General features: G+C 36.2%; 3 protein-coding genes and 1 long non-coding RNA gene across 4 annotated transcripts; 3 read left to right on the forward strand and 1 right to left on the reverse strand.

Annotated features, from left to right (window-relative positions):
- Positions 1 to 1,613: 1,613 nt before the first annotated feature.
- On the forward strand, positions 1,614 to 3,745 carry LOC132645378 (F-box protein At5g03970-like). Its single transcript, XM_060362337.1, has one exon. The coding sequence runs from the start codon at positions 2,441 to 2,443 to the stop codon at positions 3,593 to 3,595; it is 1,155 nt and encodes a 384-aa protein (XP_060218320.1). The 5' UTR covers positions 1,614 to 2,440; the 3' UTR covers positions 3,596 to 3,745.
- Positions 3,746 to 18,247: 14,502 nt separating this feature from the next.
- Positions 18,248 to 24,461, reverse strand: LOC132645384 (protein Brevis radix-like 2). Its single transcript, XM_060362351.1, has 6 exons — positions 23,995 to 24,461; positions 23,725 to 23,898; positions 23,047 to 23,417; positions 20,023 to 20,158; positions 19,492 to 19,874; positions 18,248 to 18,640 (listed from the first exon to the last, which is right to left on the reverse strand). Exons 2-6 carry the CDS (start codon positions 23,842 to 23,844, stop codon positions 18,562 to 18,564), a joined length of 1,089 nt encoding a protein of 362 aa, XP_060218334.1. The 5' UTR covers positions 23,845 to 23,898; positions 23,995 to 24,461; the 3' UTR covers positions 18,248 to 18,561.
- Positions 23,293 to 24,824, forward strand: LOC132645392 (uncharacterized). Its single transcript, XR_009584097.1, has 2 exons — positions 23,293 to 23,433; positions 24,455 to 24,824. It is a non-coding gene; the product is annotated as an uncharacterized LOC132645392 (long non-coding RNA).
- A 14,225-nt stretch (positions 24,825 to 39,049) lies between these two features.
- Positions 39,050 to 45,272, forward strand: LOC132618405 (phospholipid:diacylglycerol acyltransferase 1-like). The gene is made up of 6 exons (XM_060333495.1): positions 39,050 to 39,470; positions 39,998 to 40,220; positions 40,300 to 40,583; positions 40,796 to 41,123; positions 43,295 to 43,551; positions 44,179 to 45,272. The coding sequence occupies exons 1-6, from the start codon at positions 39,061 to 39,063 to the stop codon at positions 44,657 to 44,659; spliced, it is 1,983 nt and encodes a 660-aa protein (XP_060189478.1). The 5' UTR covers positions 39,050 to 39,060; the 3' UTR covers positions 44,660 to 45,272.
- The last annotated feature ends 15,515 nt before the right edge of the window (positions 45,273 to 60,787 follow it).

The raw sequence follows: 60,787 nt of genomic DNA on the forward strand, positions 1-60,787 counted from the left end.
CACATAGGGAAAGTATCTCATTAGAGCAGTTGAATTGTGGCCTGATAATAAGCATTTTTTGTCATTTCTGGGTTAAGAAGAAATCCGCTCATTTGCTCACCCAGCTGAGTCACATTTCCTTCATCATTAAACGCACCCAAGTAGTTTAGACCATCATGTGCTCGAACCTACATCTCAGGGAAGGAGACACACCAACCAAGTTTGATATAAGCATTTCGGAATAGGTCTAAGGCTTCAAGCCGTTGAAACTTTCACGGGTGTAAAGGCAAAAACATTTTCTACCTTGCAATCTCCCAGCACGTTGTGCTCTTTGGTGGACACTTGCCGTTGAAATAAAATACATCACCAAAGATTCAACGTGGTTCCTTGCGTTATAAACTCTTTGCTTCGCCAACCCCGAATCAACTACGTAGACAATGTGGTCTATTGTAAAAGATTTTTCTGCATGTTTGTAGACACAAAAATCGTCCTGCCACTAGACCACCCTCCACAATGATGAGGGGGCAGGTTTGAAAATTTTAAGTTGCATAGCTAGAGGAAGCTTTGAATGCAGAGGTACTACGTTAATAGCATAGGCGACACAAGATTTGAAGGTGGCGGGGGTATTTCTATTTTTAACTTGGTCATGCATAAAATTAGAATTATTACTTTGTATTTTTTTCAACAACGGGTCTTCCATGGCTTCCCTTAAAAGCACACCATCTGATGAGTACCTGACAAACATGAATAGAAATCAGTGACTAATTCATGAGTGTTTATCTAAATTAAGAAAGTTCCAAGAAATTTGTATCTACTAATTTTTCTATTGTTTATCTATAGAGAATTGTTAATAAGGATATCAAACATATATCAAGTTAGAGAAAGTAACATTATTCCCACTTTTTGGGGCATCTATAGCGTCATAATACAAATCAATCAACTCGAATAACTTTTCTTTGACGGACTTGATCTCTTCATTCTTTGTGGTGTTATTTTTCCCCAATATCGGAAGTCTATATATCCACGAGTGCATGCGAGTTAGCAGAAGCCTCAGCCATGCTATAGCTGAAAGAGTAAACTAATTACTCTCGTTACCCATTATGTTCGTACATAGGGTGAAGATGTTGGTGACTTTGGATAGTGATAGAAGAAGAAGGGTTGGTGTAACGAGCTGGCATGGCAATTCGGCTAAAATAGATGGGGTTAACGGAGTAAGGGCAAATTTAAGCCACTTTTATAACTTTAATGACATATATGGACCAATAGTATAATATTAACGACATATGGACTGTTAGCATAACCGAAGGCAATATTAACCCCTTTCAGTAATAGAGGGGTAAATATGACTCTATTTTGTTTATATTAGAACATTTTTCTAAATGGAAAAAGCGTCAACTATACCCCTTTTATTTCATTAATTAGTTAATTATGTCATTCGTTATACTACGAGGATTAAAAGAGAAAATCGGGTAATTTAGTAAACTTGGGGAAATCATTCAATTAGGGTAGTTGCGTAAGTTTAGTAACGGTAAGATATAAATAGCCACATGGTATACCGACGGACAAATGAGTAGCTAATAAATGAAAGCAGAGCATATAAATAACCACATAGTATAACTCGCCTATTTTACACAATCTTAGGTTATTAACAAAAAGAGAAGGCAGAGAGCAAGGGAAGAAACATGAAGGTAAAACCAAAATTCAACGGATTGTCTGTATAATAATCTCATCTTTGTGATTATCAATAGTGAGGTTACTGATTATCTTAACTATTATGAATTTGCTCTTTCTTTGTTGAATTTTTTTAGGTTGCTGAATTTGGAAATTATTTTAGTTTGACAGCTTTAAGGCATTTATTGTACCCCTAATAGAGTAGTAGTTGCAACTTGCAAGTATTAGAAACTGCCTGGGGCAGATTTACCGTTTATTATTCGGGTTCAGCAGAACCCAATAACTTTAACTCAAACTCAGTATTTGTATAAACTGAGTAATTTAGCCTTGCGCGTTTGGTCATGAAACCCAAATATTTTTCACTTTATTTGGAATTTTGAAGTTGGAGTTGTGTTTGGTTATACTTTTTGCAAAGAATATTTGGTTGTTTGAATGTACTGAAAGTGAAAATAAAGTTTTAGTTGTTATCCAAATTCCAAATACAACTTCAATTTGGAATTGGAATTTTCATGGCAAAAGCTGATTTTCGAATTAAGTGAAAAAAAATTCCGAAAAAAGGTGAAAAAATTCTCGTGTATTTGGAATATCACACATATTTTAGGGGCTTACCTAGTGCAGTTTACATCTCCTGTGTGATTTACGGGGTTTAACTAGAGCGCACCCAAAGGGTAGGGGCTGTAGCTTCCTAGTTTACAAAAAAAAATAGTAAATTTAGAACCTAGTAATTTCAAAGGCCAAGAATCTAGAACCCATAAACTTCAAATCCTGAATCCGCCTCCTATTACAGAGTATGAAACGTATGTGCAAGATGTGTGATAAAAGTGCAATCGAGTTTTCTGAGGATATCATAATGGAAATATTGCATCGTTTGCCTTCAAAAGCTCTGGCAAGGTTTAGATGTGTATCCAAGTGTTGGCTTAAGTACATTGCTGATTGCCGTTATCAACGATGGAAACCTCAACCGGATCTAATTGGTTTCTTTTATCAAGCTCCAGAGACCCATATAGGTTCACAAATTCGTTTCTTTTACTCATCAAAGGAAGTAATTGATGGTAGCTTGGACAACTCAGTAGACAATCTTCTTGGCATTGGCAAGAGAGTTAGTATTGCCGCATCATCCAATGGTTTTCTTCTATGTGTATCGAGGGTTTGTTATAGTGTTTATAATCCTGCCACAAGGCAGTGTTTGGCGCTCCCTAAGACTCGAATCTACATGAAGGATCACCCTGCTGTAGGATTTATTTGTAAGGTAGATGACCCTGATATAGATGTCATCTCTTTTACTATAGTTCGCTATGAAATACCTATGTATTGGGATTCACAGTTCACTATAGCAATTGAAATTTTCTCTTCAGAGACTAATGTGTGGACTGCAAATCATATAAGTCTTGATGTACCACTTAGACTGTATCATTCTACCTATATGAAATCGCCATCAGCTAGTGTGATCGATGGAGTATTTTGTTGGCTTGATGATGCACCACAGATCACTTTTTATGATAGTGTGCACAAGCATTTCTGGGCTTTGGAATTGCCCGAAGATATGGTGACCGGAGGCAGTTGTTATCTTGGATTATCAGGCAGGGCATTGTATTTTGCATTGAGCGTTAGACTGGCAACCGTCACAGTGTGGTACCTCGCGAGCAATATTCGTAGTCGAGATGCAGTATGGGTTAAGAAGTATGTTGCGAATGTCGCCAATACAGTTCTAAAGTGTCCAGACGCTTATGGACTTGTAAGCTCTCCTCGTATTGAGGTGCAGAACATGGCTATTCATCCTGCTGTTCCGCGCATATTTTATTTGGGTATAAGAGGTAAGGTTATCTCTTACGACTTTGAAACGGATAATGCAGAACTTGTGTATGATTTCGGAGAATCTTATGGGAAAACATATCGCTACAAATTATTTTCTTATGAGTGGCATCAATGGCCACGTCTTTTGTAGACTATCAAGTAATGTTATGCCATATTAGAGATTTTCTGTTGAGTGGTGGATCTTTGTATGTAACAATTTATCTTAAAGTGCAGATCTACTGTGCCAATTCATGATCTGGTTTTCAATTGTTTAAATATATCTTCACAGTTTGAATCAATATACTATATGTCTCCATGTTTATGGGGTTAGCTTAAAGAAATAGTAAAACTCTTTACCTTATACCTCAGATAATTAGAATTAGTGGAACTCTTGACCTGCTCCCTCAAATAATTCTTAGTTGCAGGCAGAAGATAATGCACATTTCCAATTTGCATCAGCCTTCTGTGTGTGTGTCTCTGGTGCTATTGCAGGGATATTATTGAAGTTAATATATTGTCAACCAACCTATACAGGATCCGTCCTGCCTTGACTGGAGTCTCAGATTCGGGCCGGGGGAACGAAAAAATTCATGATAGAGAGCGCTTCCCCCTTTAATCGACCTTATGTAGAGTGAATCCAGAGGCCCCAAGGCAGGTACAGGACACCGGGTGGGAAACCCGACAACAATGCCAGGTTTACTTTCATCTTTCTAGTTTTTTAGGCTAAGAAATATTGCGACTGTTAATTTATTCTCCGGTTCTCCTTCTGAACTTGACGCGCTTGCTCCACTTATTCTTGCCATGCCTGCATCTGCTTGCTTAGAAAAAATGAGGTTAAACAAACATCTGCAGAATTGTTGTAAAATCAAACTAAAAGAGTAACAATATTAAAGGATGAAAGCAACATAATTAGAGAGATAAAGAGAGACAAGAGAGGTTCTTATTTCTTCCAAGTATCAAGTGTGTACAAGTGTTTTCAAGTATGTCTTCATATCACATCATATACCTCTATTTATACTATTACATAGAGGTAGAGTTACAAAGGATGTTATCGAGATCTCTTCGTTTTTTTTTTAAAATCATTTTCATGTACATGAACCTTTCCCAAGGTCTTATGAAGTGTTATGTCGTCATGCTCTTTTAAAGCACTTGCCTCATTGTTATGACCATCTTGATTATTTGCTCCTCTCCTTCTTCAAGGATTTTTATGGCTGGAACCGATTGGTCTATCGTCATAGATTCTGTCCTTCAAGGACTTTAATTCTAACTGGAGCATTTGCAGCTGGAAAAAATTTAATTTTGGGTCAGCAATACGTCTGGCAGTTAACCTGAATTATCTTTTCAGGAAGGATCATATTAGTGATAATTCATTACATATACCTTATTTTTCAGTCACTTATCATCCCTCCCCCTAATGTTAGGAAATCTAACATTTACCTCCCAACCTTATTTGGGGACCCATCTCTGTGCGTTGTGGTGAAGCAATTGAATCATATACCGCTCATTCAATTTTTTAGATAGGAAAAATTTGGTTCCTGACCCTGAACCAATTATGATGGAGGAACTTTTTATAACTTGTTGGCTTGGTACGTACAAGTGCTGCTACATATTAAATAACATATCTCATTGCAAAATTTCTTTTTGAGAGTTTGTTCTCATAACCAATTTATTAGCTATAATTGGAGGCATACAATTTCTGCTAAACCAATTTGGATATAAACCAGCATTATCAACATCATTTCATAATTTGGAATGGTGCTCTTAATTTAAGAATTTGAGCAAACAACCTTGCAAAAATCAAATTGCAAGTTGATACCAATGTGACCATAACATAGATGCATCTATCAAAACCATATAATAGTAAACCGGTCCACATGGCAGGTGACTGGGCCCATATATATATATATATATATATATATATATATATATATATATATATATATATATATCACCTTTTATACGTTCCAAAATCATGGGATACAATCCCAACCTTAGCTGGTAAATTAATCAATTTGTCATCATGAGAACAAATAGCACAAGAGAATTCTTGAAGAATCTCTTTATTTCTTCAAAATATAACCACATGAATTCTCAATTATTTTCGCATCACATTTGAACCGGGATGGTCAACCGGTCATGCCAACCTCCATAGCATGTGATTCCATCATGCTTATATTTATGTGGTACAAATTCAGAGGAAAAACGGGCAACATTTCACATACATTTTGTTTTCCCGCTGTAGTTGTAGTAATATGAAGATATTAAACCTTCCCATAATTTATAGTCTCAGTATAATTCATTTCTGGCCAATGCCTTTGAAACTTAAAAAGTTTCTTTTGAGACTTACTACAACACCAATATTATGGACAATTTCATCCTCCGGGTAATAACATATTAGCTTTTTCAGATCTCCTAATTAATTATGTACTACCACATATTTCATAATACCATCCATTTGGTGAACATCTCCTTTTGGAGAGTAATTGTCATTATGGTCATGGTCAAAACCTTTATATGCAAGATTTATTTCTGGCTATTACCCTTCGGCAATTCAAGATGAGGCATACCACAATATTTATGACGTACTAAAAATACGTGACCAATGACCATTTATGTCAATATAAAATTTCTTTATTTTTTTCGAACCTTCTGTAGAGGAGAGTTGTGGTATTTATCCAACCATACATGAGCACGTCCTTATCCATAATGTATTCACATTTCACTTTCAAAATGGGTGAGCATTCACGATGCTCATCACAAGTCACAATATTCTTTTCAAGGAATGGACTATAGTCATATATACGTGCTTCATAAATTTTCGTTATAAGCTCATTGTCTTTATCATGTTCACAGACCCACCTCGACATCACTTTGAAATTGTAGCCTTTGCTTTGACAGAGGATTTATAAATTTTGATCAAGTTAGGTCGCACGACAACCGCGTAGCCAACTTTCATACCATATTGATGACAAAAATTACCTTCGCCTATAGAAGGACCATTTTGAGAACACATAATGTTTTTCCTCTCATATTACCATAATGATGATTAACATTATTTTGTCCTTTGCCAAGTCCACGTTCATTCGTTTAACTATTTGTTTTCATTTAGACTTATTATGAACTGCTACCACACTTTCCTCACGGAATGGAGCATATCAAAGTGGGACGGACTTTACAATTTTTCGTCAAATACACATTATTTTGCCTTAGTCATCATTATATCATCAGTATAGTGCGTTAGGACTCAAACCCAACGTCTTATCCATATAAAAGCGTATTTGCCATAAATCGATGGGACTTGAACCCAAAATCTTATATTAGCATCATAGTGTACCGGAACTCAAACCCGATGTCTTACCCTCTTGGTGCGATGAGACTTGCATCCACCATCTTACCCTCAACCAATGGCATAATATTTTGTGCATTAAAACTTTTGAATTGAGTCACCAACTTATTGATACACCAGAAGATGAACTTCAATTTAGATCGAAGCCTTGCACTTGTAGTGGTTGCACTCGACTTACTACCAACTGCATACGAACATTGTTTCTTGTGTGTCCATTGAGTGCCAAATTTAGCAAGGAATTTTTATTTTTTTTAATGGCAGATCGATTTATCAAATATGAAAAACGATTTCCATCCTGACCTGTATACAAAGCAACTAAGACAATAAGTTTATAAAGACGAAACCGTCGCAGAAGGAGTAATATTTAATTGTTAAAACATAATTACAACGTACGTTATGTGTACATACCTCATTTGGGTGACCTTTCAAATTATACATACCTCATAAGTAAGGCTCTTTTTAATAGTTAGGATAAACAGAGACATTGACCAATTGTACTCCAATATTTCATTTGTAAATTCATGTGTTACAAATATCTTTGGCTTAAACAGTGAAAAGCACTACATCCCGGCAATAAATTTTGTCAAAACAAATAAAAGAGATCACAAAATGTACAATTCCATGAAGTGGTCAATAGGCAAACGTAATGAATCTCCCACCATAACGAACCTTAACAGACTCTGGCGCCAAAATGGCACCTTTTTTGATCTTCAAGATAAAAATGGTATGTCTTCTTTTTTTTATACCAAAAGGGGCATTTCGTTGGTTATCCAACGAAATGTTAACCCATTTAACATTTTCCGTCAAATGTATCAAATGTTAAAAAAAAATAAAAATTGCATTTCGTTACATACCTGGCGAAATGCAATTTTTTTTTTAAAACATTTGACACCAAAATGTCAGCTGGTGTCAAATGTAAAAAAAAAAAAAATGCATTTCGTTACTTACCTAGCGAAATACAATTTTTTTTTTTGTATTTCGCTAGATTACTTGCGAAATGTAATTAATTTTTTTCCTTTTTTAAAAAAAAATCCACTTTTTCGTGTTTTTCTTTTTAAGTTTCCTAAAATAAAATTATGAAAATATAAATTTTTTAGGACACAAAAAAATCAATTTTCCTGATTTGTGGTTTCAGATATTTTAATTAATTAAAAAATCCAATTTTTCATTTCTTTTCAAAAAGCAGGTTTAAAAATGAGATTCATTTTTTCTGATTCTAAAAAAAAACCATTTTCCAGATTTAAAAAAAAATTGCCAATAATAAAATTCCGTAATTTACATATTTTAAAAAAAAAAAAATTGTGTGGAAACTTTAGGTTTAAGTGTTTTTATTTTTTAAGATTTTGATTTAAGCGTGTTATTTTTTTAATCAAGACATAACTTTATTTTGAATATAAATCTAATTCAATTAGATAAAAACATAGTTAAAAGATATAGGAGAAAGAGTAGTTGTAAATTGGTGAAAGAGTAGTTGTAAATTGGTGAAACTTTAAACAGTCATAACTTGCGCTCGGATATCCAATTTATGCAATTGTTTTTTTGATTTTGCATATTTTTCCGAGATCTAGCAGTGCAAACTGCCGTAAGGCGGTTTGGCCGGGCCGATTTTCTAGAAAACCTCTTTTTTCCCTTCTAATTTTAATTTTCCCCCAAATTGGCGGGAAATTTTCAGTTTTCTTTACTTATAATATGATGATGCGCAATAGACTTCAACATAAAAATTTCGGAGTAATGTAGCTGTGAATGTCAATTTCACTATGTGGTTTCAATTTTTGAAAATAAAGCTGGCTAATTTTCTCGACATATAAAGTTCTAAAATAACCTTACAATAATATAGCACTTAAACCTAAAGTTTCCAAAACTACTGCAGTAAAATACTACTTTATACAAAAAATAATCTGTAACGTGTTTTTTTTTAAGTTTCCTAAAATAAAATTATGAAAATATAATTTTTTTACTGCAATTTTATTCTACTAGAGAAATACAAAAAAAAAAAAAATTGCATTGCATTTCGCCATGTATATAACGAAATGCAATGCAATTTTTATTTTTTATTTTTTTTGTATTTCGCTAGGTTTTAAAAAAAAAATTGCATTGCATTTCGTTATATACATGGCGAAATGCAATGCAATTTTTTTTTTTTAAAACCTAGCGAAATACAAAAAAAAAAAAAAATAGCACTGCATTTCGTTATATACATGGCGAAATGCAATGCAATTTTTTTATTTTTTTTGTATTTCTCTAGTAGAATAAAATTGCAGTAAAAAATTTTATTTTAGGAAACTTAAAAAAAAACACGTTACAGATTATTTTTTGTATAAAGCAGTATTTTACTGCACTAGTTTTGGAAACTTTAGGTTTAAGTGCTATATTTTTGTAAGGTTATTTTAGAACTTTATATGTCGAGAAAATTAGTCAGCTTTATTTTCAAAAATTGAAACCACATAAGTGAAATTGACATTCACAGCTACATTACTCCGAAATTTTTATGTTGAAGTCTATTGCGCATCATCATATTATAAGTAAAGAAAACTGAAAATTTCCCGTCAATTTGGGGGAAAATTAAAATTGGAAGGGAAAAAAGAGATTTTCTAGAAAATCGGCCCGGCCAAACCGCCTTATGGCGGTTTGCACTGCTAGATCTCGAAAAAATATGCAACATCAAAAAAAAATTGCATAAATCGGATATCCGAGCGCAAAGTTATGACTGTTTAAAGTTTCACCAATTTACAACTATTCTTTCTCCTATATCTTTTAACTATGTTTTTATCTAATTGAATTAGATTTATATTCAAAATAAAGTTATGTCTTGATTAAAAAAAATAACACGCTTAAATCAAAATCTTAAAAAATAAAAACACTTAAACCTAAAGTTTCCACACAATTTTTTTTTTTAAAGAAATATGTAAATTACGAAATTTTATTATTGACAATTTTTTTTTTAAATCTGGAAAATGGTTTTTTTTAGAATTAGAAAAAATGAATCTCATTTTTAAACCTGCTTTTTGAAAAGAAATGAAAAATTGGATTTTCTTAATTAATTAAAATATCTGAAACAACAAATCAGGAAAATTGATTTTTTTGTGTCCTAAAAAATTTATATTTTCATAATTTTATTTTAGAAAACTTAAAAAGAAAAACACGAAAAAGTGGATTTTTTTTTTTTAAAAAGGAAAAAAATTAATTACATTTCGCAAGTAACCTAGCGAAATACAAAAAAAAAATTGTATTTCGCTAGGTAAGTAACGAAATGCATTTTTTTTTTTTTTTTTACATTTGACACCAGCTGACATTTTGGTGTCAAATGTTTAAAAAAAAAAAATTGCATTTCGCCAGGTATGTAACGAAATGCAATTTATTTTTTTATTTTTTTTTTTTAACATTTGATACATTTGACGGAAAATGTTAAATGGGTTAACATTTCGTTGGATAACCAACGAAATGCCCCTTTTGGTATAAAAAAAAAAAGACATACCATTTTTGTCTTCAAGGTCAAAAAAGGTGTCATTTTGGCGCCGGACTCAACCTTAACAACTAATTAAAAACATGACATACCTGGAGGGAAACAAAACTCGAACTAACGGTGTAAATAGTTTTAGAGGCTTACTCGAACTAACGGTAATAAAATTTCTTGAACAGTTCCTGCAAAAACTAGATTAAAAAATTAGAATAGCAATACATGTTACCAATTTTGAGGACAAGTTGGAAATGATTGCCTCATTATGTTCCGAAGTCAATTGCATAACGTTGAAGCTCTCTGTTAATTCATGGTTGCCCAAAGCGATGAGAGACTCGTGCCACCATTTCATAAAGTGACATAGTACATGTCCAGATCTGATATATGGCTTTACAAAATCCACGGAAAAAGAGTTACTATCTCAAATAGATTAATTTTGATAAAACATAAATTGAGTATAGAAATATGGCAAACGTATCTCTGTGTTAGCATCAAGCCCGTTGGCCTTCCTCTTTCCTTGCTTTGCTTCATATGTGATCCATTCATCTGGATAAATTGAAAGTAGAGAGTAGAGATGAATCGTGCTGATAACGTGTTGTAAAATCAAACTAAAAGAATAACAATATTAAAGGATGAAAGCAACATAATTAGAGAGATAAAGAGAGACAAGAGAGGTTCTTATTTCTTCCAAGTATCAAGTGTGTACAAGTGTTTTCAAGTATGTCTTCATATCACATCATATACCTCTATTTATACTATTACATAGAGGTAGAGTTACAAAGGATGTCTTAAAGATTGACATTTACCAATTGATATCATGGGATAGCTATGGGGGAGATCATGGAGGCGTGGGAGTAATAACCACATAATGGTGAGGAAGTAGTGGAGGATTAACTATACATCATGGAGAAGAGTTGTGGGAGTTAAATCTTTAGGAGTTGGACATCCACCATATTATTCTAATATTTCATAATAAGAATTGAATTGTTCTCCATTTAAGTGATTTTTCTGCTGACAGGCTAGTATAAAAGCATCACTTCAGTTTCAGGCAACAAAGAAGTAAACATTATTTTGTTGTTCCAACTCCAAAATGCTCCCCTTCTTGATCAAGTGAAATAAAGAGACTTAGGTGCCGTTTGGCCATAAAAATTATTCACTTTTTTTCGGAAGTTTTTTTCACTTTTTTCCGAAATCAGCGTTTGGCCATGAAAATTCCGAATACTACTTGAAGTTGTATTCCGGAATACCAAAAACTTAAAAAACTTATTTTTTTTAAAAAAATCACTTTTTTATAATTACATTTCACCAAAAGTTACAATTTCAAAAACTATGGTCAAACACAACTCCAACTCCAACTCCAAAATTCCAAAACAAAGTGATTTTTTTTTTATATCTATGGACAAACGGGGCCTTAAACTAATTTGAAATATAAAAAACCAAGAGAAAGAGGATTCGTGGACAGAAGTTGCGGGTAAACCCTCGTTTTGACGGTTTGACCTCAACTATATACGTTGATAGGGGTTACCTTCTTTACGAGCTACCAGCTAAAGGTGATGCTATCTACAACTCCTGAAAGAAGGTCAAATAGTGTCTCATCCGACATTGCCTCTCTAAGGAATACTTATTAAAACCATTGAGAATAATTAAGAAACAAGAGTGTCGTATAAAATAAAGTAAATAAAATATTGGGGAAATGGTGATTCTAGTCCCTGTGTTATTGCATAATTCCTATTTTGGTCCCCGTGTTAGTGGACATAGCATATTTAACCTTGAATTAAATAAGATGAGTGATTTTAGTCCAAACTCTAATGGAACTTGACAAAACAAACGGGCTGCTAACTGCTCAAGGGCCAAATTGGATATTTCTCATGTTTCAACGTAAGACGCTTCCAAGAAAAGAGAGAGGAGAAAAAACACATGTTTGTCCTTTTACTAAGACCTTTATACGACGAAACCCATTTTCAGATTTTCTCCATATATGTGTTGCAAAAACAAAAATAATAAACCTTCCCTTCTCTCGTTGGTAACAGGAAATCAAAAAAATATATAAATTTTCTGAATCCTAAAATCCCCCGGTAATTTAGATTTACAGTTAAAATCATAAATTACACTAAAATAAATTTTCAAAACCACTGTTATTCTTATAAAAAGTAAAGCTCACTGTGGGATGTATTCCTATTCTTAATTCACAATGAAAGCTTTTTCAAAGCACATAATACTTCAAAAAAAAAAAAAAAAAAACTTACAAAGAGAAATTTTCAGAAACAATAGGACGCTGATTTTCTTACATTCAATTGCCTTTTCTATTTTTCTTCATATGGAATTCCCCGGTACTAAAACAACAAGAAGGAGCTCAACTTTAAAAGAAAAATCAACGCTGAAACGCATGTTGTTAGTGGGGGAGAAGATAGATTAAATCAAGTAGGTATGTTGAAAGCTCTCAATTTGTCTCCATGCAGTCTATTCTTATTAGTACAATAAAATCTTGTAGAAAAATGCAAGTGATTTACAGAAAATAAGACCGAAAGCTGAACCTCGAATCGAACGCAAGATTGATAAGGGATAGAAAGAAGCATAAAAGTCCTAGCTCGAAATATTGGGGAAAATTGAGCCGAGAACTCAAAAATCGAAGCAAAAGTAAACTCGCCTTATGAGCTCCGACATAAATTTTGCACTGAGATCATATTCTAGGATTCATCAGTTTTAGCTTGAAGAGCTCTACATTCTAAGTGAGAAGCATCTTCTGATAGAGAAAGGAGAAGCCATTGTCTTGAATGTGCTCTGCACTTTGGATTTTTTTTTAATCTTGGAATTGTTTATTACAAAATTTCAGCCATGTGGTATCAACATGTAATAACCAATTCTCTGCATGAAAGAATGTTTCGTGTAATTAAAACTGGAGAAGTAAACTCCTAAAGCACCCTTGGTAGCAGCAATGGTCTGTTTAGCTCTGTCAAGTCCCATTAGAAATTGGACCAAAATCACTCACCTTGTTTAATTCAAAGTTAAATATGCTAAGTCTACTAACACGGGGACTAAAATAGGAATTACGCAATAACACAGGGACTAAAATCACCATTTTCCCATAAAATATTAGACAAAAATCATTTTTGAATATGCACCAGAATGTTATAGTAGTATCTTGTTTTAGAATTTTCTTGATTTGGTAAATAACATTTATTTCAAACTAAATTTAGTTTAGTTTCTTTTTTTCTAAAAAAAGTTATACATAATGATCATGAACATGTAACATGAATTTTGTTAGAGTTTGGCCTAGGTGGTACTCGAACCTTGCTCTATAATTTAATAAAAAGAAAAAGATACCTGTTGAAGGCTTCGATGACTTTATCATCCTCTTCTCGACACGTTGCTCTCAAATACGTACAAATTCCGTACTTGAAAAAAGATTGTGAATACTTAGTGGTGAAAAATAAGAGGGTTGAATCGGATTTGAGCGGATGAATAAAAACAAGTTGAGCTTCAATACGGGTAAAAAACGGATTGAATATAAATGGACGGGTTTAGATTTGGTGAGCCTCACCTCTACCCCGGTGTTGGCTGGGCAAACTATACTCCCTCCTTTCACTTTTACTTGTCTACTTTTGACTTTGCACGCTCATTAAAAATTAATAAATGAAGTATATATTTTACTATTATACTCATATTAATTGGTGTATAGTATGCATAGGAAATGAGTAATTAATGTAAGGATAAAATAAGAAAAAAAAAAATTATCCTTCTCTTAATATGCTAAAGTGAATAAGTATGTAAAAATTTATTTTTAATATAATGAACAAATAAAAGTGAACGGAGGGAATATCATTCATCGGTCATATTATCACAGAGTATGCCCCAATGATGCATGATGCATAATATTCTTATTTTCTATTCTAGCTGCTCATAACTAAATTAGACTCGTGAAAATTATACTTTTGAAATGTGTATATGTTGACGTTCTCCTAGATGTGAAGCCTTATGATTCAGTTACTAATCAACATCATTTTCAGTGCATTGTTCCGGGATTCCATCCCACTTTACCCCTAACATTTGAGGGTTGGGAAACGTTACTTTCTGTACATATTAAATGAGAACTGTAATCTCCTTTGACTTAAAAGTTTGAGTAACTATCACCTAAAAAAGAAAAAGGTAAAAGGTCAAAATAATTTTTTTTATTGGAGGAAATATTTTTGACGCTATTTGTTTTCCCGTATTTAACTTTTCTTCAAAAACAACATATCAATGACCATTGTATTAATATATTATTATTTTTAATTTTTGACGATAGTTTAAATTACCTTTATGAACCATTTGTCAGAAACTTTTACTGCGCACTTCTTTAAAAATATTGAACCCTCTATCATCCGCCATTGTTTTTTATGTCTCTCAGACTTAATATGACATTTTATTAAAAGGGGAAATATAATATGTTCATGCAAAATAATATTTTAGTTTCGCCTTGCTGCAAAAATTGTAAAAGTTTTCTATTATTTTGAGAGCACTGCTAAAATTTTTGCTATAGAGAAAAAATTATTATACATACAGAATTCAAGAAAATATGCAAGAATTAGTCAACCTTATGAGAAATTTTAGAAATTCTTATAAAATACTCCCTCCGGATCAAAAAGAGTGTTCATTTAACCTTGTTTTTTTGGGTCAAAAAGAGTGTCCACGTATCAAATAAAAAAAGAAATAACCTTGTTTTTTCAGATTCCTCCCTATTAAGTGTTATGTGATCAATACCTATTTAATGAGGGGCAGTTTAGTCAAATTACCTTTTTTTCTTTCTAGGAGTTAGTATTTTCTTAAGGGTGTACAAATGACTTAATGGACACTCTTTTTTATCCAGAGGGAGTATATTTAGATGAAGGAATTTTATTTTATTTTTAGATGAAGGAATTGTTGTCATGTAAAGTATTAATTTATTTATGTGTGTTCTAAAATTATATCCTAAACAAAGTACATTATTTTCAATGCAATAGGTGAATTGGACAATAATAAGAGTTATATATTTATGGTTTTTAATTCTAAAAAGTAAAGGAAAAAAGACTTTTATTCAAAAAAAAGAAAATTCTCACAGGAAAATATTACGTAAGGAGGTTACCCCTCCACTCAATATGTGGAGGGGTATCGTTTCCCAAGTCTAAAATGTTGGGGGTGGGGGGTGAGGGAGTGGGGTAAAGTGGGATTGACTCTTGTTCCGTTGAAACTAATTTACTTTTGGGTAGAGAGCAAATTGGTCGTTTAATTTTTTAAGAATATTATCGTAATTCAACTTGCAACTAAGAGTTTCCCACTTTTAGAATAGTATATATGATATGATGACTGTTACTTAAATTCAGAACTTCTCTCAATTAAATGCCCACATAGACCACCAAAGGATATGGTGCAGTGGATGAGGCAGGTCCTTCCTTAACCAAAGGTCTTGGGTTCGAGCCATGGGTACAGAAAAATCCTTGGTAGGAATCGCTTTCCCTCCGAATGAAGCCCTATGGGGCGCGAATCTGGATATAGTCAGGCTCCAATACGGATAACGGACACCGGATGAAAAAACAAAAAAAATGCTGACATAGAAAATATTTTCATTTTTTTTTGTGGAAAATATTGGAAAAATTATGTACTGGGATTTGGTTGAAAAAGCTTTTGAAAAGTTCCTTCAAAATAAATCCAGTATTTAAAATAAAAAATAAAAAGCTTAATATGTATGCTCAATGTAATTGTGTTCGAATTTGTTAATCTTGATTATTTCATACCTTGTTTGACCATCTCTTCAATTAACTACTTGTTTACCCCAAAAAAAGATACAGTTGAATTTGTTAGTGGTTTAAAGGATACACGAATTGATTTTTTATAAGTAGAAAATAATAGCAATTAGTAATGAAATCAAGTAAATATGAGTAAATACTCAAAATACCCCCAACGTTTGACCAAAATCTCAACTACACACCTAACCTTTGCGTTGGTCCTATTATCCCCCTGGACAATTTTTTTCAGTATTAAAATGCCCCTTTTTTGCTGATGTGGCAGTCCAATATGCAATATACCCACCCTTAAAAAGCCACACCCACATATGTGATGGTTGGTGTAGTGCACGCGCCCTGACACGTGTTAATTTAAATTAAAACATTTATTTTTCATTTTTTTTCTTATTCTTTCCCTTATTTATTTATTTATTATTCTATTTCTTTCCTTTCTCTTCCACCTTATTCCGCTGGAACACCACCCTCTTTCATCTTAACCAAATCTTCATCTTTCTTCTTTGCCGACACATCTAATTTTTTTACAAATGAAGATGAAGATACTGGTGTTGTCACATTTACATTAGGCTTCAAGGAGTTTTTCAAGACTTCATTTTTATCATCAAAATCTTTACTTTGGGTCTGATTTTTCACATTTGATGATTCTTGATTCAAATCAGATGAAGATATTGGTGCTACTACTGAGGGGTTCTTCAAGATTTCAACTTTATCATGTGAATCATTCTTCAAAGTTTCATTTTTACCAATACCCAAATTTGTTTCCAAGTTGGGAGGCTCAAAAGTTAAGTTTTGGGATCTGGGGTTAGTAAAATTTTGAACTTGCTGTGATGAATTAGGGAAAAAATAAGAGTACATTGAAGAAAAATGAGATCTATAAGATTCATCAGAATAAGTTACAATATTACTACTAGTACTACTAGGAGTATGAAAAGAATGGCGGAAGGGGATAATAAAATGGGACTTGTAGGTTGATGGTGGAGGGGAAATAAAGTGGGTGATTGGGTGGTGGAAGAGGAAAACAGAGATGGAGAACTCAGTAGGCGAATTAACGCCATTGATGGAGCCAATTCAAGGAGATGTTTACAAGATAAAGTTTGCACTTGGAATTTTTTTGGGTTTTGATTTTTGATTATTCTGAACACTACAATTCTGAACTTTCTTGTTTCGATTTTATTTGTTATTATGAGAAAAATGGAGTTCGCCGGAAAAATTTCCGGCAACCTAAATCCGATGACCTATTGAAGAGAAGAAGAAATACGAGAGAGAAAATGAAAAAAAAAAAAAAAGAGAAAGAATTAAAGAAATCAGAAAATTAATATTAAACAAAAATATTTTTAAAAATAAAATTTTAATAAACTATTTTTGTCTCTCACTCTCTAAGAGAGAATGAATACACTCTCTTTGACACCTCAGCATTTAGGGACCAATATATTCCACTTTTAAAATGACTAGGGTGGTAATAGGACCCCGCAAAGGTTTGGTGTGTAGTTGGAATTTGGGCCAAACGTTGAGGGGTATTTTGAGTATTTTCTCAGTAAATATAAAGCAAGAATATAATAAAATAAGTCTGGGCCTTTGGAACCTGGAGGAATCTCTCAATGAGGATGACTCCGGCTGAACACTCTATCTTTAAGAACACTTCGAATTCGAAACAACATAATATAGAGAACAAAGTAAGTATGTTGTACTGCTATGTGATTTCTAATGATTTACAATAGAATGAGAACCTCTACTTATACTAGAGCTATGGGGTGCATGATCCACAAATTATGTCCCCTTAATTACCAATATTAATGTTGCAATAAAAGGTAATTAAAAGGTAATAAAACCTAATAAAAGCTAGAGGAATCTCGGAGTCTTCTATAACGGTCACATCTTGAATTGCTTCTTATTCGGTCACAGGTTTGTATCTGGTGTTATCATGATTGAGTCACCGCAACTGGCCATCCTTGGGTTTTTACCGTACTAATCATAAGTTCATAGCTAATTGAGTTATTTGTATTCCCTCTATTTTATTCATGCCAAGTTTTTTAATTAAATTATTTCATGCTGACCATTAACTTATCAGGGTTGTATGGTAAAAATAAATTGATTTTGCCACTTCTAACGCTCATCCAAGAAGTTGATAAACACATTCGAAAAGGAAAAATAACCAGTCCCAAACGTGTTGGTTCTGGCCTGTGGGTATTATTATCCTTGTAATCCATCTCAATCAAAACAAACAAGAAAATGCAGTCTGATAAATCATGGCAAAGTAGCTAGGATATATTAACACGAGCTACGTTTCATCTGATTCGCAACAGTTGTCTATATTTCTTCATTAACAATCACTACACATCATCACACCCTCAAATAAACCTCCTCGTCTCGAAACTTTTCAACCGCCAGAAAAATCCTAAGAACTAGTTTAAGAGGGAAAAAAAAACAAAGGGTAGCACTTGGATTGATGCCAAATAAAGGAGCGCTGAGATACCAATTATGGATGAATTTAAATTAAAGAACTCCAAACTATGTCCTAAATCATAAGTACTGTTCTTGGATCCTGGCTCTGTCCTAAATCATAAGTACTGTTCTTGGATCCTGGCTCTGTTCTCTTCCCACCACAACCTGGCATGCATTTCTCCAAATTTCTCACGACTGCATAAAAAAATTCATTTCATATTGGAAAAGCGAGAAGAGTGTAAATCAATCTATCAATCGTGACATGCAACTATAAACAAGATTTTACTGCTGAGCTTTCTTTCATTAAGGTGTTTTCAGAAGTATGTTTCCAATTTTCTAATAGATCAGGAAGATTCATTTTCACGGATCATTGGAGCAGTAACCAGATTTACAGGTTAATGTAGAAGAGGAATGACTCCCGAGTTTAAAAGGATCTCAATTAAAAGCAATGCCCCCATTTAAATATTCAGATGAATGTCAACCTTGATATACTAGTACTGGTATGAAAACAAATCCACCGTATTTCAACCATCGGATTGTTTTCAGTAAAAGAACAATGAGACACAAATATCATTCCTGTATTGAGACTAAATGATTCAGTAGATAGGATGACATTAACAATTCATGACCCTCTATCCCCACCGCCATTCACTAGAGAAGAACTCATCCACACAGGAGAAGAGGGAGATGCAGAAGAAGATGGACTGGTTGGTCAAGTACTGCTTTCACTTTCCTATTCATCCTGGCCAAATAACTGGAGGTTCAACTCAGTGACCACGTTATATTCAGATTTATTTAACAGTAATAATCTTTCACTTGTTCATTCTACACCAAGGATTCTTTTCTTCCATTCTTAAATAAGTATATCCATGTCCATTTTAATCAGTTTGAGAATATGACTAAGGAACAAGAGCTTTGTTGTAGAATTCCAGAAAAAGTTTTAGAAGCCAGCAAAGGCAAAATGGTTTTATAAAGACAGATTAAATTCTTCTGATATTGTCCTGTTATAACTTGGGAGCTGAAACATGCATAAAAGAATTACTAACCTGAACCGGACTCTTCTAAGCTCTCGAGTACCACCAGGCAACGCTCGAATCGTGATATAGACTCCAGGCTCGTCTTCTTCAACCCATTCAGTTTCAACGTCGCTGGCATTGCTAACCGACAGTTCTCCTGAGCGATCAGCCTCCCTTGAAGAACTAGTCCATGCAGAAGCATCCATTGATGGTCTCTCACTTTTAGTTGCACTGATGCTGGAGAGCTTAGGGGTCGAAGTGAGACCACCTGCATCGTAATAAGATGGATCTCTTTCAAGAGAGCCTGATGACAACTGGCCTGCCCCTGTTGAACGATGAAAGTGACTAGGGAGACGTTCTTTGGTTAGTGGAGGCGTTACAGGACTACTCTCAGCGTATTCAAGCTTTAAGTTCTGAAACAAAAAGAGTACACATAATGATTAAGAAACATACAGCACATGCATGTACTTACAATACAAAAGAGCAAGAAGGCAAGAGTGCTGCTCCAAGCAATTTAATAGGATTGGTTGCGACATTTTGCCACTAAACCACAAGGCTCACCTCATCTTCAGACTTTGGAGGGATTGGCAATGGTACTGCTTGTCGATTGAACCTACGGACATTGTATAGTTCCATGACCTTGTCATAATTCTCAGCCCACCAACGTTGAGCTTGCCACTTGTTAAACAGCTCACGGCTGACAAAAACATAAGTAACATTTTAAAACTCTCAACAAGTTTACCCACTATGGCCAAGATGGGTGGGAGGGTGAAAGATGTATTCAATCATAAAAGATCAGTCACCCATGCATACAAAAAATGCTCAAGAGAAAGACTAGTAGAGTTCGGATAGAAAAGGCAAAGTGTTACATCACTGCTTTCTTCCTTCGGCTAATGACGGTCGTCAGTAAAGTAGTGACATAAGGGAGTTGACAGCTCAAAAAGACAACTAATCATGTCTGCAACTTCAATCAAGTTTCATCCTGAACCAAAGAAATATCTCACCGAGCTGATTTTCCAATTGAAGATTCCAAAACTCTGAGTAGCATTGATTATAATGTTGAAGCTATAGCAGAGTTAGCAAAATAGTGCTGGGACACGTGGAGCAAGATCACAATGCTTTTAATTTTTTTCCTCCACCACAGTGCTTTTAATTCATCACAACCAATTTTGTTAGACACAATTTTTCAGTTGCAGCTCTTGCAATAAGCAGAAGCTAATTAGTTAACTTTGTATAATTACAGGTATTAATAGAAGCATTCTGTGAAGAAGAAGGTGAAAAACCACACTGACATACTCACGAATTGCAATTCGACCTAGAAAGGAGAAAAAGACGTTATCGTTTTCACGTTATACTTTTCTGCATTAACAAAATTGGTAGCAAAAATGAGAACAGAAACAGAAATGTTTTCGTTGACGTTATGCCCTGATAAAGCTATGAATCCATGTATTTCCAAACAGAATGAAATTAATTTCTTATATGTTATTTGCTTTCCCACTGAGATCTAAAAGTTCACTTATTAATGGACTAAAATAGTGACAAACAATAAGAAAATTCATGCTCATAATTAATGGGGGCATTGGTTTTAGCTGAAATTTTGTCAAATCAAATGGACGAAATTCAAAAATAAAGAAGAGAAAGATGGGATTCCTATTCTTTCTTTCAATCCAGATAAGTCAAGAAACAAAATACTCAAACAGAAAAATCCGATTATGAATTATAGCTTAGCATTTAGTTGAGGAGAAAAGAAACAAGAAAAGACCACATGTTATCTATCACAAGAACCACTAGTTCATTTTTTTTTCACAGCAGCATTAAACACACATGCATAATAGAAATGAGACAGCAGGAATTTGATATGGTAAAAATGTCCAGGAGTGTTTTCCTGTCAATGTCAGATGATGGCTTTCATTAAGATCATCAGTATTAGATTTTAGAACAAAGTGACTGGTGAGCAGCCATGTGGAATAGACAACTGGTTCGCTCTACCCTGTTATATGTACAAGTCTTCAATAATTTGCTATGTAAGAGGGATGCCCCGTTACCCCACCAGTACTAGAACAGGAAACCCTCCTAAAACTAGATGCATATGATCCAATTATGTTGCACTCAAATAAGACAATCATTAACATCATATACGAAAATCATTTTTTTCCCAGTCAATTAAATCATCCTTTTTTTTTTAAATCATCCCTTTTTTTTTTATGACATGGGAACCCGCAGCTGCTGCCCTTTGGGTGCGCATAGGGTAAACCCAGCTCCTGCGCAATAGCTCGCAAATTACACAAGAGAGGTAGCCCACACTAGGCAAGCCCTGTGCGACGAGCTCGACCCAGAAGGAATCATCCCTTTAACCCTGCCAACCCAGAAGGAATTATCCCTTTAACCCTGCCAACCCAGAAGGAATTATCCCTTTAACCCTGCCAACCCAGAAGGAATTATCCCTTTAACCCTGCCAGTTAACATGAAAGTTGAAACCCCAAGCTCGAGGATGAGTAAACAAGAATGATTAGGCTTGATTTACCTATGACTAAAGCAAGACATCCATTAAGACTGGAAAGGGATGTTAATTTTTAATGCTTACTAATAGGATTTGGAAGCCTGGATATTGTATACGGAAAAGGGCCAAAATTACCCCCGAACTTTGGGAAATAGTTCATTCATACCCTTCGTTATACTTTAGGGTCAATTATACCCTTATGTCTAACAGCTGCCAAGTGGCATCATTCCAGCCCTTCAAAATTATTTTCCCCTCAAATAATTTTTTACTCACTAAAATAACCTAACCTGACCCGATTTTTTTTTTCCAGCCAAGGGGTAATGGGTTGGGTCCGTATCAGTTTGGCTGAAAAGAAAAAAAAAAATCAGATCGGGTTGGGTTATTTTAGTGGATAAAAAATTATTTGAGGGGAAAATAATTTTGAAGGGCTGGGATGATGTCACGTGGCAGCTGTTAAACATAAGAGTATAATTAACCTCATAGTATAACGGTAATGGTATAATTGTCCCTAAAGTATAACGAAGGGTATGGATGAACTATTTCTCAAAATTTAGGGGTAATTTTGGCCCTTTTCCGTATTGTATATGCTTCTTTTGTACCTTGGAGAGATTCAATACGTAAGGTCACCAAGCCGATATTTTAAGACTTGGTAAAGACCCACTCTTGGTCCCCTCCATAATTTCTGGCATAGTGCCGCACAATGTATGTAGACATACACAAGTCAATTAAGTACAACTACATTAATCTACAATTAAAAATCACATCTAGAAAAACGACCCATCGAAAGGTCTGGTTATTCGGCGCCACACAGAAAAAAAAAAAAAAAAAACAGGAAAATGGTCCTAACTCGGTTTCAATTTTTTTAACTTTTATTTCTTTTTAGTCTGTTTAAAAAAAAAAAATATGCAATTCTTTAACTCCAAACTTTCCTCGTGTTTAAAATCACAAGATTAAATGACATTTTCTTACATTGTAACCCTCTTTAATTTAAAACTACAAAATTCAAAATAACCACTCGCAAACAAACAAGAACAGATGAAATCAAAGCAGAGAAAAAGAGAACACAAATGGCAAAGATGTAATACCTGAATCTAATCCGTTTCAGATCATTTCCACCTTCAGGTAAAGAAACAAACGTAATTAAAACACCAGGTTCCACTTGAGCAACCCATTCTTTAATCTCATCATCATCTTCCATACCAACAACCGATTCACTCCTGCCACTAACCGATACCGGCGTACTTTCGCCACTAGACAACACTTTCAATCTCCCTTTCATTTTCCTTGGTGTTGAATTTGAACTCCCAGTCCTTTTATATGAGTAATGAAATCTTTCGGAAACAGACCCAGTTTCAGAATCAGCATAGCTAGGTTTCTGGTTGTTGTGATTTGAGCCACCTGAACATGGTTTGCAGTTCTTGTATGCTCCTGATGCTTTAATGGCCATATCCTTGATCTGAAAAATAAACAAGGTTTTGGATTTAATAACATCTTTCGCAGCTTATTTAAGTTTATTTTTGACATTATGTTCAAAAACACACTTTGAACTAATCACTTTTTTTGCGAATCCTGAACTATCACCATTTATGTATTAAGACACAGCTAATTGAGTAGATAGTGATAGTTGGTCTAATCAGATTCGAGATGTGTTCATATCTGATAGTTGGGTTGTGAAACTCGCAAAAAAGTTGATAGTTCGGGTGTGTTTTTGACCATTAGTTCTTTATTTTTTCGTTGATAAAAAGAGAATCGGGAGAGTGAACCTGAGCAGTAAGGGCTTTAATGGCTTGCTTTGTGCTGGGTGTTGCAGCTGTATCATCTTCTTCGGGTTGACGTAGAGATCCAGTATTGAGCTGCTTTGAACATGCTATACAAGTCAACATTCTTGAATTTATAGCCTTAATCTCCGAGCAAGATACCCACTGAGAAGAAATATCCTATTGGAAAATTGAATGACAAAATTGAAGTTACTGTCACATAATTAAGAATTAAGCACTTAGAACTGAGCACTGGAGCAACGATAGAAATTTTACCTTTCCAGCAAAGCAGAGTAGAAGACAAGCCCGTGCCAAACAGAGTGCAGCAGAGGCCTAATGGTATATACTAGACATTAACTTAACCTAAAAATCCGTGGCATTAATACACGTTAGAATTCAAAAAAAAAAACAGCATTGAAGACAGATTTAAATCTGAAACCAAACAAGCAAAATGCAAATGCTAGGCTTCAGAACAACAGCTGAATTCGAATAAGCAATGGAAAAGAAAGAGAGATTGGGTTTGTGAAAAGAAAGAGTAGAATAGTGAGGAGGGTTGGAGTGACCGAGGCGTAAAAGGCGGGGAATAAGGGCTTAGGTCGGGTCGATTATAGATGAGATCACGAGAGAAAGCTGGATCTCACTCGCTTGCTTTCATTACTCACATATACTACTACTAGTATTATTCTACTGCTCATTTAGTTAGTCACTATTTTCTCTCTCTGTGGAACTTGAGCAGTTACAGGTTGAAAGTGAGAGAGAAGCTCTCATAATAACTCATAAGAGAGAGAAGAGGCTGCTGAGATTTGTGGGGTTTTCGATGCAATAGAGGCCAACTCAAGTATCAAAGCAAGGGTTGTGGCAAGTTGCAGCTGTTTCTCTTTCTCCCCCTGACAAGTCTGTGTGCACAACTATATTTTTAATATGGGGAGAGAGCCAACAGTATGTTGTATCTCTAGTTTTTAATTCATACATTAATTTCTATTTCAAGATTTTGTTTACTTTCACTTTTTAAATTTCAATTTGATTTGTTTGAATTAGCTATTTAATTTTTCATGTTTGATTGATACATAAAAAAAACGAGTGCTTTTGTATCTTTATCTTTTTTTAATCGAGAGATTTTCAAGGATAACTGACGCAAGATTTGGAATTTGGTGAATAATAAATCCATCTATCCTATTTATTCTTCTCCATATAATATCATGACTTCGTTTGTTGGAGTTTGAAATTAAAACTTGGTGAATAATAAACTCATATATCCTATTTATTCTTCTCCGTGTAATACCATGATTTCGTTTGTTGGAGATCGAAACCATGATGTGCATCTAGACCATACGTCACACAGTGCCTTCTTACCACTAGCTGAAAGCGCTAAGGTTAATTTTGTGTGATATTATTGTATTAATTTTACAAAACAAGTTTGAGGATCTTTTTATATATTGAGTTTAGGGCAACCAACTTCCTTGAGCTGCTCATAATTCTTCTTTAGGTTAGAATGAGGGAGAGGGGTAGATATTGACGTGAATTCAATAGCTTTTATTCAAATTTCATATGTATTAAGAGATTCACAAAATATATATAAATACTTGATAATTAAATTAGTCATAATTATATTATTAACTTGCGGTTGGTACATGAATCCATTTCAAAATTTGAATCTGTTTTTTACACCAAATGATTGAATTTAACTTTAATTGTTACAAATTAAATGGAAATACATATTAATAAATTATGGTTGATGACAAAAACTTATATTTAAAAATAATAATAATTTCAGAGATCTCCCATCTTTAACTGACTTACTACACGGTGCAGCAGGGAAGATAAAACTGATGGCGATTTGCTGTTCCTGATCACAAATTGGCGTTACGTGCGCCGTGCGAGGGACTGGTCTTTGAGCGTGCGTGCGTGCTTTCGCCACCCTATGTTTGTCGCTCTCAGTCCCCATAACAGCAAAAGCGCAAAAGGCCTATTTGGCTATATGTTATGTCATCGCCCCTCTTTAAACAGTAACCTCTGCTTGCGGATTTGTGATGCCTTTTGTCATCTTATTACTCTTCAGTCTTCACTACAATTTAGTACCCGTTTGGTCATAAGAATTATTCACTTTTTTTCGAATTTTTTTTTTCACTTTTTTTCGAAATCAGCGTTTAGCCATGAAAATTCCAAATATAACTTAAAGTTGTATTTGGAATTTGAATAATAAGAAGAACTTATTTTTCAAGTTTTTCACTTTTTTCACGATCAAAACAAGTACTCCCTCCGTCCCACAATAAGTGTCACCTTAGCCAAATTTTTTTATCTCATAATAAGTGTCACCTTAGGAAATTAATGCATATATTGACAAGTTTTTTCCTACTTTGCCCTTAGACAAAAACTGATAAATTTATGTATTCAAGACAAAAAAGCACATAAAAATTTGGTATTGTTGAATTTTTAATGTTAAAAGGCTTACTTTTTATGCATGCTCTAATCAAAAGAGAAAAATAATTTATTTTTATTATATAAGGGTAGTTTAATAAACTTTACATTGCATTATTGGTTTGTTAATATGCATGTTTTTGGCTAAGGTGAAACTTATTATGGGACGGAGGGAGTACATTTCAACAACAAAAAAATATAATTTTAAAAATTATGGCCAAACACAACTCCAACTCCAAATTCCAAAAAAAGTGAAAAACAAAATTGGTTTCTATGCCCAAACGCCTACTTAGAAAAGTCCCTCATTGGTTTTACTTTTCCCTTTTTCGTTTTCCCACGATGTGTACCAAATCTGTGAAAATTTGTAGTCCTCCCCCCTTTTTTGTAAAGATTCTGCTGTCCCAATTTCACTTTGGAACCTCTTCATGAAATGTAATGGTCTACTTTCCCAATATAGCATTAGTTACTTTATGGCAATTTCATATTCTTTTAGATATATAGCAATAAATTGGTGTTCGTAACCTCGATCTTTGATATGTTTCAGAACTTAGGGCCCGTTTGGCCATGAATTTTTTTCATTTTTTTCCCGAAAACGTTTTTATTTTATTTGGAAATCAACATTTGTTCAAAAAAAATATTTTTACTTTTTTCACTTTCAATACATTCAAACAACCAAATATTTTTTTATAAAAACTATAACCAGACACAACTTCATCTTCAACTTCAACTCTAACTCCAAAATACCAAATAAAGTGAAAAATATTTGATTTTCATGGCCAAATGCCTACTTAATTTGTTCGGAATGTGATGGTTTGGCTAAGACTTTTAGTGTAACCGATAGTTAATCAAACGATGCATCAACTTATTTTAGAACAAATTGATACTACTGATCTTGGGGTTAGTTTTTATCTGAAGTTCTTCTAACTAAAATAAGATGATCTCAATGACTTTGTTGAGTCTCACATTAGTGGGGATGTGGATTATGTGCCTGTTTATATGGTTTTTGATAATTCTCATCTTATGAATTATTCCCTCCGTCTTAAAATATTTATCGCATTTTTCATTTATATGTCCATTAAGAAATCATTTATAAGGGTAACATTTAGACTATATTACCCTCTTAAAATATTTCATCATGTTCTCTCTCATCAATAAGTATTTACTACATTAGTGATGAAACCTCTTAAATGTTGGTTTGTGAACTCACAAAATCAGCCCATTGATGTAATTAATACAAGGGTAAAATAGAAAAAAGCTACTTAATTTTATCTTGGGTAAATAAAATGACAAATATTTTGAGATAAATATTTTTAGTAAGGACGATAAATATTTTGAGACGGAGGGAGTAATTTTTAGGATTGAGTTAGGTTTAATATCCATTTTGTTATCATTGTATCAGAGTTAGGCTCCGGATATTCCGTCATGGCTGTGCTGGGGGTATTGAGTCTCAACATTGGTGAGAATGGGAATTATTATCTCTTATAAGGTACAATTTTCGCTAATGAACTAGCTTTTGGGATTAAATTGCGTCCAATACGTATTTGCTTATCAGAATTAAATTACTCTTGTGACTACCACCATCCTTATCCGTTAAGTAAGAGAGGGTTTGCACTTTATGTCAAAATTAAAATTTGAATGAAGAATAAAAGTGAGTTTGAGGCTTTAAGCTACCTGAAGCTTTTTATCTATCTGCAAGAAAGAAGCTTCACACATGGCTCTTTTTTACTTTTTTCTTTCCCCTTTGGTTCATGGAGATGATTTTTATGTCATGATTAGCAAGGAAAGTTTGGAGTGATGGAATCTCTCTTAAAATAATCGCAAGTGCTACGGAAAAGGCAAGAAAGGCACAAATACGGTTGGCAGAGAGTTTTGGCAATTTCATAGCAACAAGAGTATGATGAAAATGACATTCGTGCTCAGCTACTCCTTTGCTTTGCCTTGTTTATTTGGAAAGTATGTCGATGACTTTTTATACCCAAAAAAAATACTAATTAAATGGTTTTATCTTACTTACGTCTTGGATTGTTATCCATAATTTATGTAGTAAGGCATCTAATTTGTCACGACCCAATTAGCGAGTCGTGGTGGCACCTACACTATCCCTCCGAGTATGCGAACCACATTACTAATAACAAGTTAAATAAGCGAAAAATTAATAACAATAAGTTATTAAGTCTTAAATACTTATCAAAACTATAAATGTCACGACAATCCCAAAATCTGGTCAAAGGGTACAAGAGCGCTAATTGGAGGCGGAGCCAAAATTTGATAGTTTATAAGTTTCTAATTTACTATTGAATTCATAACTGATTTTAATTGATGGGTTTGCAATTATATATTTATACATACTTATTAAATATCTTAATATAAACAAAGGCTCTAAGCAAAAGAAACTGCGTTCATCTGGACTCGTATCTAATATTGTACCTCTGCCTTGCATCTAAATATTATACCGATTAATTACTGCTCTGGTTGACACTAAAGGTTTTGGCCGTTGATTCGCAGTACCGCTCCATCCTTGATCAGAGTCTTGTGTTCGAGCCCCGGAAATAAAGTCGTCTATGCTAGAAAATGTTGTACGCTAGCGAAATTTTCCGCCGCGAATATGAATTATTCGGATCCTAAAACGTAATGATAAACCTAAAAATTTACTGCTTTTTGTCATTTCAACTTGGTGAAAGGGTTATTATACCCTTCAACTATGAAAAATAGAATAACTTAGCCCTTTGTTTGAATTTAGCCAAATATATCCATATTGTTAGAAAACTGGCTCAAATTTACCGTTCAACATATGAAAATAGAATAAATTTGCGTTTCATCTGTATTTAGTCCTAAATATGTCCTTATCGTTGAAAATTTGCTCGTATATCCCTTTCAACTTTAAGCAATAAATTCTACTCTCAGCTACATTTTACAAGTCATGACAACGAATAATGTGGTCCAAATGAGAGGTTTTGTATAAAAAAAAGGACAAGAAATAATTTTCAGTTTAGATTTCTAATTTTCAATACGAATATCTCATCACATGTAATTCAAAATTCTCCAATGTCTATGGTATATGGCAATTGGATTCCACTTGATTTCATAGATTTCGAAAAGGGGAAACAAATACTCCAAGATACAGGATGAAATGCAAAGAGTATTAAATTTGGACAACAGACCTTGATGCCACGTGACAATGAAGAGGAGGGATACCTACAATCCCACAAAGTAAATGATGGTTTAAAAAAAAAAAAAAAAAGAGTAAATGATGGTAAAACAAAGAACCCAACATTTAATAGTTCTTGATCAGGCCACGTGAATGTAGCTATTTTATTTGAAAAAAAAGGGCAGCAATTCGTTAGGATCTTTAAAGACCCACCGCAATATCAATGTTCGATTATTTCAAAGTTATTAATTCCTATAACGTCTACATTCTCTCCACCTTTTTCATTCCTAGTCTTGAAATAAAGTGAAACAAAAATCAGGAAATTTGCTATCTGAAAAAAGGAACTATTGCCATTAAAGTGGTAAACATTTTTTTCCCTGTCAAAAATTTACTATTGCTATTGAATTCAGTACTGGAGAATTTCAGCTTGATGGGCATTAAGCAATTGTTCGACTAAATAATTATAGGAAGTGTGGCCCGTGAGACAATGGTTTAATTAAGGAGGAAAATATGCACCTATGTGGCTATGTATACCCAGCAATTAAGGTCTCGGCCACAAAGGTTAATGTACTTTTTGTTTCTATTTTCTTGCAAGCAAGTAAAATGCATTGCCGATCTGCATTTGGCTGTAAGTCGTAACTATTATTTAATCTGTGTTATACTTGCATAATTGCAGCAACAGCTAGCCTCGTGTATAATAAAGAATGCATAAAGCGCATCTTAACTTATGCCCATAAGAAAAATACACATATATATTGGAAGATTTTGTCCATTTGCACACTTGAGCTTCGTATACCACTTGCTAAATTTTAATCTATATTGGATCGAAAATAATGAAGCTGGGTATCGATTTATATAGACTGCAATGACTAGTTTGGATCTTTTGCAATAAAACATCGATGGATGAGCACTTGCCATCAACTGTTTTAAGTCATTCTATAAATAAACAGTTTGAAATATAATTAACCCATAATAAATGTTTATATTGAGGTCGCACCGTTGAGTTGTTACAAAGAATTTGTATAACTGTATAAGTCCAACATACTTCAAATCTTCTAAATCCATTTTAAGTAGAGTTTAAATTTAATAGGCTGACGGTAAATGTAGGTAACAGTGATAGTAACTATTTCAAATTCTTTTTAACATTAGGGGAGGGACGAAACAGGGGTTGGGAACGTTATGTTACTGATGGGGTTTGAACAATCTTCATCTCAACTGTGAAAGCTACAGAGAGTTCATCAGATGAGCTAACCCTCAACCCAAATAATAGTAACTATAATATATCAATATTAAACTAAAGTTTAAAGAATCTTTAAACGTCTAGTGTAAATAACTTAATTTCTTTTGTATAAGGCATAAGTTATAAGTGGAAAGAACTAGATTGTGGTTTGTTTTCTAGCCAGAAGGTTTTTGTACTTTGTGTGACCAAATAGGCAAACAACAAAATTGGGGAAGTCAATATCATATCCATTGCTTTCTATCCGTTGTAGTTTTTCATCATCCTATGTGGTTTTCATAAAGTGGGACATCAGAAAATGAATAATATGCACTTGTATTAAATTGTGGGAAATTAGATGGTCCAGCCCTTTGTATCATTCTAGGTCTGCTGCTCTGTCTTTGTGCCTAAAGTTGTGGCCTTCTTGTTGGTTAAAAGCACTGCCCACTTATTATGACAAACATATCATTTCCATACTCTGATGAAGACGTTGGGCTCGACTCCGGGATCTGGGGAGTGCAAGCTTTAAAAATAGCAAAAGAATGGGAAAGTCTAAGAATGAGGGACCACCTAATCTGGACCATTCTATAGTTCAAGTGCAATTTTGACCCTTTTCCGTTGTAAAGTCTCATATATTAGAAGGATAAATATATTTGGCACAATCACAAATGGCACAACTTGGCACAATTTCACCTTTTTAGGGGTATTAATGTAATTTCACAGGGCCTTTGAGGGTGTACCAGTGAATTTTTCTTTTTCCTATTCCATTAATATCTTTCCTGAAAAGTTAAAGGAAAAAGTTAAAATAATTCAAATTTTACTCTCTTTTTTCAAGACAACAGTTACTCTTTTCTTCCCAATAACATTCAACAAGAAAAAACGTGTAATACACCTCTTCCAAGTACATATTTGCATGTCTGATCATTTTTTTCAACTTTTACATCTCCGTTTAAATCTAGAACCATGAAGTTTAGGTTCTCATATGCCATACTGCCAATTCATGTAAGCAATAAAATGCATAATATGCTTCAGAGTTGGTTTCGAGAAAGAAACTGGCAATAAATTATGTAGCATAGTTTGTTAGTTCGGAATTAATGTAGTTAATTTATATTTAAATTGAAACATAAATATTATTTTTAATTTGAATTAAAAAATAAATATTTTCTAGCGATACAGCTATGTGTCATATCTTAATTTACTGATGATAATAATAATAATAATAATAATAATAATAATAATAATAATAATAATATTTTGGATAATAATGAGTTTGAATTGAAAATCAGTTGGTTGATCGTATATTATCCAAACTTTTAAGATTATAAAATTCATACAGTGTAGTTAATCACCTAAATTGATTTTGAATGTGTGTGAGACGTCTATACTTTAGTTAAGTGGCACGCTAATAAAAGAATTTGTGATGATATAATTACACAAAGTAAGAGATAACAGCATAACGCAATAACGAAAAGCAAGGAACAAAAAGAAAAAAAAATCACTGTAAAAATGTATAAACATAACACTTACTACTTGAATTTGACATGAAAAAAATGTTTTTTAAAGGACAATATAGTAACATCGAGTGTAGTTAATCACCTAAATAGATTTTGAATGTCTTTTTTAGTGAATAGAAAGACAAAAGTTTTCAGGTTGCATATGATTAGTTTGTGAACATGAATTAAAATAATTTTTTTCATATTTTAGTTGAGAGACAACGAGTTTTAAAATGAAAAACTATATCACTTATCTTAACTAATTAACATGTAAAAACTATATCCCCTTTTTCTAATATTTCATACTTTTATTATTTTTAAATATGTCAGTTGGCTATTAATTTGAATTTGAATTTTAGATTTCAAATTAAGTAGTGCATTGTTGATAACGCTAAACGTTATTATATTTATAATTGTTTTTCATATTTCTAAATTTATTATTTTACATATGTTAAACGGATGCGATAAAATTATTATTAGATTCAAATCAGAAATTTTCATAATTAATTTTCTTTAATGATGACCGCGCATCACACATGTACGAATACTAGTTAGATAGAATTGAGTAGCAATTAGTAAGTTTAGATCTAATTCAATCAACAAAGGATGTAACAAATAGTCAATACTATGCTTGACTTTAATTGAAACATTGAATTGCTTCAATTTAGCTAAGTATAAGATTGAGTAACAATTAGAAACTTTTGATTTAATTCAATCAATTAAAAAAAAAAGGTAGATGTAACAAGTAGTCAATACTATCGTTGACTTTAATTGAAATATGAATTATCTCAATTAGTTAATTATCAACTAGAATTGAGTGACTATTAGCAAGTTCATATCTAATTCATTCAATTTAAACAAAAATAGTGGATGTAACGAGTAGTTAACACTACGATAATGGTTTAGTTTGATTGGAATATTTAATTATCTCAATTTTGGAAAGTATTAGATATGATTGAGTAACAATTAAGAAGTTTTGATTTAAGTCAATTATTTTTTAAAAATATGAATGTAACAAGTAGTCAGCACTATGGTTGACTTTAATTGCAATATTAAATTATCTCAATTTAGCTAAGCATTAGATATGATTGAATAACAATTAGCAAGTTTTGGTTTAATTCAATTTTTTTTTTTAAAGAATAGACGATGTAACAAGTAGTGTCTCTTCGTAGACATTCGATAAAATTGAAACGATACAAAGAGACGTAACAAGTAGTCAACACTATGGTTGACTTTGATTGAAGTTGAATTATCTCAATTTAGCTAAGCATCAGCCATTATTAAGTAAAAAATTTCCCAAGTGTTGATTCAATTCAATCATTTTTTTTTTTTAAATAAGTGGATATAACAAATAGTCAACACTATGATTGACTTTAATTGAAATGTTAGAATTATCTTACTTTTTCTAAGAGTTAGATAAATTTGAGTACCAATTAGCAAGTTTTGATTTAATTCCATCATTTTTTTTTAAAAGGATGTAACAAGCAGTCAACACTATGGTTGACACTAATTGAAATATTAAATTATCTCAAATTAGTGAAGTATTAGATATGATTGAGTAGCAATTATCAGCTTTTAATTTAATTTAATTCAATCAACTTTAAAAAAAAATGGATGTAACGAGTAGTTGACATTGTGATTGACTTTAATTAAAACATTGAATTATCTCAATTTATTTAGCCTTAGATCGGATTAGATCGAATAAATATTTTGTAAGTGTTGATTTAATTCAATCAATTTAAGAAAATAAAAAAAGAGTGAATGTAACAATTAGTCAACACCGAGTTGACTTTAATGGAAACATTGAATTATCTCAATTTAGCTAAGTATTATATAGAATTGGATCACAATTAGCAAATTTCGATTTACTTCAATCATTTTTTTTAAATAGGGGGTTTAACAAGTAGTCGCATTATTGCTGACTTTGAATTAAAAATTTATTCTAGCAAGAATTTAGATAAGTATTAGATATAATTGAGAAACAATTAGCAAGTTTTGATTTAATTCAATCAATTTTAAAAAAATGACAAAAACTGGATGAAACCAGCAATGATTGACTGTAATTGAAATGTTGAATTACTTCAATTTAGCTAAATATTATATTGGATTGAGTAAAATATTTTTACTAAGTTTTGATTCAATTCAATCATTTTTTATATAAAATAAATGCAATTTCGTCGAAAAATAGACAATTTTTGTATTTAATTTAGGACTTTTTTTCTATTGTTTAAAAGATATTTATAGGGTACATGAAATTGTAGTTTGTATTGATAGACCGTATACATAGGTTGACCAAAATAACTAAATTAGGTGTATGTATAAATTAGAGATATAAAAATATTAGAGGGGAAAAAAATTGAAGTGAATCTTTATCCAAGATAAATTTATGAGTTTTAGGTGTTGGAAGAATGAAATGCTTAAGCATGTTATGTGTCATAATTGCTTTGTCTTGAAGAGAAAAAATTTAGAGGGAAATACCACCTATTTGAGCCAAATCTTCAATAAGGGTAATTAGGACTTTTTAATAGGGTTGTGCCAAGTTGTGCTATTTTGAGTTGTGCCAAATAGAAGCACCCATATTAGAAAGCTTATTAGTGAATCAGGACGCGTTTGGGCCAAGCTTGCAATGTTATGGCTATATTTGATCTAATTATATATAAACAGATGCCAAATTTGGAACGTTTTGGAAAGTTCAGGAAAAATCTGAAACTATTTCCTTTTGGTTATATATAAATTGTTGAATTCTTTTAACATACTTAAGAAGTGAAGTGGCAAAAGAGATTCAAAAATTGCTTTAGGTTATAGGTTCAAAAAATCAAATTTGACATTCTAATTTCTTTTTGAATCCACGTTATAAATCTGTGACTTTGCCATTGGACAGCACATAACTCTTGATAACAAGATTGATATTACAACTTGAAAATTTGTGTAATAACGTAGCTACTGTAGCTACATAGTCGATCAAGTTGCGCTAATAGTGCAAAAATTACGTTATACGGATGTGATATCTAAGTAAAGCTGTGTGAAAAGCTACAACAGTAGTGCCTTAATATGATTGCATTGCACGGATTAGGAAGAGCAAACTGGAATTTCCTTACTGTGAAAATATACTTTTGTTCCCTAAAGTAGAGCTCAGCCAGGAGTTGGCCCCTGGCATGCATAAATCTAAAATGCGCTACTTTTGCCCCCAGCATACATAAAGATACTGTTTGTTTGGTTCTTAAAACCATCATTAGCTCAATAAGTAGGCTATTTGCTTCATTTGCCACATATAACAGAAACCAAGAAAAATGCTCCCTCCGCGTCACAAAGAGTGTCCGCTTAGCCTTTTTTTCTTGAATGAAAAAGAATGTCCACTTATCAAATCAAGAAAGAATTAACTTTATTTTTTCAGATTTGCCCTTATTAAGTGTTATGTGATCAAATCACATAGATATTTAATTAGGGACAATTTAGTCAAATTAGCTTCTTTTTTTTATGGGAAAAGGGTCAAATATACCCCTCTACTTTAGTTTATTGGTTAAATTTGCCCTCCGTTAGTCAAAGTAAACAAATACACCCCTCTGTTAGCCAAAGTATACCGATATACCCCTCAATGGATGGAAAAATCTCAAATCAATTAAAATTACCCATTTAACTTTTAAAAAAAAAAACATGCCTATCACTTTGACCGACCTGATCCACAAAATTATTTCCCCCACCCTATTATACCCCTCTGCGCCTTAGAACTCATCAGTCAAAACACAAAGTCCCGATAATGTGAAACTCTTTCAATGTTTATGCATATGAGTTGTTTTTGAACTCTTTCAATGTTTATGTAATTAGCACTGTTAGATACTTCTAACTTATTGTCGACATCATAGCTCGTTTTAATTACTGTGGGTTCATTATTAAATATTTATATACATTGCATGATTTAATTAGCACAAACACAAGATCTAAGCATAGCTAAATCTGTAAAACCCGTACCTAATATTATAAATTTGCCCCGGATTCGAGTGTGATTATATATTAGTACTGATTTGTGTGAATTAGTGAGACCTAACTCATTATTAGCATGTGATAGATATTTTCTCTCTACAACTAAAATGCCAACAACCCTATTTTCACTGGTTAGTAGAAAATAATGCTAAATGTACGTATTATGCTTTTTTGAATACGTGGAGAAGAAAAGAGGTTATCGACATTCCATTTCTTTTGGGTCATCTAGTCATTGAGAAATCGTTGTACCTAGTATATTGTTGAAGTTAGTTTCAAACTTGAACACTGGTATAAAACAACAGATGAAAAGATGTGTTTTTCAAACTTTAGTCAAGATTATATTGGTATTTTGTAATCTATTTTAGGGTAGTAATTAATAATTAAATTTCTTACTGCAGTGTGAAAAAAATAGGAAAAAAAAAAAAAAAGAATACTCCATAAAGTATGAAGACGGAACAAGTTTGACCATCAATAACAATTTCAAGAAACCTCTTGTCATGCTTATCACATATGGCTCCAGATCGCCGCCATTGATACTCACAACTCTCTCCCAAATATCGGGACTTTGTGTTTTGACGAAAGAGTTGTAGAGGGGTATAATAGGGTGGGGGGAATAATTTTGTGGGTCGGTCGGGTCAAAGTGATGGGCATGGGTAATTTTAATTGATTTGGGCTTTTCCATCCATTGAGGGGTATATTTGTATATTTTGGCTAACAGAGGGGTATATTTGTTTATTTTGGCTAACGGAGGGCAAATTTAACCAATAAACTAAAGTAAAGGGGTATATTTGACCCTTTTCCCTTTTTTTTTTTATCTACGAGTTAATATTTTCTTAAGAGGTGTGCAAATGGCTAAGTGGATACTCTTTTTTATCCGGAGGGAGTACTAATTTTTTTTTTAAAAAAAAAAAAAAAAAAGGACAAGCGGTCTCTTCGTTTGAGATCTGCGAATAGTTCTATCTCGAATGCATATACCTAAAGAATTGTCTTAATTATTCTCCTATGCCTTAGTTTCTTTTATGTGCCTTAAATTTGTTTAATTAGTATAGAAGTTTCTTTTGTTATGAGAGTATCAACCTTACAGTTTCTACTTTTATCTCCTTGCCACTACAAGCAATAATTCATGTATCAAAGAGGATGATACTCAACAGCTTGCTATACCTTACTTTCTTAAAATATGCCCATCTTTTTATGTTTTATTTTAAGTTTATCTTCATTTTTCTTTTTCAGTGCTCAAATTGAAACTATGAAAGTTGGGCATTACCAACTCAGCAAGCGAAATCGATGGTTTCTTGATTATAACCAATTAAGAGTCGAAGATTTAGTTGGTTATATGTGAAACTTCAGCATAAATAGTAAAATGGAGTTTCAAACGTTTGAATGTGAAATCCAGCGTAGTACAATAGAGGTTGGTACTTTTGCAAATGAAACTCCGTGTGTTGGAGTTCGGAAGCTCTCTACATGTAAAATTACTTCGCAATTTTTCTAACTTCATTTTTATCAACTCTCAAGCAACAAAATCTTTTATAAATGTGTTTCTCGCGCGTGTGCTTGTGTTTTGTTAGCTATGTTTCATTATATATATATATATATATATATAATTGCATGCTTTTCGAAGTCGAGTGTTTGTCGCCTAATAGACGAGGTTGTGTTGACTCATTCACTGATTCACATATTGCATGTCGCAGAGCTTTGGCTGTGGAAAGAGAGCTAAAAAAGCAGATCTCAGAATGGAAATTTATAGAGTTTTAACGTGAATACTGATCACTTTTTTAACTTGACGTTTCGTTTTAGTGAGAACTACTTGTAAAATTTTGAAACTCATCAAAATATGTTGGACTTTCATAACTATGGAGTTTTCTAACTCTAGCACGATGTGTTGGACCGTCACTTGTAAAAGTTTCAAATAGAGTTTTCTTGTGTTTTAGATAGATAAGAATATTTTTGTTCAAATATTTTTACCGTATTAAAAAGTGGATACATATCCATTTCATTTTTTTGCGCCGATTGGCCTTCTTTTGGGGTGGTTTTTAATTTTTGGCCCTCAAATTGATGGTCTTTTAATTTTTGTGCTGGCCGAAAATATCCTGAGGTTCTGGGTTCTAATCCTGGCTCAGTTAAAAAGAAAATCGCAAGGCAAGACTTTTGCAAAAAGTCTGTCTTATGCGGCAAACTTTGCCTTAAGGCATAACTAAAAATTTGCCGTCTCCGGCATAGGGTCTATGTCGTCCGAATAGAATGAACCTATGCCTTTTGAAAATATTATTATTTTTTACTCCACTGGGTTTCAGAACTTCGGGTATTGTCGGCCCCTTTTTTAAGTGAAGGACAAAAATTAAAGATCAGAGATTTGAGGGACCAAAAATTAAAGACCCGTCTATATGTGAAGGCCAATCGTGCAAATTGCCCTATCCATTTCTCACAAATTGTACAACCAATGACGGGATCTTCACCCAAACAGTAAGGCCCATACCATAGTGGGCCAGAGCTATAGATCAATATATTTGGTAGTAGAACATTTTCAAATGTAACACCATAATATTTTGGTTCGTTCATATTGACCATCTTATTCCTTCTATGATTTCATTTGTTATGTGGATTTGGCATCCAACGTATTGATTGTGATTTGTGAGTCTTTAGAAAAGTTATGAAGGAATAACCTGTTTAGATATTTGACTCCAATCTTGTGTATACAGGTACTTTTAAGTTAAAATATTTTTCTAAAATAGTCGTCGAGTGAAATATAGAGTATGCTGTAATCCTTTATTTGTTCAATTTTGCGCTCCTTTAAACTGTGAAACAAAAATTATATATTCTGGAATCCACACAAGTTGCACAAAGTTATTATGTTTCACAGTCAATTCAAATAAACAGATTTAAGATTCACATACGTTTATACTAAGAGCATACCTTCAAAAAAAAAAAAAATAGCACTAGTATGATTAAGCACAAGTGTTATTTTTCCCTCCACTAATCTAAAATCTTGATCCACCATAATAGGAACCAATTACACATAACATGCTTGTTCCATCAACAAAATAATATTCTTTTTAAGTAAAAAAAGAAAGAATTAAAGCAAAGAGAGAATGGAGTTAATTAGAAGAAGAAAAGCACCTGAAAATGAAAATCCTCCACTTGTACTTGACGATGTTGTTGATAAGAAAACTAAAAAGATTAAAAACAAGCAGAAATGGACATGTATAGACAGTTGTTGTTGGTTTGTTGGATGCATATGCACTGTATGGTGGATTTTGTTATTTTCATACAATGTTATGCCAACATCGTTCCCACAGTATGTAACAGAGGCGATTAATGGGCCAGTAGCTGATCCTCCAGGTGTCAAGTTACGAAACGAAGGGCTAAAGGCTAAACATCCCGTTGTTTTTGTTCCTGGTATTGTCACTTGTGGGCTTGAGCTATGGGAAGGACATCAATGTGCTGAAGGATTGTTTCGGAAGCGGCTATGGGGTGGCACTTTTGGAGAAGTGTATAAACGGTATGCTACTTTCTCTTGTGTTTTAATTACATTCACTTCATTTGTCTCAATAGTACCAAATGTGGATTCATGATTTGAAGTTTATAGGTTTCTTAGGGAGAGGTGGAGCTAGGATGTTTAGTTTATGGGTTCTGAACCAAAATCTCGGTTGCTTATTGAATTCTGAATAGATTATTTATATATATTCAAAGAATTTTATACAAAATATGCCGCTTGAGTAAAGTTACTAGGTTATGTTGAACCGGTAACTCTAATGGTGGTTGCACCCCTGTTCTACCAAGACCTCAAGTTAATATACAATAATAATTAAGCCCACAGTCAAATATTTATACATATTTGAAGGAGTTTTTAATACACACACATATATATATATATACTCCGTATGGGCAAAAACTACTGGTTTTGTTGAACCCGTAGGTTGTACTCTAAATCCGCCATTGAATAGTACCATCCATTAAGAGTTAAATATGCGTGAAAATTGTGAAAAGTTGCTTTTAATGTTCATATGTTTGTGTGATGGTTAACAGACCATTGTGTTGGGCGGAACACATGTCATTGGACAATGAATCTGGGTTGGATCCTCCAGGAATTAGAGTTAGGCCAGTTGCTGGACTTGTTGCTGCAGATTACTTCGCACCGGGATATTTTGTGTGGGCAGTTTTGATTGCTAATTTGGCCCGAATAGGATATGAGGAGAAAACGATGTATATGGCTGCATATGACTGGAGGCTTTCATTTCAGAATACTGAGGTATAACTGTAATACTTTCGTTGTTGTTTCCTTAATCAACTTAATAGATTGTAACGATAAAATCGATTCATTTCATCAGGTGCGTGACCAGACATTAAGCCAGATAAAAAGCAATATAGAACTGATGGTTGCAACTAATGGGGGCAATAAGGCAGTAATTGTTCCACACTCTATGGGGTCCATTTACTTTTTGCATTTCATGAAATGGGTGGAGGCACCTACTCCAATGGGTGGTGGGGGTGGTCCTGATTGGTGTGCCAAGCATATTAAAGCAGTGATGAATATTGGTGGGCCGTTTCTAGGTGTTCCTAAAGCATTAGCTGCACTTTTCTCAGCTGAAGCACGAGATATCGCCGTTGCAAGGTAAAATTAGTTCCTGTGGATATTTTCTAGTTGACAACCAATTAAAGAAAGAGTACAGATGCTGTAGAGCTGACTCATTTCTTGGTATAAATTCCCACAAGCTCACACCTAAAAAGGAAAGAAAGAAATATAAGTCCTTGAGTGCTTTCGGGCTTAATCTGTTCCTTATTCTTTAGTAGTTCTCCTTCATTGCTAATTCACCTAAATGTCAGGGCTATTGCACCAGTTGTTATGGACAAGGATTTATTTCGTATTCAAACACTACCGCATTTAATGAAGATGCTGCGAACATGGGATTCAACCATGTCTATGATACCAAAAGGAGGAGAGACAATCTGGGGTGGTCTTGACTGGTCACCTGAAGAAGGCTATTCTCCTCGTAAAAGAAAGCTAAGGAACAACACTAGTCAGATGTCAAGCCATCGTGATAATCAAACTATAGAATCCAAAGGAAAATATGCTAATTATGGAAGGATGATAGCATTTGGAAAGGATGCAGCACAGAAACATTCATCAGATCTTAAGAGGATTGACTTCAGAGTAATGCTAATCAGAAACCAAATGCTCCTTATTTTTTGTTCTGTACATATTTCCATGCTCTCTTCTTTTTGTTTCAACCTTGATTCCATTGTGGGTTGTTTGAAAATTATGCATGACAATTTTAAGGACACCTTGCAAAGTAGAACTTTTAAGGCTCAAAACAAACAAGAAAGAACATCAATAAATTAATTATATGTGAATTAGCACTTTGACAGGAAGTTCTTCTTCTGGTTTCTAATTTTTATGCTTGAGAAAGAGATTTGTGAGGCATAGCTTTGGTAGAGCGGTCATCTAACATTAGATTTCTACTATGGGATTGCCAAAGATGATTTGGATGCCTTGTCATTGTTAGGCACATTGAATGCATCATGCATGGTTGCCTATCTTAAAACCCAAGCATATGTGCTGGGTGTTATGTAGGTTTAGGATATGAGAGGGAAGGAAATTAAGTCTAACTATATACCGAAAGTGCGTAATGTCTTAGTATTTTAAAATTTCTATACCAGACATTCTTTTTCCAGTTACTTCCATAGGTAACCTCAAGAAGCTGCAATTGTTTTTGCCACCCTTCTTCAGCAGGTCCTTCTTTGAGGCCCTTGAATTCGACTACTCAAGATGTCCATGCATAGCTTGGGGTCTTTCTAGCTGCCCATAGCTTATGAAGAAGTTAGTGATGATAGTTGATGCTCTGGACAGCATCCATTAAAATCAACTTCCATGGTAGGGCAGTCCCTACCGTGGTTCTTTCAAGAAGTGATAGATGTAACAAAAATACTTTTTGTCCACCACTGAACTTGTTCGACATGTTGAGTGACTTATTCATGCTTGAACTGAAAGAGTTGTCTAGGGACTAGGATACAGAAGCAGGTCAAGGGCTTGAAAATGACTTGGTATAACGATTAGCACTGTCTGCTTGTGTACCTTCTTATTTTTCTTGCTAAGTGCCTTCACCTCCTTTCAAAGCATTTTTTTCACCTTTCATGCACGTGGCAGCTTTTGACTGAACAACTTTGCAATTGGAAAACCATTATGTCATTCTGATCATACTTATTCTTTGTTAACCTTTTTCTAAAGTTGGAATGTTAATACTTACATTATGACCAAGATGAACTAAATATATTTGATTCTAGCAAGTACGGTCACCTCAAGTTTCCTAAAAATGGCATTTTGTCTTATATAGTTTCTTTCTTAAATTTCACCTATCTTGTACATAATGTTTTAAACTTTTCATTATTTTCAATGAGGTACTCCATAAATTTGCCCACCCATCTCGTATGATAGATTTATTGTGGTCTAAAGAGACTAAAACTAGGAAATTTCTTGGAAAAACCAGTAAATTTTTTGGACTTGTGTTGAAGAGCGGATTATCATGTACATAATGCGCTCTTCTTCTTTTTTTTTAAATTAAAAAAAGAGAGCGTTTGACTGAAAATTACAAAGAAGTAGGCAAGCAAAACATTATATGTACTGTTAGGTAAAATGAATAGAAAACAGGACCATGTTGCTACTAAGCGAAGAGAAGAATATATGACGAAAGATTTCAGTTTTTTAGCAATGGCAGTATGCATAGCCCACAAATACACGGTATACTCTAGGATATTGCCTCCTTAATCTTCTACTGAGTGACATATATGTTAAATCATTGATGAAAAGGAAAGCCCCTACTGCCCGATATGACTAGAAAAGCAGATTTCATTAAAGGGGCTTAAATATGCTTTGTTGATGAATGAGCTTCTTCATCGAATATCTGTTGCTTATCAGTGAAACTATGTCAAGGAGTGAGAGGGTTCAACACTTAACCTTCACCCATTATCATCTATCATAACTTTTCTAGAAATGTTTAAAGTTTGCAAACATAAGTGGAAATGCTAGAGTTTAGATCATTATACAACCAAGAAACACATATTAAAGAGAACTAACTAAAAAAATTCAACAAAAACACATATATAGTACCATAGGCATTAACCAAATAGCATCTAAGATGAATAATATATGATGTGTCAATCAACGTCCTTCCATGGGCTGAGTTCCTAAGCTTATTATACCAAGTTTTAATACTTTTGGCATGTCAATTTGTGCCTTGATCTCTTGTATGTACAAGCTTTGCGGGATTATCTCTTTGCCACTCACTTCTTGTTGTCTGGAAGTAGCTAATTTCTGTTTATATGCAGGGTGCAGTGAAGGGCACTAATATCACAAATAACACATGCGATGTGTGGACCGAGTACTATGACATGGGTGTTGGTGGTATAAAAGCAGTCGAAGAATACAAGGTTTATACAGCTGGAGATATTTTGGATTTACTCCACTTTGTTGCACCAAAGATGATGGCTCGTGGAGGTGCTCATTTTTCATATGGGATAGCTGAAGATTTGGATGATCCAATGTATTCCCACTACAAATACTGGTCAAATCCATTGGAAACCAAGTGAGCACTTCCATTAGGACTTTGTCTCCATATTATTTTGGTTCGTAGTCTTTGTATAGAGGATTCCTCGTCACTTGATATTGGTGGAGAAAAGATCGTTCATCTTCTTATCCTTTTCCCTCGACATTTATGTGCAAAAGAAATCATAGTCTCTTTTGGAGAAAATTTTAGCCTTTTCATGTGGGGGTGCACTTTGTCAATCTGCTAGTATTTTCAAACAGTTTTGCTATAAACTATGTGCATGACCCTTTCAGTTTTTCCTCTACATGTTACATCTAATAACAATCCTTGTTATCTTTTACAGAAATTTTCTGAACATAAAAATCTCCATCATTGGCGAATAAATGGGGCAAATAAAGACTGTTGTTTGACACTTTTTCTTGCTCTTCAGCTGTTACATGTTACTCCTATCTCTTGAACTAAGAAATGAAAAAGATTCCATCTTTAACTGCTCTATTAGATCCTTTTACCCTCTTGTGGCTTATGGAAATAATATGAATTCCTAGTTTAGCAGCTCCTTTTTCCTCTTAAAGTTCTCAGCAAAATTGATTCAAATTGGATGATCTGTAAGAAACAGGCTTTCGATTTTCTGAGATTCATTTTATATTTACATTATTAACCCTGCAGGTTACCAAATGCTCCTGATATGGAGATCTATTCAATGTATGGAGTCGGCATTCCAACTGAAAGAGCTTATGTTTACAAGCAGACACCAATAGCACAATGTCATATTCCATTCCAGATTGAAACTTCAGCTGATGAAGGGAATGAAGGTTGCTTGAAGAATGGTGTTTTCACTGTTGATGGCGATGAGACAGTGCCTATTTTAAGTGCAGGCTTCATGTGTGCAAAAGGATGGCGTGGGAGAACTAGATATAATCCTTCGGGAATCAAAACTTATTTAAGGGAGTATGATCATGCTCCTCCCGCTAACCTTCTTGAGGGCCGTGGTACCCAGAGTGGAGCCCATGTTGATATAATGGGAAATTTTGCTTTGATTGAAGATATTATGAGAGTTGCAGCTGGTGCTACTGGCAAAGACTTGGGAGGTGATCGAGTTCACTCGGATATCATCAAGTGGTCTGAGAAGATAAATTTACGTCTTTAGGGGAACTTTGGTTGCACTGCTTTCTCTTATATAGTGACTTGACTCAACGGTTAGAATATCACTTTCATATTTATGTGATGGTGATCATTTTTTTGTCTATAAGTTTCGTCATTTCAAGATGCCTGCTTCATGTATATAATCACGAATTGATATGCTGATATGCATTCGTCTGAAAGCCACACAAACACCTCCTGTCAATTACATCACTTGGTGAGGTACTCCTATGAATTATGGAATCATGTCAAAATCATGAATTTTGTGGATCTACCACTGACGTTTGGAGAGCCTAGCAACGCTTTCTTTTATCTGACTAAGTAGACTACATCCATCCCAGATAGAAAGCAGGATGCTTTGTGCATCTCCAGCCGTAATATGTCAAAGGAGCTTGATATTGTAACATCATAGTTTTTCAAAGATTTTGCATTTGAAATGTGTAGTTACACGAACTTGTGGAATAGCTACTTAGCTGTTAACAGATTTAAATGCTTTCTCATTTGAGGTAGGTAGGTCTCACTGTAATTATAACAAAATGCCAGCATGTTTACCACTAGGGAGATCTGAATCTCAGTTCTTCATGTTCTTGTGTCCTATCGCCTCAGCCTTAATAATTAGATGTCCCTCATTTGCAACAATGGTATTGGTCATGTAAGTTCCTTTTTCAGTTTTATTTACATGCTTAGTATCATAAGTAGACGCTGGAAGGAAAAAACTGAAAAAAGGAAATAGCTTATGAAAAATGATTGGACAGAGAGGAGCTCTGACGTATGGGTGTGGGAATCAGATGGTTGTGCTTGACAACAATAGTTTGAAAAGCATCACTAAAGGAATCTGTGAAGCTCATTGGATTCTTTGCCCAATAGGGTAGATAGATAAAGTTTGATATCTATGCACTGCTCTAATAGTTTCTTTTAACATGAGACCAATTAAAATGTCATTACAGGTAATTATGCATAATAAGAGGATTAATAACTTTGAAAAAATAAAGGAGATAACCTTTATAACATGTTAAACTTTGTTGATAGCATAAAAATTCTATTATCTATGAACACAGTTTTAGGTCCACATCAACTGAGAAGTGTTCATTTAACGATACGATTTGCTGAATGTTATAACCCAAAATGTAATGAGGGGTTATTAAGTAATTTGACAAAAAAAAAAAATGTAAAGGTTTTAAAAGAAAGGTGGGCCCATCCCAAAAAGGAATATAAAAAAAATAAAATAAAAGAAGAGATTAAGTAAGATGGGAAGCCATCAGACGTGAAATTTCATGAAGCAAGTAGAAGACCAGAACACATGAAAAAGAAGAAGAAATAAACACAGAAGAGAAAAAGAAAAGAAGGGGAGAACAAGAGAGGAAAAGAGAAGAGAAAAATAGGAATTTTTCAACCAAATCATCAAGGTAATGACTTTAATCTTTTATTTAAGTTTATTACATAATTATGAGTGAATCTTTATGGTGAAAACATGGAAATATTTTGAGGAATTGAGAAAGTTTAACTCTAGGGTTATTCAATCAAAATCATTGATTTGAAAGGGCAAATAGTATCGGATTTTAGACTTCTATATATCGTTGGAATCCTCTCGTTAAAGTCTTCCCGAAAACATGTCTTGTCGGGTTTTGAACACATTGACCAAAGGGCGTTTTCGTCCTTTAAAATTTGACTTTAACCGTTTAAGCCTCTAAAAATATAGAAGTGGTTTACCCTAAGGGTTTTGACCATTCTAAATTTGTTTTTGTGTAGTTTGAGGCAATACGGAGACTCGAGAACGCAGTTTTGATTTATTGGGAAGTGTGCTTGAATTGTGAATTTTAGGTAAGTGAGACTTTAAGCTTTGGGTACTTGCTTTTCAAAACCCGTTTTAAAAATATGTTTTGTCTGCCTGGTCCATGTGTTGGGACGAGCGTGTGCTTGGCAGAATTGGTGGTCCTTCAGGCCAGCCGCATATACTTTATTTTCAAATAATCCAAAATTCTTTTATAAATTGTTTTGTGATGTGATATAGCTGTGAGCCATGATATTGGGGCATTGTGTATGCTTCCCTTAGCATTGTGTATGTTTCTTGATGATATTGGGGCATTGTGTATGCTTCCCTTAGCATTGTGTATGCTTCCTGACATATTTGGCACATTGTGTATGTTGCCGTGGATTCATAGTGTTGACTAATTCTTTAACTGCCACTTATGACGGTTCGTAGTGTAAATTGTGTTGAGATATATAATATATTTGATAAACAGTGGTTTGGACCTTGGTTGCTATTATATAATGATACATTCATGTGCATAATATTTTTGTGCTTGTTGTGTGTTTGTATTTTCTAACACTTGTTCCAGGGGTATTTGAAGTGGCGGGTCGAGGATCTTACTGGGTTATATTTATGTGTAACTCACTCCTTACTTGCATGTCCATGCAGATACTGTCGTTGAGAACGAGGCTGGTAATTGAAGACTTCGTGAGTGGATTCTGTTGCTGAGGTGAGCCACCGCATTGTTCGTGAAGGCAGCCATTTCAGCTTTATCTAGTTTATTTCTAGTTATTTCTTTTATTTTGGGTTTACATGCCCGACACTCAAACTCATGTAACTCTGTTAGATGCTCCATGGTCTTAGCGTAGGATGTGGGCTAGAGATTCTTTTTATCTTAGCGTTGATTGGTTTTCATAAATCGATTATGAATTTGGTTGGCGACTATTTCACATTTTTATCATTAATAACGTTGTTGGACCTGCACTTATTTTCTTTTAGTGCTTTGGTAAATGATTAAGAGTATGATATATGGTTCGCCTGGCGGGTGGTGTTTGCTGGGTGTCAATCACGTCTAGCGGGTATTTTGGGACGTGACACTGAATTTATAAAATAATGATAGTATTGTTAAGTTTTGAATACATAAAGAAAGGAGTTGAGGTGACAAGTCAATTTTTATGTTTGGTTTTATCAAATGAAAGATTGTAACAGGGGAATATTTGTGTTATCTATCTATATCTATATCTATCTATCTATCTATATTATTATAAAAGCATGAATATAAATGTTGGTTGACCAAAATAACCTTTAAATATTTAACGACAAATGACATGCCTTACGTTAAGTAAAAAGGTCTTATTTATTGTTTTAATTTGTCTTTTAATAGTTATAATTAGCATATTTAATTTTCACAATACAGGAGGTGTAGTGCGTGATTTTAAAATACAGGGAGTCTATCCGTAACTGACTCATAGTACATGAGTTTTTAGTGTAATCAATTCTTATAAAAATAATAAAGAAAAATATCGCATATCACGTTCTATGTAGCCAATAAGACAACTTAACACCCAAACATTTTAACATTTAATTTTTAATTATGTTAAAACAACCTCTTTGCAAAAATGAGGGTAATTAAGGCTGCGTATAAGAGATCCTTATGATCCGATCCTTCCCTGAACTCCGCGCATAGCGAAAGCTTAGTGCACCGGGCTGACTTTTGTTTAATTATGTAACTAGCAATAACAAAATGAAAAAAAAAAGTATTTGTTTACCCCGAATTTGGATAATCAATTGAATTTGTAAGTGGGTATAGGATATGTGTTTGAATCTCAATATGTGTCGTAGCGAATAGGGTGTATGGACGTTGTGTAGCAAAGCAATTGATGAAGAGTATTAATGCTTGTTAAATGACATGCAATACTTGTTTGAAGAAATACAATGAAAACGAAAATAATTGTTGTGGACCAAGTCAGCTATTTGAGAGAGATTGCATATATGTTTTTCTATTACAAGTGTTCTTGGAAAGTGAAGAAGTCAACCCCTTCCAAGGAGGGGGATGAGCTCTATTTATAGTGTTGCCTCCATGGGCCTCCTACAATACAAATCATTGAAACAATAATAATAAGGACAACTATGAACGGATTTGGTGGATTTAGGTTGGCCGTACAGTCTGACACACGCATGGTTGGTTGTTGACCATGGCAGGACGCTACTGACGCGTGGCTTGTGTGCAACGGCTGTACCGGACCAACGGCACGGATACCCGGGGTAACGACCTCGACCAACTCGGTGATGAAGGAAACGGACCAAATGGTCCCCCCGATTAGCTACGGACAAGCGTTCCTCTGGTTCAGAATGAGAGTCTTCATGTATGTTCTTGTTCCCTTCTCCCTCCGGTTTCTCGTTTCACCGGTTCGACTCACATCCGGTTTTTACCGTATACAGATAGTCCCCACACTTCTCGGATCACCGATCTTTCGGAGTAACGGGAAGTGGATGAATCACAAAACCGGTGACTCCAACGGCTCGTTGTTATCTTCTCATTTTGGCGGGAACGGTTGTGTCACGTCCCCCCTTTATCGGCCATGTGTCTCATCCCGAATGGCCGGTCCTGACAACCGCCGCATGCACGTCGTTTCAAGTCATTCCATATTAATTACGGGACACGTGGCGCTCCCCGGTTGGCTGGGGAATCGTAACCGTCACAACCCCATGCTTATATAAGGCTCTTTCCCTCTTCATTCCAACATTTTCACAATCCATCTTCTCTTCATCTTACACTCTTTACTGCATTTCTTCATCTTCATCATACACAGTTATCTTCATAGCAAATCTGCTGTTGATCCATTGCCTTATATTACGTGAGAAAGAATCAACTTTGTCACCGTTTCTGCTAACTATTCTTGCTCGAGTGTTGCTTGCTTCGTACTTTGTCATCCTTCTAATCATCAGTTCCCTCATTTTCTTCAACTCCTCTTCTGAATCCTTTGTCATCCTTCTAATCAGCAGTTCCCTCATTTTCTTGAACTCCTCTTCTGAATCCTTATCCTTTCATATTTTCGAAATGTCTTAAACCACTTCTCATGACATTCCCTCGGTCTCATCCCCAGGAACTGAGGCCGTATCTCCGGTTAAAGCAAAGAGCTCCTTTGAGCCTACAACTTCGGATATCATACCGGCCAAATTCAACTTCAACAAAGACCTCGAGGTTGAAAATCCTTCGTCGGTGTCCGACAAGGGGTTCGATGTGAGACGATACCCCTCCTCCATTACCGAGGATAAGCTCGACCTGGTCCGGGCAGACTGCGGGTGGAACACACACTCGGTTCAATTTTTCGCCCCCGGGCCTGATGAATCAGTCACCGACCACCGAAGAGGCTTTTTGTACGTTTTCACCTACCCCTTTTGTTATATCCCGCATTTTATACAATCGGATAATTCAAGACAATCGCGGGAAGACAACAAGCAAGGCCACATTTTATTTTGTTTGGCACATGAGTTGTTTATGAAAAATCTAGAAGTGAAGATAATGAGAAAGGTCAAGAGCATAAAGGGAAGTTGCAATATGACTCTTGGGAATATGGAAGAAGACGAAGGGTAAATTTGGAATTCGGAAAAATTGTTTTCATGAATTACAAGAACTAGCCCAAAATATAATTGGGCTTGAAATTTTTTTTAAAAAAATAGAGGCCCAACCGGCCATGGCATGGGCTAGGCCCATGTGGGAATTTAATTTTCAAGAATAAAAGATGACAAAGTCATCTTTATCTCATAATATTCAAGAAGTTTCAAGAAATTGAAAGAACAAGAAAGAGAAGGAGAAAAGTTGAAGGCCATTTCGGCCAAGGGTAAACCAACAAGAAAAGTTGACAAAAATTCCTTCAAAAATCAGTTTCTACTAATTAGAGGGTCCTTAACAAGGCGGAGTTGTTGTTGAAGCAAGAAAAATTCATAATCATACAAGTTGCCAAGTTGTAGTCAAGTGAGAAGTTGAAGAAGAAAGGTGAGTTTTAATCTTGTTTTATGTGTTATGAAGGGTTTATATGTGTTGTAGTATGCTAAAATGGATGAAATTCATGAAGGAAAGGAATATAGTATGTGGCCGTGCATGTGCATATATGTGTAAGAAACATGTTTCAATTATTTTGTCTAGTGCTTGGTTGTTATTGTTGTGAGTGTTATGTGAAAAATGGAAGTTGAATGATTTTGGAGAGATTGTAGTTGTGAAGGCATGATGAAGCCGTGTGTGTGCATGGTGTATGTGACCGTGTATATTGGTGAATTATGAACGGATAGTGAGTAAGTTTTATTTAGCATGTTGGTCGTTGTGTTGTGGAGATTATATTACAAATGGAAGCCTAATGAGCTTAGTGGGATAGTAGTAATTGGAAGTTTGTTTTGGAAGGTTATGTGAATTGAATGCTATGTTCTTGCATGTATGAAATGTAATGATATTAGAATGGTGTTGTTGGAATATGTTATAAGATTGTTATTGTGTTCATTGGAGTCCGAAGGTTTTGAAGAAAGTAGTAAATCGATATCATGTATCTTGAATCAAATATGTGAATCGCTAGTGTGGTTGTTGAATTTATATTGATAGTTTGGCCGGGTTTGAATTCCCGGATTGTGATTGATGAGAATTTGACTAAGTTGAATGTCGAGGATGGTATATTTACAGAGGAAGTGCTGCCGAAATTTCGGTAGCCAAGTATTACCTTAAGATTTCAACCCTAAGTACCCTAATAAGAGTTTTGGTAAATATGACCAATTTGCAGATTTTGACGAAATTGCAACGTGAATTCGGAGTAGCAAAAAGGAGCGGAAAGAGGTATGTAAGGCTTCACCCTTCTTTCTATGGCATGTCTTAGATGTAATAAGTTGGGTACGAGCCTCGGGGGCAACTCTGTTCCCCGGAATCCGCACCTAAAGTTTTCTCCTTTTTGTTCAATAGAATTGAACTAGAAAGTGTGCAAAATGATGGAAAGACCTCCTATACCCCTAGAACTTGCATAAATGGGACCCGATTACCCTAGAACCCTCACAAGTAACGCCATGACATGTAACATATGCAAATAGTATACGCTACCTCATCCAGCCCGAGGTGGGCCCGTTACTCTTGGATTTTCCTTATAGTCTTGTTGGACTTACTAGAAGTTGAATCTAAGGGAATCCTTTGATCCCGATTTCGTTACCAAATGATAAGTACTATACCTACTCTAACGAGGAGACTTCCATGACGATAATGATAACAATGATGCTATATGAGAGGATATGCCTATGATAAGTACCACCGGAACGATTTTATGACTAAGATTCCTAAGCTAAGTATTCTATGTGAATATGAAAGTGATAAACTAATTTTTGAATCTTATTTATATTCCTTAGCTATGACATTATTTTCTAAGGATTTCACAGCCTATGAACTGACATCTATGATGCCCCCGATTTCATTCTACGATTTCTTTAATATTATTCTCCGTTGGTAGTCTCACCTTAAAATATTCGTCCCTTCAAGGTGAGACGAAGCGATCACGAGTATTCCATAGTGTAATCGGAGGTCACCGACCTTACGTCACTCCGATAGATACATGATTTCTTTTCTTTTGGCTCCCTTGCGTGCTTATATGATATATATATATATATAAACCATGTATATGTATATAAGATATGTATATGTATATAAAAATATGTATACGTATATAAGATATGTACATGCATACAAGATATGTATATGAACCTGGGATGGGGGGAAGGGATACATAGGGGAAAATGGGAAGGGAAACATGTTTCATTGCCACCTGATCAGCTGGCTTATCATCCCGGACGCGGGATATATGGGTGAGCCGGTGTATATCGGCGCTATGTGGGTGAGCCGACATTGTTCGACGCTATGATATGACCTACCATGTCATGACCAGACATGCTATGATACGATATGCTATGACATGATATGCTATGATATGCCATGATATGACATACTATGATAAGCTATGCTATGATATGACAAGTTATGCTACCCTATGACATTATACTCTATGACATGCTATGCTACGATATGATACACTACGACATGCTACGCTATGATATGATACGCTATGACATGCTATGCTATGACATGATACACTATGACATGCTGTGCTATAACATGATACGCTATGACATAAGATACTATGATATGATATGCTACGACATGATATGATACGACACGCTATGATATGACAGGATATAATATGATAAAAACATGACATGATATAAATCCTATTTTCTATGTCTATGGAAAAGAAACGTTCTAAAAAGGGAAAGACAAGCATGCACGGTACCCGGCCTGAAAGGGGCGTTCCTACGTACAGGTTACTTTCTAGCCCCATTATATGTCCTACGATCTCATGATATTGTTAATCATACTCTATGTTCCTGCTTGTATTATCTTTCATGCCTTACATATTCGGTACACTATTCGTACTGACGTCCCTTCTTGTGGACGCTGCGTTTCATGCCGCGCAGGTCAGCAGACAGGCGGGTTTGATTCTTAGGAGCTCTACCAGCAGCATTTGACAGCGCTCCAGTTGTTCCGGAGCCTCAGTTCCTTGGTACTAATTTTTGGTGTATATATATTCGGGCACGACAGTACTCAGCCCTTTCTATGTATATGTGTACTATGTCTAGAGGCTCGTAGAAAGATATGCACAGTTAGATGTCTTGTGTTTTGAATTGTCCGTGTCTCTGTATAATGTGATAGTAACGCTTACTAGTCTATGTTTATGATGACGCGGCTAATGTTAATGCTCAGCAACGAAAAAAAATGTATAACACAGTTCCTACGGCCCGCTGAGAAGTAAAGGTAAAATGATAGATAAGGGGTGCTCGGTACAGGTATCGGGTACTCGTCACGGCCCCTAGTTGGGTCGTGACACCTTTACTCTCAAACTCGACCCTCCTATTAACTCGGTCATCCTAGACATGTGTCGGACTTACGGCGTGACCTTGGCCCAAATCGGTCCGATTGTTTGGAGTGTCGTGGCGTGTCTCCGGCTGCTGGCCAATAACGCCGAGAAAGAGTTCACGTTGGCCCACTTGATACCCCTATATTCCCCGAGGGTATTCCGGGGCAGCGTAATAAAATTGACCAAGCGCAGTCGGAACCCCTTTTTCTCGAAGATGGACGAGGACAGAGACCGAGGCTGGTTGGAGCGGTTCGTCCGGGTGCAGACCTCGGACATCATTCCGAAATATTACATGTCATTCCCTGAAGAGTGGAACAACAAGCGTAAGCCTGAACTTCGAACTACTGCCTTTGTATGTTTTGTCATTCTTCGGTCTCATTTTCTCACCGCTTTTCTTATTTTGATTAGCCAACGGATACATTCCTCCGGTAGTCCGTAATCTGAATGAATGGGTCACGGCAATCCTCAGCCAGTACGACCACGACAACCGAACATGGGCCCACCTATCACGCGGCTGATGGGTCGCGCAAAACCACGGTAGTACTATGCTTTTACTTGAGTTTAACGCATTTTTCACTATCCGTACTCATTGTCTCCTCGGCTTTCAGGTTTGACCAAGGGCTCGGTGGATCCAAGACCGGAGTCGGGCGCCGAACCCACAGCGTCGGCATCTGAGTTTGACTCAGCGGGTGCGTCTCGTGCCCTTGATGCTGCTACTGCTGCCAAAAGAAAGAGGCCCTCAGAAATGGGGGAGAAGCCGAAGAAGAGGGCGAGGAACGTCGCCCGGTCCTCCCGGGATGAAGCAGATCCCGATATCATCATTCAGAGAGTTGATGCCGACTCTCCCGTTGCTCCGATCCCTGAGGAGGCTGCTGCCGTTTCGCCTCCTCTTTCTGCTGAAGGACTTCTAATTCCAGTCTCACATACAGGTGCAGAAGAAATTCTTTCCCCGGCTCCTTTAAGGTCGATTGACTTTGTCGACATTACAGGTGAAACTTCTTCTGAAGAGGCTCCCCTGCAAAGGACAAGGAGGTCCGGGGAGGTGGCCGCTGCTGAGGTCGGTCAAAAGACTGGGCCGGTATCTGAGATTGAAGTCCCCGCTGATGTCGATCTGACGCCCGAGCATGAGCCTGCCGCAGCTACGGCACCCCCGAGCTTTGCCGAAGATATTAATGCTGCTCCAAGTTCATCTACCCCGGCACCACGGCCTGACGATTTTGACAATATGTTTTCGGGCACCCCTCCCGCTACCGGCGAAGCTGCGGGATTCGGGCATCTACCTATCCCTCGGGCTACGAGGTCGGCCAGCCGATCCTCCGAATCTGAGGCTAGGGACGGCTTGGTGCGTATTTTTCCGTCGCCAAGCGTGGAACCGAGGAGAACCAAATCGGTTGTGGTCACCGTCCCCGAGGACTGTAGCTTCCTTTCTCGCCCGGTGGGCGTAGCGAGTTACCTGAGGCCTCTTGTCTCAGATTCGGATAAGCGGAAGATGATCGGGGTTACCTGGCAATGCCTCATCAACGAGGGTATGCATGCGGGCAACCGGGTAGGTTTTTGAGCCGCCTCTGCATACCTTTACTAAGAATTTTAATTCTGTTCTCGTTCAGGTTTTTAACTTGCTTTCTTTTGCAGAGTGTGATGCTTGTTAACGAGGCCTTCGTCCGTGCCCAACAAGAGATGGACTATCTTAAGGGCCAATTGAACGCCCAGGGCCGGGAAACGGAGAAGTATGTGCATCTTTTTCGGGAGAAGGAGGAGGAGCTGAGTTGAGCAGTTGTTCTCTCCCATCTTCAGCCCGAGCTTGACGCAGCAAAGGCCGAGAACCGTCGGCTGAGGAGTGAACTGGTCGCCATGACCGAATACAATCGGAGCCTCGAAGCTGAGAAGATCGGCCTTAACCGGGATAACGCTCAAATTTCCTCGAGGCTGGGTGAGCTTGAGACCGCTTTCTCCCAGCTCCGGAAGGAGCTGGATGTGGTGAAGTCGGATGCTTCCAGCTTGGCCGAGAGGAACCGGCTTCTTGATTCTGAGAGTGCCCGGTATCAGGAGCGTGCTAGGGTGTTCGAAGAGAAAGCGGAGAACAGGTCTCGGATGTTCGATGACCTGAAGAACCAACTCAAGGAAACGGCCGATGCAAATGATACCCTCCAGGCCGAGCTTCAATCGGCCATTCAAATGCAGAATGTTCTTGGGGAGGCTCGAGATGCTCTTGAGGTAAAGGTAGCCCAGGCCGAGGCCGAATTGGATAAAGCTCTGAGAAGCGTGGAGGCCGCCGAGGCTCAGGTTACTATTGTTGCTCAGCACGAGAAATGGAAATCTCGGAGGATCACTCTTGAGCAAGCCGAGTATGGCTTTTCTGATCTTCCGGCCCTTATTGCCGAGGCCAAGAGGATCGAGGGAGAGGCTAAGGATGCCCTCGGTTCTGACTCTGATGATTCTGAGTTGACGGTGTCCGAACATTCTGGCTCCATCCATTCCGGGTAGTTTAGGGCCTATATTTGGCTTTTATCTCTTCATTTTTTGCCTTTGTAGGGCTTTTGTTTTTTATGTAAAAATATCCCTTGTATAAATGAAAAGTGCATCTTTCTTGTTTCTTCATTTGAATGTTTGCTATTATTTTTGCCATAATCGTTGGTCCGTTTTAGGACAAGTCAACTCACAATCGTTAATTCACCGTGCCCGGAGGACTTATCCGATGCTTCATAAGTTCAGACGTCTCCGAATTACGATAGGCATTTCCTTTAGGGTCGGTATTTTTTCAACCTTGGCTAAATTTTTGACGTAGCAGTCCCCGTTTGGGGGAGTTTATCAAATTTTGGCTCGGATCATTGTGACCTTGTTGCCTTTGTCGAATTTCGACCACAGTACTCGGTATAAGATATGTGAATGAGGCAGTGCCGAAATACGACGGTTATCATCGGGGTAAAGCCCTTTTAATAGAAAGACACCCGAGATTTTGCTATCCAAACTTTTGATAACTTTGTGTTTGCAAAATGTTTGTACATATGAGAATTTTAATTCCTTCTGCCTTTGCCGTTGCAGACATAAAATGGGATACGATTCATTATGATCATTTGGTCCTTACATCGAAGGCTATAGCCGATGGCCGGGCTTTTGTTTTGCCGTAGCAAATGGTATATGGGACACGATTCATTATGATCGTTTGGTCCTTACATCGAGGGCTATGGCCGATGGCCGGGCCTTTGCTTTGCCTTGGCAAATGCTGAGTTTCTCCGTCTTCCTTGACCGCGGTAAACTCCGATTGTGGGCATAGCATTCCCCTAACACTTATCCGAGCTGCGAGGTCGGGTGAGTGATATTAAGTCCCCAATCGGAGGGTGTGAGCTTGGATTTCCGGGCGCCGGTCCTTTATCTTTATCGAGTAACACGTTGTACTTGTTGCCTCATTAAAAATCTTGTCGGAAAACCCATTTTAGGACAAAACCGTACTAAGGAAAAGAGTGCAACACGTGTTTTCAGGCCTAAACTCTAATTTTATCCCGTTCTTGACTCCCTGCAAAAGAGAAAGGTTAGTAAGAGAACACGGGGAGCCCATACCTCAGCAGTAATATCTTTTCAGATGAGCTACATTCCAGTTATTACGCAGCCATTGCCCGTCCATGGACTCCAACTGGTACGACCCTTTGCCCGTTATCCCGGTCACCTTATACGGGCCTTCCCAGTTCGGACCCAACTTTCCCTCGTTGGTATTCTTGGTGTGCAAGGTAACTTTTCGAAGCACCAAGTCCCCGACTTGGAAATTTCGAAAGTTGGCTCTTCGATTGTAGTATCTTTCCATTCTCTGTTTCTGGGATGCTATACGGACCAACGCGTTTTCGCGTAGTTCATATGTGAGGTCGAGCTTTACGGCCATGGCCTTCTCGTTTGATTCCTTGGTGGTATACCTAAACCGGAGGGTCGGTTAGCCAACCTCCACAGGGATAAGGGCTTCAGCCCCGTAAATCAATGAGAATGGGGTCTCCCCCGTGCTTGATTTGGTCATGGTTCTGTAAGCCCACAGCACCTCCGGCAATATTTCTCTCCAATGGTGCTTTGATGCTTCAAGTCTTTTCCTCAGAGTTTGGATTATCGTCTTGTTGGTGGATTCCGCCTGTCCGTTTGCACACGGGTGATATGGGGTTGATACAATTTTCTTGTTTTTCAATCCCTCGAGGAAATTGGTGACCTTGGCGCCCACGAACTGAGGGCCGTTATCACAAGTTATCTCGGCGGGGATGCCGAAACGACAGATGATGTGATCCCATATAAAGTCAATGACTTCCTTCTCTCTGATTTTTTCAAAGGCGTGCGCTTCCACCCACTTAGAGAAATAGTCAGTCATAAATAAAATGAAACGAGCCTTACCTGGTGCCCTGGGTAACGGACCCACGATGTCCATTCCCCACTTCATGAAAGGCCAAGGTGAGACCACCGAATGGAGCAGCTCCCCGGGCTGGTGAATCATCGGAGCATGTTTCTGACACCCGACACATTTTCGGACAAAACTTTTCGAGTCTTCGTCCATCTGGTTCCAGTAATAACCAGCCCTGATAATCTTTCGGACCAGAGCTTCTGCACCGGAGTGGTTGCCACAAGTTCCTTCGTGTACCTCTCTCATCACATATTCTGTTTCACCAAGGCCCAAACACTTAGCCAGGGGACCGAGGAAAGAGCGTCGATACAATTGGCCGTCCACCAAGCAAAAACGGGCAGCCTTGGTCCGTAGTGACCGTGATTCCTTTGGGTCATTTGGGAGCTTACCATCACGCAAGTAGTCAATGTACTTGTTGCGCCAATCCCAAGTTAAGCCCATTGTGTATATTTTGGCGTGTCCGTTTTCTATGGCCATGTTTGACAAGTGCACCGTTGCCCCGGGGTTGATTTCCTCCCCCTCGACCGAGGATCCCAAATTTGCTAATGCATCGGCCTCGCTATTCTGCTCCCTCGGTATGTGCTGCATGGTCCATTCTTTAAATCGATGAAGCACCACTTGGGTCTTTTCGAGGTACCTCTGCATCTGTTCGTCCTTGACTTCGAAGACGTCGTTCACCTGGTTTGCAACCAAAAGCGAATCGTACTTTGCCTCGATTATTTCGGCTCCCATACTTCGAGCCAACTCCAGACCTGCCATCATAGCCTCGTACTCGGCTCCATTGTTAGTCAATTTAGTAGTTTTAATGGACTGTCGAATGACATCCCCGGCCGGGGTCCTAAGGACAATCCCTAGTCCGGAACCTTTAAGGTTCGAGGCCCCATCCGTGTGTAGAGACCAAATGCCCGTGGCCTTTCCCTAGGTCAGCAGAAGTTCTTTCTCGACCTCGGGGACCATAGCCGGGGCAAAATCTGCCACAAAGTCGGCCAAGATTTGGGATTTAATGGCCATTCGAGGTTTATACTCGATATCGTAACCGCTAATTTCGACAGCCCATTTTGTTAATCTACCTGACAACTCCGGTTTATGCATGATGTTTTTCAGAGGGTAAGTAGTTACTACACATATCGGGTGGCATTGGAAATAAGGCTTGAGCTTTCTAGAAGCGCTTACCAGTGCTAATGCCAATTTTTCCAAATGGAGATAACGGGTCTCCGCATCCCCCAAAGTTATACTTACGTAATAGATAGGGAATTGCGTACCTGATTCCTCTCGGACCAATACGCCACTTACCGCCACTTTGGAGACAGCTAGATAGAGAAAAAACGGCTCGTCCGCCTTCGGTGTGTGCAGCAACGGGGGGCTAGACAAGTACCTCTTCAATTCTCGTAGAGCTTCTTGGCACTCCGGTGTCCAAACGAAATCGTTCTTCTTCCTAAGCAAGGAGAAGAAACGGTGACTCTTATCTGAGGACCTCAAAATGAAGCGACTCAGCGCCGCTATTCTTCCGGTGAGCCTCTGTACCCCTTTTATGTTATTCACAACCTCGATATCCTCGATGGCCTTGATCTTGTCCGGATTGATTTCAATTCCCCGGTTTGACACCATGAAACCCAAAAATTTACCGGACCTTACTCCGAAAGCACATTTTTCCGGGTTGAGCTTCATGTTGTACTTGCGGAGCACATCAAAGGTTTCCTGCAAATGCTTTAAATGGTCCTCTGTTTCCAAGGACTTAACAACCATATCGTCAATATAAACTTCTATCATTTTCCCTATTTGTTTTTCGAACATTCCATTAACTAGGCGTTGATAAGTTGCACCGGCATTTTTTAGTCCGAAAGGCATGACGTTATAACAGTAAGTCCCATATCGGGTGATGAAGGATGTTTTCTCTTGATCCTCCGGGTGCATCCGAATTTGGTTACACCCGGAGTAAGCATCGAGAAAACTTAACATCTCATGTCCGGCCGTCGCATCGATCATTCTATCGATGTGAGCCAAGGGAAATGAGTCCTTCGGGCATGCTTTGTTCAAATCCTTATAATCGACACACATTCGAAATTTATTACCTTTCTTGGGCACTACTACCACGTTAGCAAGCCAATCCGGGTACTTCACCTCCCGGATAGAACCTATTTTTAAAAGCTTTGTTACCTCGTCTTTTACGAAGGCGTGTTTTGCCTCCGCCATGGGCCTTTTTTTTTTTTGCTTCACCGGGGAAAACTTCCCGTCCAAGCTGAGCTTGTGGGTTGCTATTTCCGGTGATATACATGTCATATCTATATGCGACCATGCAAAGCAATCGGCGTTAGCTCGAAGAAACTCAATTAACTTACTCCTGAGCTCCGGGGTAAGCCCCGTGCCCAGGTATACCTTTCTGTCCGGTAGGTACTCGAACAGGATGATTTGCTCCAGCTCTTCTACGGTTGACTTGGTTGCATCCGAGTCATCCGGCATGACGAATGATCTGGGTGCCTCAAAATCATCCTCTTCATGCACTGGATCCGACCCGGTGTACTTTTATTGCTAATTGGCGCCCTCTCCTCCGATTACGTCCTTTTCCTCCTGGGCCGGTTCCTTGGGTCGAGGCGTTGCTTCCTCTACCGCGAACATTTCCCTTGCTGCGGGCTGCTCACCTCGGATGGTTTTCACCCCTTCCGGGGTGGGGAATTTCAGCAATTGATGCAGTGTTGAGGACACCGCCCTCATGCTATGTATCCAGGGTCTGCCCAATAACGCATTATATTTCATGTCCCCTTCTATCACATAGAACACCGTTTGTTGAATGGTGCCATCGACGTTTATGGGCAACAAGATCTCCCCCTTCGTGGTTTCGCTCGCCATATTGAACCCGCTGAGTACCCGGGCCACCGGTACGATCTGATCGAGCAGCCCTAGCTGTTCGACCACCCTCCATCGGATGATGTTGGCCGAGCTACCTGGGTCAATCAAAATACGTTTAACCTTAGTTTTAAAGATAAGTATAGAAATTACCAATGCATCATTGTGCGGTTGAATGATGCCCTCTACGTCCTCGTCGTCGAAGGAAATAGAGCCCCCGGTTGAGTG

Source organism: Lycium barbarum, chromosome 1 (genome assembly GCF_019175385.1).
Source record: "Lycium barbarum isolate Lr01 chromosome 1, ASM1917538v2, whole genome shotgun sequence".
Taxonomy (NCBI): Eukaryota; Viridiplantae; Streptophyta; class Magnoliopsida; order Solanales; family Solanaceae; genus Lycium; species Lycium barbarum.

What these genes read in the sequence shown, in the direction of transcription:
- LOC132645378 (XM_060362337.1), top strand. Translation starts at nt 2,441, where the DNA reads ATGAAACGTATGTGCAAGATGTGTGATAAAAGTGCAATCGAGTTTTCT.
- LOC132618405 (XM_060333495.1), top strand. Translation starts at nt 39,061, where the DNA reads ATGGAGTTAATTAGAAGAAGAAAAGCACCTGAAAATGAAAATCCTCCA. An exon ending in TTTCATTTCAGAATACTGAG is followed by an intron (nt 40,221 to 40,299) that starts GTATAACTGTAA and finishes TCATTTCATCAG; the next exon opens with GTGCGTGACCAGACATTAAG. An exon ending in TTAAGAGGATTGACTTCAGA is followed by an intron (nt 41,124 to 43,294) that starts GTAATGCTAATC and finishes GTTTATATGCAG; the next exon opens with GGTGCAGTGAAGGGCACTAA.
- LOC132645384 (XM_060362351.1), bottom strand. Translation starts at nt 23,844, where the DNA reads ATGTTGACTTGTATAGCATGTTCAAAGCAGCTCAATACTGGATCTCTA. An exon ending in TTAAAGCCCTTACTGCTCAG is followed by an intron (nt 23,418 to 23,724) that starts GTTCACTCTCCC and finishes TTTATTTTTCAG; the next exon opens with ATCAAGGATATGGCCATTAA. An exon ending in CTTAGAAGAGTCCGGTTCAG is followed by an intron (nt 18,641 to 19,491) that starts GTTAGTAATTCT and finishes TTTTTTATGCAG; the next exon opens with TCGTGAGAAATTTGGAGAAA.